Here is a 72,089-nt window from a genome sequence, read left to right as displayed (position 1 = left end):
ATGCCTGGAACTTAACCAAAGTCTGCTGTCAACTAGAGCATGGTTAAGTACAATTAAATTTTGGTAGTGCCTATTGTTTAGGTCAGAGTCCTCCAGTCTTACACATTTGATGCTCATAGAAAACCAGTCCAAATGGTCAGACTCTATTGAGCATAAAATTAAATCTTTGGGGATTTCTTTAGATGGGCTGAGTTTAGCTTCCGCAAACTCGATATATGAAAGAATTAAGCGCAGATTCCTAGATATAGAAAGACAAGGACTTATGAGTGCGGCTAGGAAAACCTGCTCACCATTGATCATGGAAATTCCCTTTTGCCTGGATAAAGTTGCTTCGTACTTTTATCATCTAACAAATCCACAACAACGAAGAGCCTTTATGCTGGCCAGGTTTAATGTCCTACCCTCAGCAGTGAGAGTGGGGAGATACAGTAAAGTTATTGTTTTTATTGAATAGCCAGAATCCGGACATAATCAATAAGGCTGCAGAACTTTTACATTATGCAATAAGGATACGGGAGCTTATCTTTTAAATATGAAACCTTTAAATCTAATGTTTACTACTTGTAGGCTATTCTGAATATTTTCTTATATCCCAATAAAGGTATTGAATTGAATGTTTTCTTAAGAACATAGGAAAAGCCATGCTGGATCAGAGCAAGGAAAAGCCATGCTGGATCAGAACAAGGCCCATCAAGTTCAGTAGTCTGTTCACACAGTGGCCAACCAGGTGCCTCTAGGAAGCCTACAAGCAAGATGACTGCAGCAGCATTATTCGTTTCTTACCAAAAGCTGAGCTTAACTACTAACTTCTGTTATGGGTCTCCACCAAGCAGTATCTTCTTCTATAGCTCCTATTTGATGGAATTCTAATTTCTTTAACTTCTAGATGATCCTCAATATTTTAAAGAGGGAAGTTTAAAACCTACTTTAGTAAGACCCTTAATTTAGTTTCTCATGTTTACATTGTCTCCTGCTACTTTCTAGGTATTTTAGTTTTTTGGTTCTTGTAGGTTATCCGGGCTGTGTAACCGTGGTGTTGGAATTTTCTTTCCTGACGTTTCGCCAGCAACTGTGGCAGGCATCTTCAGAGTAGTAACACTGAAGGACAGTGTCTCAGTGTTACTACTCTGAAGATGCCTGCCACAGTTGCTGGCGAAACGTCAGGAAAGAAAATTCCAAGACCACGGTTACACAGCCCGGATAACCTACAAGAACCAATGAACTCTGACCGTGAAAGCCTTCGACAATATTTTAGTTTTGTTATTCTGTAATTGATTTGTTTTTATGGCTTTTGTTTGGTTTGATACAAATATTATTTATAAATGGAAATAATAATGACAATGGCAACTTGCATTTGTATTCAGATATGTAATTTAACTATTTTCCCTTCTTTCTGTATTGCATTTCCTAAACTCTGAACCAGCAAGGTTTGGACTAGGCAGGATATGTGATTATGGAGAAGGCATTTGCTAATTAGATCATATGCAGGAGGAAAATACTGAGAATTTGAGTCATCTCATTTAAAGAGACTGGAATAAATTTGTTTTCTGGGTTTAGAAGTATGTGCAATCCAGGCAGAGAAATATGAAAGTGAAAAACAATGTTAGCCATAAGAAAAAAGAAGTATTCTTAACCAAAGATTCTGTGAAAGTTTAGAATGCTATCAAGTAGAGTTGTCAGCACTTATTTTAATTGTTTAAGTGACACTTCTTAAAAAGGGCAAAGAAAGAGAATGTTTAAAGAAAGTTTCGCAGACTTGTGTATTTAGAGGTCCATCTGTGTGCATAATTTTATCTTGTAGCCAGTGTCATCCGTGCCATTTGACCCATTTCTGTAATCCAAGAGAATTTTAATTTCTTGGAATATAACCCTTTAAAATCCTATTGCATTTAATGTGTTGGGGAATGCCAGTTGGCATCCCTTGACTCTGGTTTCGTTTACAGGCGAGTGAATGCTATAAACTGTGACATGTAGCTGAAGAGAACTAAACATCAAATTTAAAGGGGAGTGACTGGAGTTAACCTGTATGCTGAGGATGGGTATGAAATTCCAATAAACAGCCAACCCCTGCTGTAAAACTGTATTATTTCTCAGTGCAAATATTTCTAACTTTCAGCCATTAGACCATAGTTTTATGTCATCTTTAGAGAATACATTTTCTAATATCAGATTTTCCGTCCTTTGTACATAATTATAGCCATGTAGCTGAGATTACTATAAGAGTGCAGTTGCAGCTATTCTGCTAGACTTATCTGAGCTGCTTACTTTTGGTGGATTTCAGCCACTTGGATATTACCTTTTTATGCCTTTCACTACTGTTAGTGATATATAAGTGACATAGTATATAGTATCGACATACTAGCTGTATCTGAAGCCATGCTGGCTCATGAAAGCTCATACCTTGCCAGAAATTTTGTTATTCTTTAAGGTGCTACTGGACTCCTACTCTTTTCTACTGCTAGTGACAGACTAACACGGCTACCCATAGTGATATAATGTTGGTGATATATTTGAAGTACTGGCAAAAATTAAATTGTCCTCAGAGCACTATTTATGTGTGCTCATTTTCTGACTTCCCACATTTTAAATCGATTAAGTTCAGTGAGATGTGCCACCCAACCCTATATATTTTCACTGATGTCAGTGAAGGTTTCTCCCAAGTATATGTGCATGGGGCTGGAGCCAGAGTGTGCATAACAGAGTGCATGATTGGGCTGTCTGAGTTAGTTCAATTTTAGAGAATGTTCTACAGCTGCTGTTTCAGATCTTTAAGTGAGTGGGTCTGTTTCTCTTTAAATAGTTGCCTGTGTGTAACTTTTAGAGTCAGATACAACTTTAAACTATGGCTCTGATCTGCAGACTAAAAAGGACTCAAAACCACATACATAGCTCCCAAGAAAGGAAATGTTGTGTGCATCAGGTTATACTTAATGGATAAAACCTCTTCATTAATAATATGTAAGAATTGTGTTAAAAACTGTTCTCAATTTTATGTTCCTAATTGAAACTCAAGCCAAAATATACACTTAAAAACTTATGTTGAAGTTTGTTTGTTTGGTGCTATAGGTGATAATTGCTCTGGTAAAATCGCATTGGCATTTTGAGCCTTGCTGTTATTTAGCTTTCTTTGTACACAAGCAATTTGATTGTAGACAAACCATGTATGCTACCCCGGACTCCTCGGAGAAAGGGCAAAATACAAAAAGAATACTTTTCTTACAGCTACTTAGCCTGAGATAATATGTAAAACATAATTGTTCATGGTACCATTTCTTAACCATGGGCAAAAAGATGCTGCCTTATAAAATCTAGAAAATTAGAAAATTAATCCAGGGTATTATTTGTGCATCATGAAGAATATCAGTATGATTCCTCTGTAATTTATTAGGTTTATCTTTACATGTTCAACCTAGCTTTTAAAAGTGTATGAATTAAGCCTAGGACCAGATATGAGTCCCAGAGTCATGAAGTACAGTGATTTTCAGTTAGGCATCAGTTACTCCCACTCAGGTGTGATGGTAATGAAGATCATACTTTTGATAGATGTCTATGGTTACTGTGTATGCTTAGTATGTCTTTTTATCTATATGCCAATTTGCAAGTCTTGACTATAAGATGGTGTATAATTTAAATAAGTAATAATCCTGGGTGTGGCACTATTCTCTGTCCTAACCTATAGCAAAATTTGTTAATGTAAAACAAGACTAACTTCAAAGGGTGTCAACACAGTTATAATATACATTTTACTTATGTGTTGTCTCCTTTACTGAGATTTTTTTACACACACATGCCTTTGTATCTATATATTCAACTGTTACCCATGCTGTAGTTTCCGGACCAAAATATCAATATCTATAGCTATATCATCTATATCTATATCTACTTATATATCTATTGATACAGATATATAAACAGCCTTACTTGGAACAATGAAAATGGAGCTGCCTTCTAGACCAGTAATTTCTCCTTCTTTAAAGAAGCTCATAATAGGTTGCATGAAACATCTGGAAGAATTAAATCAAAGGTTGGTGGAATTCTCACTGGGGAATGCATGTTAAACAAGGGTGAAAGACTTGTTGAACAAATGATTTTTTGCTTTGAGGATCAGCTAGTACAACAGTAAGGCTTACTATTGGATTGAGACAAGAAATCCCATTTTACATACCCTTGTCACGGTCTCTGACATAATTATGGTATTTTGTGTACATGTGCAGAATTAATTCCATGTAGAGCTTGAACACAACATACAAACTGAACCACAAACTGCAGAGGTTTGTGTAATGAAAAGCCTGGCAACAGCTTGCAAAATGCAAATGTCCTTAGAACAGGCTGACTGAATTCTCTCAAGGTCTGAATTCTTTCAAGAGCTAACTAACTTACCCTGGTCTTGTCCTTGAAGGGAGAAGAACAGAGTCATTTTTCACTATCTACCAGAAAGGTGTATCTGAAATTACCCTTCCTGATTCAGCTGCCAGCTGTCAGCTGCTCATATCTCAAGAGCAGAAAAGTCCTGCTATCCTCAAACCTTGAGAAGGTCTACTCAAAGACCTCAAGGCTATAAGTGCAGTAAGCTTCTTGTTTTCTATAACCTTGCTAAAGGCTATGTTTCCTACTGACCAGATGGTTACATGTTACAATGTGAGCAATAATTGTGTTTTATGATTTATATAGTTATATATTGTATTGTAGATTTCTAAATAGTCTCATTTAATGTGTATTGTACTGAAGCTGAGAATGGTATGAAAATTGAGTATATGGAGTGATCATGGAGCTCAGAAATGATTGTTTATACTGTAAGCAAAATAGACTGAAAGGAAAGGAAGCCCATATTTGGTCATGGGGAGAAGCTAATAATCTGACAGCTGCAACTGTACATTATTGCACTGCTCATGTTATCTGAAAGTGAGGAGGAAGATATCCCTCCTGATGGTAAAATCAACACTCTTAATAAGTCTGAAACAGTATAAATACAGCCACAGTAAGACCAGAGAATCAGAACCTTCCAAAGGCTCTCAAGAAAAGGCTGACTGGTATGTATGGCTTAAATACATTACTCTAGACTTTATGAATTAGATACTTTGAACTGAATCAGAATAATTTGACTGTTATATTTTAGAAGTTGGATTTTGAAACTGAATAGTATGTAAGACTTGCTTGCTTTTACTTCATACATTGTAAATACATACATTGTACTTTGACAAGAGTTTTTATAGAAATGTTAAAGACTTGATAATCTGCATTTACACATATTTTACTAGAAGTATATCAATAAAAAGACTTGCTTTTTAAAAGTAGGTAAAGTTGTTGAGTTCTGCTTACTCGATGACTGGCTGAATAAGATAACTTCACTTCTCAGTAAGTGATACATTCTAAGAGCCTGTCATCTGAACAGCACGACCCGCTTCACCCTCATCCCCAGATCCCACTCCAAATAAAACAAAATGTGTTCAATCATAAGAATGAAGTCTGGTAGCCAGTCCTGACAAATGGTGAAGTAGATATCCACATGATGTATTCCAGGTTGGAAGGTCCCGGTGAGTATAAAGAGTACATAAGGGACACAGGATGAAACCTGGAGTTTTACTGATGAAACAGTAGACTCTTTAGCATGCTTCAACCTGGAAATAATTTTAATAAGCAGAATGAAAGTTATTAGGTAAACTTTATTACTAGTATAAACATTGATATCCTGATGGGCCAAATAAAATCCCGGAGCATTTGGCACAATACCATTCCTAACTACAGTTATTTTGAAGGAAACATCTGAGAAAAGAATTGTTTTAAACCCACATTAAAAAAGCGAGATCAAACAGTGAGCACAAAAACTTAAAGCACAACTACTCAAAGATTAACTAGCTCACTATAGAAATCACACTGCCATTTTAAAAAAATTAACAGTCTATTCAAAATTCGCAAAGAGAACTTTGTTCATGACTGGCATGAACTTGGCCAGCAATTGTGTACCTTCATTTTTCTCCCTTTGCATGAAAAGCAAAGACTTTCTCAGAGATTCAGAATTCTTCATTCTTACTGGGTGTGACCAGAGGTATGAGCACAAACTGAAGGACAGGGGGAAAGGTCTCATGGCCCTTGGCTGTTAGCACATGTCTTGCAGCCAGCGGCTCTGAGCTACACAAGATCAGCCCAGGATGGCCCAGGCTAGCCCATCTGATCTCAGAACTAAGCAAGGTTGGCCCTGGTTAGAACTTGGATGGGAAACCACCAAGGAAGTCCAGGATTGCTACACAGAGGTAGGCAATAGCAAACCATCTCTGTTAGTCTTTTGTCTTGAAAACCCTATGGGGTCACCATAATTCAACTGTGATTTGATGGCTCTTTCCACCAACAGGATATCATCTTGTGTAGCTTTATCTTTATGTCATTTTTTACAGGTATTGTTTGCTTATTTATTTAGATTATATAGTTGTAAGAGGTTTTGGGTCCCCCATTGGGGAACAAAAAGTGCCCAAAGAAAAAAAATAAAACAGTTCCCTCTGGGATCTGCAGCATTACATAAATATTTACACTAACAGTGCAATCCTAGTCAGATTTACTCCATTGAAATGAATGGGTTTAGACTAGAGTAACCCTTCTAAAGATTGCACTGTAAATGGTGTGGTTTATGGGCAGCATTTCTCTGCAAATGTTTGGTACAGGAAAGGAGAAGCAAGATGTGGCCAATGGCCACATTGAGCTTTGGGCTAGGGTAAAAAGGTAAAAGTAAAGGTCCCCTGTGCAAGCACTGGGTCATTCCTGACCCATGGGGTGACGTCATAGGATTACTGAAATGCTGGCAAACCTAATAATTCAGCCTTTTAGGGAACCCACGCTATTGTAAATGTGGGAGTATAAGAAATAGCACAATGCACAGTCCAGAGTTGATAAACTCTAGTTTCTCCCATACATCATTCTGGCATCTGCATTTTGGGGTAAGGTGGCAAAGATATTTTGAATGTCCCTGAAGTCAGATACATTGATGCAATCACCATACACTGACTATTTGGAGAGTCAGCCAGTATTCAAGAATGAGAGCATAATCACAGTTTTGATTAACTCTGTACTTCACAGCTTTGTTAAATAGCCTAAAGAATTCATACTGGTATCAGTTTGTAATCTGCAAGACACTTACTTGGGGCAATAACAGTTTTGAACATGCTTGTAAGTTACCTTCCATGCATCTTCTGTTGGCAATGCTATTAGGAAAAGTTCCTTTTAATCTGTGTATTAAAGCCTTTTCTCATGACCATCTCCTTTTTTCAGTTCTTTCTCTCAACATCAGACAATAGCAGACACAGATATATCTGTAACAATATGTCGCCTTATATATCTGAAACAAACAGTGCTGCATTTTGCTTCTCCTTTGTAATTTGACGGCCTTTTTATTAAAGTACAATAGGACTTCTGTGCTTTTATCTCCCATCTCCATCTGTATTGAAACTAACTGCTTAGTTTTCCCATTAGTAAAAACAATGGGTTGGAGGATCCATAGTACCTTGAGCACAGCTCTGCTCAGGGCGTGGAACTTTCCTCCTGCCTCCTGCTCCCACTGCAATCTGCTGTGCATACTGAAGCATTTCCCCTGGGGTCCAAATGGAAACCGCAGGAACAGTGTCAGGTATTATGTGGAGGTCTGGGTTGAGTAGAGTGCCCTTCTGTCAGTGCAAAATGAAGTTTGGAATGGATCCAACCTAGTATCTTAATGAAACTCTCAGCCACCAAGAAACAATAGAGCCCAATTGTTTCAGATAATATTTTTGCTGAACTTTCTTTTTGATAATCCTTATATTTTATATCTATAATATGAAACTTTTTCGCTATCCCAAATAAGCAAGTGAAAAAAAATATAGTGACATTGATGCTTGAGACTGTGCTTGTCAATCACATCCATTATAATAGTTGCTGGGTATCTCCTGGATTATCAGGCAGTTGGGCAATTTTGGCTCCTCGACTCAAGTTATGTGGTGCAGATCTAGTTTTAAGCATCAGTTGATGGGGGTTTGCTGAAATCTTCTGCAACTGCTGAATATGTCAGGATGTGACATCAGCAATGGGCACATTTTTATTTTAAGCATTTCTAATCCTGTGTAGCACCATTTGCTGTTTTAAAGGAAAATGTTGTGGTTTCAGCTGACTCATGCAGTCTTTTAGGCCCTGAAACATGAGCACACAGCAGATATCCAGGAATGAATGAAGTATCCATATCTCTGACATAATATCATAGTCAATGGCACATTGTGTTGGCCTAGAGCAATGCTCATTAACCCAGAGTCAGGACCTTCAGGTGGGTTGCAAAGCTATACCAACTGGATCCTCAGCCCCTATAGACCCTCCATTTTTCATGCCTTGGAAGGACCTGGTGCTTGTATGAATACATAGAGAGTACATCTCCTGCATCACTTTGCATGAGAAGAGCATCAGAACAGTAAATCGAGGCCACTCATTGGTTGAGAGCATTTCTCTACGGATCTGACTCTTGGCTTGTTCCTCACTATGGTACACCTACTGGTGCTTGGCTTGTGTTTCCTGTCCCTGCATCTCTTGGTCCGCTGCTAATGGCCCTAGCCTAGATACCAGTTAGGTCATTGTAACTCCAGCTTCCCCTCCTCCTGTTCTGCGCCTCTGACTTTCTTTCATGTGATTGAACCTCAAGGGGTTCTAGTTCGGGAAAGTCAGAAGACCACTGACCCTATGGGTTAGGGAAAAGGGAAGTCTACTGTTGTACCATGAATAGCCATTATTGCTGAGGCCCTATAATGATCTTTTACACAAAATTTGTGCAGTACTGAATTGGGAAGACCTATGATGATTGAAAAGGATTAATAAATGTTCCACCAAGATGGCTTTGTGGCATATAACACAGGAAGGTTTCTGAGTGCCATAGACAAAAGACAATGTAGAAATAAATTAAATAGAACCACAAGTGTTCTATGTACCCTTGATGAATAACCTTGTTAAGAAGCATTCTCAAAGATGGCTATAAGGCATTAGGGAGAAATAATTGTTGGAGCACATAAGGCCCAAGTCTTCAAAATAAACCATTTTACAGGCACAAATATCTATGTCCTTGTAAAACGTTTTGCTCCTTCATGGAAAGCAGCAGAATATCTGCCGTATGTTCTGTCAAAAACTCTAATTCAGATGCAGTCAGACAGTGCAGCATCCAAAACACACTCCAGAATCCATGTCACACTAAAAATCCTCCCAAACAAAACAGCTGCTATATAATAAATCTTAACTATGGCATGACTTCACTTTAAACTGGTGTAACATGCAGTCAGTGAGAACAAATATCTTTGCCACAATGAATTAACAGAGAAGGAACCATAGACTGTGTTTCTCCTTCCCCAGGGAAGAAAATGTTTTTAAAATTGATTCCCCCCCACTGGTATAATAGGAATTAAGCAAAGAGCCTTAAGGCAATGGCATGCTGTAGTTTTTCTACTGTACTTTGCATCTGGAATTTCTGTTGTGGGTCCACACGGCTGGAAGGAAAGGTGGACTGCTGTCAAGTATCCAGTCCGCCTTTGTAAAGTAATGAAGGTCTCCCTTTTGGTTCCAGAGGCATTGGAAAGGGAAATGTGCTCTGTCCATGTTCAGAGGCATTGCGTTATTAATTACTACTCTACATATTCTCATAAGGCTGAGTCCTGATCTTGGAATAAGGTTATAGTAACCATCCCTGGCGCTTAAATATGTGTGCTGCAAGCAACTACTAGTAAAAAATAGTGGCACGTGATTGCATAAAATGTTTAGGGCAGCAATGTGAGGCAGAAACGACTACCTTATGCTCCCTTTCAATTGCCCTTTGTCATTGTGAGCAGTGCTAAAAGCCCTGTCCTGTAACTCCACTTTGAATTTTTGAGTGAGTAGCAATCTGTGCCATGCCAGACACAGCAGGGTTCTCTGTCTGGCAAGGGAAACCACAATGACAATTTCTGCATTGACAGCATTGTGTGCCTATCTTGTAGAATAAAATCATTCAAAATATAACGTCATATGCTAGAGGTCCATCAAAAAGAAACCCAAAACTCAATAGTGAACTTAAGCAACATTCTATCTCGTCCCAATTATTCTAGCCATTCTTAGTATTTACTATGACATTATCCCAGAATGTGTATGGTGGTGCACATCTGAATATATGTTTACATATGCATCCCATTTATTTCTGTGGTTCCTGATTCAGCACGTGACATCCATGCAGGGCTTTGCTTCCATGAACAGTTATCTCTGTTTGTATGGAGATATATCAGTAATGTAACATCAGTAGTAGACAGTCATCAGTCTGCCTGGGAAAAGTAGAGCTTAGGGTAAGCCAATATGATCATTTTAGTTCCTTTTTGATTCCATGTGTTGTCGTTGGCATCACTTCACCTCATTTTTGTTGCTGCTGCTGCAGATTCCTTTGTCCCCCCCCATTTTATGCCATTTTTACACAATTAATTAAAAAATAATATTGAGAATGCAGTAATGAGAACAATATAATGTAAGGAAAGACACTGGTTTATTCACAATGGAGAAATGAGCTTAAAATGTGGATATTCACATTGAACCAGACAGCTTTTGAAATGTGATCTTATCTGTAGTCTCACATTGTCTTTGGATAGCCAAGAAGAATATTTGTGTCTCTTTTTGGACAGGGTATTTCAAAGATTTGGGGCCAAAATGGGCCATCTCTCTTCTTCTACTACTGTAGTTACTGCCTTGAATGGATAGGAGTTTCAACAAGTTCTCCTCCTTAGATCATAATACACAGCAGAGGTCCATAAAGTAGGTGTCTCCATTCCTGTTGAACATGTGGGCATATTTGGAATTTTGTGATCAGGTAGTAGGCACCACAAGAAAATGGTTGCCACGGGGTGAGTGGGACCAATAAAAAATGGTTGCAATTGGGCTGGGTCCAATCTCAAAATGTTGTGAAGTTCCACAAAATGTTAGCAGGTTCCAGGCCAAGCATCTTCCTATCATGGTTGCAGCTGTTTCCAAACAGATGTTCTCTGCAGACATAAAAGGTGATATTTCAAAGGTAGTGACCCCTGGGCTTTTCTGAAGCATCTCCTAATCCACTTGAGTAGAGAAAAGACAGCATGGGATCTTTGCTTTGGTGAAAGAGCACAAGGGCACCAAGAAACACATCAGCAGGACTTCCAGTAGAGAGCTGATCCCAGCGCCATGTCCCCCGAGATCTCTCGAGGGAACCAAGAGGTGTTCTGAACCGGGGGGGGGGCTTTAAAAGCCCTGACTCCAATCCTAAATAGTGGATCGGAATGCAGGCAACCCCCTGCTGCCGAAGAAGAGTGGTTTGACTCCCACCCCCCTCCCACAAGAGCTACTTGATGTGGAGGAGGGTCGGTCAAAGTCCCGCCGGCCGAGGAGGAATTCCACCTCCACAAATGTCTCATGGAAATAGGCTGAGATCTCCTCTGTCTTTTACGGAACATTGAACAAGCTAATAACAGAGAACCCCGATTTCCAACATCCGAGTAAGTTACATGAACTCCTTTTGTCAACTAATCCGATTCGGAATGACTGGAATTTTTCAAAATCGGCTAAAGACTCTGCACCCTTTCACCCAGGATTCTAAGTGACCCTCCGACTAAAAAGACTATTTAATTAAACTAAAAACTGAATTAGCTGGCAAACAAAACAATCGGAAAGAATCGAGTGGCATAAATAGCTCCCAATCGGCGGCTGCGGCGTAGAAGGGGGGAGGAGAAATCCTTTACTTTCGATTCTCCATTCCTTTACCTTAGGAGAGTCCTCCAGCCACATTTTCATTCAGGAAGTGGCTTCTCTAGGAGGACAGAAAACCATAGTGGGCTGTTGGGCCGGATGTGCCCCACTCAGTGTAGCAGCAAAATAAATCCTACCATCTTTAATCATAGAGTGGGAGCAACTGAAAGCCCATTGCCTCACAATTCTTTGTATACCTCCTGGAACAAGCTCCAAACCCAAGCCAGAGCCTTCTAACAACTTAGTAGCTTTTTTGCACTGAGCTGCCTGCTAATATTTAACTTACTAGTCTGGAAAATACAAAAGCCACAGACAATCATGGAAAGTAATCATCAAAAGATACAGGAAATGTTGGCCATGCAAACTGAATTATTAAAGAAGAGGTTTGAACAGGTTTCCATGCAACAAGAACAATCAGCTATACAAATGACTTCAATTATTACTCCAAAATTTGATGGCTTAATAAATGAGATCAAGGAAATAAAAGATCAAATTACAGTAATGAAAAATGGCATGAATAAGATGGAACTTTCAACACTGAAGAATTGAAAGGAGTTAAAATGGACATGAAATCTCAAGCACAACAAATTGAAGCAATACGACTCCAGGAAGAGCGAGTGAAGGATCAACTAGCTGTTTTGGACCTGCAACAGAGATAATCTAACCTGCGTATACGTAATTTGCCTGAAAGACTAGGGGGCACCAGAGAGACCATCATAAGATTGCTTGCTGATATATTTCATTTAAATGAACAAGAATTAAATTATGCAATAAACAAGATATACAGAATCCCCTTGTCAACTCGAGTACAGAAAACAAAAGCTAGAGAGATCTTGGTCTCCTTCTTTGACATCAGGATGAAAAATATCATTATGGAACTTCATTTGGAGAATCATCTAAGTGTAGATGATACACCGTTAATAATTCTCAAAGACATTCCTCATCACCTGATTGAAAAGAGAGCCATCTATAAAGATTTTGCTGAGACACTGAGAAACAAGGGAATAAAATACAACTGGTTGCTACCACAAGGACTTACCTTCACCTAAAAACAAGTTAAACGTGCCATCAATTCGTTGGAAGATATCAAAAACATTTTGACAAGAAACAATGAGCTGTCAGACCATACTACAGGAATACAAGAAGAAGAATGAACAGCCCAAGGAGCAATGGGTAAAGATTGTCAGACAGGAGACCACTTCAAGAAAGCAGGCAGATGTCAGCAGAAACTCCAGACAGAAGAAAAAGTTTAAAAAGAAGGGTTAAGAAAGCCGGAAGAATACCAATTTGACTCTTAATATGGGAAATGGGGGGGGGGGTAGAGGAAAAATGATATCAATTTTTTACTTGGATCTAATCCATTTTATATGACAGAGATGAGTGACTGGAGAAAATTATGTTAATGTGTTTTGTTATGTCTCTGTTTTTATTTTTTAAATGATTTTTCCTTTTTTCTCTCTTTATTATTAATATATTATTATTGCTCATCGAAATATATTAAATAAGGGGAATGTATAACATTAAAATAATGACTTATAAGGATTAGAAAATATTAATACAAAGGAGACACCAGATATTTGTAGGGAGGGAGGAAGTAGGTGGGGAAGTCAATAATAATTAATTATATTTAATACTGAAGACATACACCGAATAATTCTTTAATTTTTTATCGTCAAAGATTGGTATATAGGATGTATTGTCAAATGAGATGTATAGCAATGATTGAAAAATAATAAAAAAATATATTTTTTAAAAAAATAAACACATCAGCAGGTGCCAAGGGGTTAAGAGTGAAGAAATTGAAACTGAACCCTGAAAAGACAGAGGTAATGCTGGTTAGGAAGGCAGCAATCTTGAAGGACACTTTGGATGGAGTCCAACTGACCCTTGCTGATTTGGTTAAGCACCTTGGAGTTATATTGGACCCAACATTATTGTTGGAGAAACAAATTAATGTAGCTGCAAATTAAAAAAAAGGCTTTCTCCCAACTTAGCCTAGCCCGAAAGATGCCCCCTTAACTTGATACGGCTGATCTGGCCACCTGGATCCACGCCACAGTAACATCAAGATTAGTCTACTACAATGCACTGTACATTGGTCTCCCTTCAAAATCAATGCAGAAACTCCAGTTGGTGCAGAATGCTACAGCTCAACTATTATCAGCAGCTAGATGGAGCACACATATTACTCCCATTCTACATTCACTCCACTGGCTGTCCATTAGTTATGGGCTCAATTTATGACATCGGCCATCACATATAAAGCCCTTCATGGCCTTGGGCTCTCATGGCCTTGGGCGAGACCATCTCCTCCCCTGTGGACCGCCACAGCAGCTTCGCTCATCTGAGCAAGGTCTTCTGCAGCTGCCAACCTGTAAAAAGGCAAAATCAACAACTGCCTTTGCACGTGCCTTCTCCGTTGTGACGCTCACCTTGTGAAATGGCTTGCCTGAGGAGGTCAGGAAGCCTCCACTCTCCTGGCTTTCCGCAAACTATGCAAAACTGCATTATTCAAGAGGGCTTTTCTATGCAGGCAATAGAGTTACACTATACTAAATGATTCACAAAGTTACTTTGACAAATTATTAGGGACTGTGGTCTATATTGTTGTGTTTAGATTCTGAAACTAGGATCCTACAATGTAATTTTTGTACTGTTTAATGTGTCACGTTAATACTTTTGCTTTTCTTCTGTTCCTGTTTTTAGTTTTTTTATTACTTCTACAACACTAATCATGTTGTTAATTGAATGTCCCATCCTGTCAATTATATTGACTCACTCTGTGTAATCCACCTAGAGTCCAAGTGAGAAAGGTGGACCATAGATAATGTACATAAATAAGGGACTCATACGTTCCACACTGGGGATTGCTGCCATAAGAGAAGAGATTCTTGGTTATGCAGGTCCAGGCTGTGAATGCTTCAGTAGTCAAAACATTTGTAAAACTGGCCAGAATAAATAAAATATCAGTGTGGTAGCAAAAAAGCAGTTCAAAAACATATAGTTTTATTTCAATGTCATATACAAGGGTTACTCATGTCAGCTAATAATACTAAAATAGCAAATGTACAGGCTTGGCAACAAGATATTATACTCAATACACACCCTGTCCTCCTTTGCAACAGCCATGAAGTCCTACATCCTTCAGATGTACTATGAAAAAACAATCAGAGCACATTACTGAGCGGGAACATTCACTTCCTTGTTAGCAAGGATTGGGGCATTTTGCTGCTGGATTGTAAGCAACTTTCCTTCAGCATGGAAGGTTACAGAATTCAGTTGGTTTTCATAGATGCCAGTAAACACTGACCTGCTTGTAGCGCTTGAGATTTGTGGATGGAAACTTTTCTGAGGCAGATGTAAAAGCAAAAAAATGACACCACTAACTGACAAGTGCGATTTTTATATATATTAATCATTATTCTTGGAAGCTTTAAACCGTTCCTTCCCAAGTGATGAATAGACCAGGAGTAACTGTAATGAAATACACTGATAATTGTAATGCACCCTGCCAAACTGCGAATTAGACCTAATAGATGAAAGTAAGAAAAATAATATAAAGAAATCTTTTAACATTAAAAACATTCATTACACAAAAGACCCTTTTCAGCGGATGTGTTTACTGTTTTGACTTTTTCAGATAGGCTCACTCAAAACTGTGGTTTGGTTTAGTTTAAGGGACCAGGATGAATCTTTCAGACAGTGACTCAGATCCTAGTTTGCTACCTAGTTTGCTACCGCAGACATTCATTTCATCACCTTAGCTCTAGCTAGGCCTAGCAAACAAGCTTGGAATAAGTCAGGAGGCCCACATTTGTACTTCACATGAAACCTGGACTCCAATTTTATTTGTTTGTTTGTTTAGAAATATTCTATGCTGCCTCTTCAGGAAACCTGGCCAAAATGGCTTATAAAATAAAATATCACAAAAACAGAAAACACTATAAAATTTGTTAATTAAACCTCAGCATTTAAAAGCCAGCCAGGCCCAGGACATTGAACATAAAACCTTGAACAGCTTAGAATTAGTTGAACACTTTTCAAGCTAAGAACAGACCATGAAACATAGTGTTAAATGGTCAATCTCTCAACTAAAAGTCTGGATTAAAAGAGACATTTTGGCCTGGTGCCTAAAATAGAATGCCATAATGTCAAGGTGAGCCTCAAGGAGAAAGGTATTCCACAGGTAAGAAGCCATCATTGAAAAAGCTCTGTCTCTGGTCACACCTCTGAAGGCAGGAGGACAGAGAGGAGGTTTGTAAAGAAGACCTTTACAAGAATCGGGGTGGCATGGAATTTATTTAGATCTGTGCCGTGGACCTCTCCGGGGCTGGAGAAGGCCCGCAGCATGGAACTAAAGCATGTATCTTAAAAAAGTCAGCATTATTTGAGATCCACTTATTTGGCTCCCTTTATTGCCACCTTTTTTCATACCGGTAACACTCCCCCACCCCAGAAAAATACTTCGGTAAGTCAATATGCACACCCCTACTTGCAACATATCTATTTTAACTGTCTTTACTGTGTCCTGTGCACACAGACACAGTCAAGGGAATCAGCATTGAAATAAAACCACATGTGCGCTGAGTATAAAATAAGGCACTGTTGCATTTTAAGACCTGGTTATGCAGAATATTATCAAGTAATGGAGGTAATTAAATAGACAAAAAGACAGAACACAACAGGCATCTTCATTTATATGAATTTAGCCATTAGCTGCTTATTTGCACTGATTGTAATGCTGAATAAATGGACTAAAATCTATGGAACTGCTGATGCCAAATGAGGCTCCACTTGTAGGTCCCTAATTGTTATCCACTATTTAATTTCAAACACATTAATGCCATCAAGATGTTTATTTGACCACCCACAATTCACAATGAAACTGAAGTGGTGCCATATTTCCTACTTCAAAACTGACACAGATACAAAGCCAAGATAAGTACAGCAACACAACTGTACAGTATATATTTCAATGCTGCTTGACTTTTAAAACAAACCACTAATATCAAATCGAATATATAAAATCGTAGGAACTGAGCATGTTCCTCAGTTTTGCAGTAAATCTCTAGTTTAAAAGGATTCGTTGACAATCAAGCATTTGTTTAAAAATGTCTTGCATGTTTTGTCCCATTGGGAAGATAATCCCAGTACCCAGCTAGAATCTCCTGTTAAGTCTGGGTGACTTTTAAATGGAAACTGCTTATTGCTGACTTCATCTTGAAGAGCTATTTGGACTAATGTAAATGTACTGCAGAACTGTTTACATTTCCTAGCTGTTCTTTCTCTCTTCTGTTTACTGAATATGACAGGTTTAAGTAGACCTAAAGTGGATAATATTTTAATGGTATTGCTGCAACAATTCCAGTTTCCCAGACAGCCTCTCTGCTGCAGCCCCCAAGAAAATATCCAAGGCGCTGACAGGCCACTGTCTCAGTTTGCAGTGAAATAAGTACAACAGGTATATGTATGGTTGTAGTCCTCAATCAATTCACTCCGAAGTGATTCTATTACAATATGTGGGATGATCATGGAAATGCAGCAAACAGTTGAATTTAAGGCTTACAGGTCTCCAATGGAAACTGATGCATTTTTAAATTATATTTCTTATTTTATATATAATCATAAGAGCCAGAATTTAAAACCATAATTTAAGACTGTCACCAAATAATCAAATGCAGTCCTAAATAAAACCATCTTCAACTGCCCCCTAAAGGTCAAAAGTGAGGGGGCTAGGCACACCTCTCTGTGGAGGTAGTTCTATAATTGTGGGGCTGCCACCAAAAAGGCCCTCTCTGAAATACTGTCCAAAGGACCTCTCTCTGCAATCTTAATTCCTGGGCAGAAGCATATGGGAGAAGAGGGTTGTTCAGGTACCCTGGACCAAGCCATGTAAGGCTTTAAAGGACAAAACCAACACTTTGTATTGTGCTCGGGACCAGAATAGTAGCCACTTGCTGTAATATTAAGATCACACAGTCCCGATGGCTTGCCCCTACCAGCAGTCTAAGTGCAGCGTTCTACACTAGCTGCAACTTCTGAAGACTCTTCAAGGGTAGAGCCCCAAACAGAGTGCATTGCAATAGTCCAGTCTAGATGTAGCTAAGGCATGGGCCACTGTGGCTAGATCTGACTAAACCAGAAATGTGCACAACTGACGCACCAGCTGAGATCTCAAGATCTGGTTTGCCATTATACTAACCCATAGAACCTCTGTGTTGCAAGAATTAAGTTTCAGATTGTTTGCCCTCATCCAACTGATTCCGAGCACTGGTTCAGAACATCGATAGCATCCTCAGAATTAGGTAGAAATGAAAAGTAGAGCTGGAGATCATCCACATATTGGTGACACTGAAGCCAAAACTTCCTGATGACCTCTGCCAGTGACTTCATATATATATTACATAGCATGGTAGATAAGACTGAACCCTGCAGAACCCCACAGGCCAACGACCATAGGGCAGAGCAGGAATCTCCCATCACTACCTTCTGAGACTGTCCTCCCAGATAGGACTCAAACCACCAAACCATGGTGCCCCTTAGTTCTAGCACTGAGAGTTGGCTGAATAGGATACTATGGTTGATAGTATCAAAGTCCACTGAGAGATCCAGCAGAACTAGCAGGGTCACATTGCCCCTGTCTAGTTCTCTGTAGAGGTCATCAGCCAAGGTGACCAAAGCAGTCTCTGTTCCAAACCCCAGCCTAAAACAAGATTGAAATGCATCCTGTCCAACCAGAACAGTTGGCTGATTTTCCAATCAAATAGGACTGTTCCGACTGGCATTTCTGTGCATGGTATATCTGTGTTCTGATAATCATTGTATCATCTCATTGGCTTTAAGAGGGCTTTCTAATTCTATAGAAGTGGTCCTGTGTTTACATGAACTATTTCGTTCTCTGGAACTGTGTATGCTAGGTAGGACAAAGGTTTTGCCTGAAAATGCTGGTAGCCCTCCCTCCCCTCAGGAGACAGAGGCAAATTCTTTGCTTGCACATGCTAGCTCCAAGGCTACATAAGCTGTGGGGGAGTCAAAATTCCCTGGTTATAGAAATCCTGTAAAAAAGTAACAGGTATGACTATTCCAAAGTGCAACATCTAGCACTCCCCTCCTAGTGACCTTCCAATGCATATAATGCTCCTTTCACTTATGAAGCATGTTCTAAGTAGTCATTCATTGCATTTAATTATTAATTTTCAAATTGATGAATTTAGTACTCTGGAACTTAGAAAAATGAGATTTCCCCCCTACATTATGAGGACATCTCTGAACGTAGCTATTGTCACCTCTGGGCCATTTGTACATGCATAATCATTTCATTTAACTTCAGTCTTTGTTTTGTTCTGTATGCCTTCATAATATGCAGCATACAGATAATACACAGTTGTTCCAATAGAAAAGTCCTTCAGAGCTTACTACATTTTCAGTTTTGTAATTCTTTCTGGCAGAAATTCTTTCTGTACCACTTCATTTAGCAAGAAACCCCTCATATCTAAAGCCAGTGTAAAAAAAAGTTTTTCATGATAAATAGTGAAGCATTCAAATGTGACTTTGTGAGCAAGAGAAACTGAGTGTATAAATAAATCATTCAAATGCAGATTTCTCTCATCTGTCCAAGGACTTTGGATTTGATGCCGAGTGTTATTTTATATTTGAAGGGTTTCCAGAGTAATTTTTCAGCACCCAGAATCATTCCTTCCCCTCTTTCCTAGTAACAGAAAGCTTATAAGTCTTTCAAGGCACTACTATGTAGAAAAATTCAGGAAGTTGATTAACATTCATGGTTGTGTCTTGCTCTATGCATGTACTAAAAACTTAATATGCTATTTTGGGGTACTAACGTAATGGCTTATACATGACCTATGATATACAGAACTTTAGCTTAACTATATATGTTAATATTTATTTTTTATTGCAACAATTCCTTTGAATATGTCCATCCAGCTACCATGTGTCCACCTATTAAAATATAAACTTTTAAAACAAAGCCTGATCTCGTCAAATCTCAGAAACTAAGCAGGGTTAGCCCTGGTATTTGTATGGGAGACAACGAAGGAATACCACAATTGCTATGCAGAGGAAGGCACTGGCAAACCACTTCTGTTAGTCTCTTGCCTTGAAAACCCCATAAGAGGTTGCCATAAGTCGGTTGCGACTTGACCACACTTTACAAACAAACAATCATTCTACAGAGGTAGTTGTGTTAGTCTATTGTAGTGAAATAAAACAGGAAGTCCAGCGGCACCTGAAAGACTAACACCATTTATTCCAGCATGAGCTTTTGTGAGTCACAGCTTACTTCTTCAGATCGTCAGAGTAATTCTAACACTACATTTGCTTGTTCCTTGTCTTTTCTGTGTATAGGGAAACATATAGAAATATAGGCAAAGACACCATGTATTTATAATATCAGAATGACAATCTGGGAATCTGGAAGTCATCTAAAACAACTCTATAAGCTATGTGTTATAGATCATTTGTTTGAAAGTTGCAGCCACATATAACTTCCCCCTTGCATATGGAACAGACAATATTTTGGGGGCGGGATTAAGAAGCTTTTTTACATGAATGAACTTTTAAACAATTTTGCAATGCTAAGTTCTAGAATAGGACTGTACCACATTTATTATAGCTGAAACTTTTCTCACACTCTGAAGTGGTAGATGGGATTTAAGGAACTTTCCCATTTGCATATCTCAGTTTCCTGTTTCACCATTATGGTGTTCTGAATATTTGAGTCTCCCAACTTTAGCACATGAAGAACTTTAAAGATGCAAGCAGAGGAAAGTAAAAACAGAACGATATTTAATATCTATTTATAAATATTCTAAATGAATAGGAACTTTTTATATATTTCCTTGTCACATTTGCACTACTATGATGAGCTCAAGGCAGTGTACATGTGATCCCATTTTAGCCTCACAATAATATCTCTGTGGCTCTACAATAGGGACGTTATCATTAACTGAGATTTATTGCAGAGCGACTACTTAGAAGTTACAAGGTCCATGGATGCCCTTTATTTTGAGCCAAAATAGTATAGTGGGAAGTGGTCTAGGATGGATGATAAGCAGGGTTTGGGGAGGGACCTCAACAGGGTATGTCTTAGCAATGTCTTAGCCTAACTTATAGGGTTGCCAACCTCCAGGTACTAGCTGGAGATCTCCTGCTATTACAACCGATCTCCAGCTGATAGAGTTCAGTTCACCTGGAGAAAATGACTGCTTTGGCAATTGGACTCTATGGCATTGAAGTCCCTCCACTCCCCAAACCCCACCCTCCTCAGACTCCGCCCCCCCCTCCAAACGTCCTGCTGGTGGCAAAGAAGGGCCAGGAAACACTACTAACCTACCTCACAATGTTGTTTTGTAAATAAAATGAAGGAGGGAAGAATGACATGCAGCCTCCTGAGCATCTGGGTGGCAAGACGATACAAAAACATGGCATTTTTCTCCATGAACTAGTTCTGCAGATGCAAATCTGATATGTTTTATAATGCTTTTATTTACCAAAATGGAAGTGACACTTCATTACACTCAGAATGCTTTTATGTGGAGGGGGACAGTGTAATTTAAATTTTTTTAAACATTTTAAGTTGGTCGGTATGTGTGAGGGGCAGGATCCTTAGTACAGATCCCTTAACCAAAGCATCTGGAACTCAAAATTCTGCTGCATCTTCAGAAAACCTCTGTTTGACTTAGACTCTGAGGGGCGAAATTTTGAAGCCTATTTTGAGAAAGCTAAGTAGAAGGACGAGCAAGGGAAAAATAGATTTTGTAACCCTTGAAATATGCTTTGAATCTACCTTCACTAACCCTTTTGTCTAAAACAGTATTATTAAGAGAAAGCTTGCAAGTGTAAATACTCTCAATGAAATCAACACCATCAAACTGATTTGTAACTATTCCCTTAATACTGCCATAAAGTTTACTGCAGTGAAAACACTGGCTCTGCATATTGCTTTCCTCTTCCTCAGGATGTGTTTCACCTTTTGTGGCATGGCTACCATAAATCTCTTGCTCCAACAGCCTCTTGTCTGCAAGTGATTTCAAGAGCTATCATAAAAATGAAACAGACAGACTTAATTTGAGTTCCAGACTTAAGGAAACCTAACTAAAATATTAGCATAATTTCACTGAAGACGGAGGAAATTGTTTAAACGTGTGTATTAGAGAGTGTCTGCAATTTAATACATCTCTCAGCTGGCTCTTGGGTGCCACCCAGTGAATGATTTAACAGCATTGTTAAGGGTGTCCGCGGCGCACCACAGGCCATGTTAATATGCAGCAGTGATCACAGACACTCACAAAGGAGACTGGTAGGAAGTGGGAAAGATTCATGACATGTTCAAGCTGAACCTGCAAATAATAAGCTTTATATCTTTCCTGGAGGCTTTCTCAACTGGGTAACCCCCTCAATTTGCGTCATGGATCAACAGGTTGGACAAATAATTACTTTAGATATTTCCTGCAAAGACATGAAACAAGCTTCCTGAAAGAAAGTCTCCCTCGTTGTTTGTGAGTTTGTTTTATCTTTTACTGAGAGGGTGTTATATAATCATAATCACCTCTACAGCAGAGGCAATTCCCAAATTCCCATATTTGATGACCATTGCTAGGATTCTAAACATCTTGCTATATATATATATGTTTTTTAAAAGGCATTTCCGGCTTCCCGGGCAAAAGCTTGGGGGGGGGGGGAAACAGCAATGGGACCATTTCAGTTCACTTCTCAAATATTTTTGTGTTTTATTATTTTAAAACTATGATTTTAAGGAGCTGACACATTGCTGATGCAAACTTTGCAATTAAGGCTTATGCTTGGGATTAGTGGGCTTTGGCCTCATTTTTATTGTTTTTCAGTTGGCAGAAATGCAGCTTAGGTGGAAGCCATTTTTGACCAGAAAAAAAGGATAGTGGGAAAAGAATTAAGCACAGGACCCAGCATTCTCTGCTCCTAACTGCAGCATCCAGAGAATACTCTTCATTTTGAAACAAAATCAGTGTTTCATGGTATGCATCTGTATGTCTGATAGAGTTTGCCCTTCAAGCATGATGAAGTTCACTGTGTGAAATTGGGAACGTTTCTCAACCTAACTTGTGCCACAGAATGGGTGTGGGGATTAATGAAACGCCTCATGGATGCTTCCTCAAGGAAAGGTGGCAATGCAGTACAATAGAATTCAGGAGACACATAGCATTTTCTTGCAATTAAAGTGAAGAAGACAATAGTAAATATTTTGGAAACATTTGGAGAAGTTTGTAAAACTGTTTTTCAATAGTTATCTCAAAGGGGAGGCAAAGAAAACAGGCTCTACCTTACATCAAAGGGTGTTTCTGTGTCTAACTGTGGTGAAGAACAGTGATTTATGATGAACCACCATAAATCAGAGTGGGTTGGTCCTTGTGCAATGAAGAAGGATGAATAAGAACATTTCAGATTCCTCATTTTCATTCTTCTACATGAGAGTTCTGTGCCCTCTCCCAGAATGGTTTAGGATACGAGGAAACTTTATGCTGGTATAATGCCAAGATACAATGGAGTAATGTGAAAATACAGCAGCACCTTCGGAGCACTGTGCCTTTACCACACCAGTATAATCCCAGAACTGGTGTAGAACTAGCATGCATGGGGAGGGGGGTATCCTAAGCTCTCCAATCTGTTTCCTGGCACTGCCATAACATTATGTTGCTGACAGCCTTACAAGGAGTAAACATACAACTGCCTTCTACCCCACCATGCCTACAAGACATGGAGCAGTTTAGGATTCCAATGAAGCCTGCAGCCAATCACAATTGTTCCAGGCACTATGTAAACCCCAGCCACGGCATCTGTTTCTCAGATGATAGGATACATGACATGATGGGACCCCTACAGAAAATGTACTTTTGCATAAGGTGTCAGCAAAGTGCACAAATAGGCAAATACAAGGAGGGGGGTGGGGAGACCATTGCCACAGCCTGTAGCGAACAGTGCTCTGCCCACAACACTTATAGTCACTTCAACTCAAACACCCATCTGGATCCACCCTCCTCCCGCTTGACATGCAGGTCAATGCATTCCACACAGGGAGAAGGAGGAGGTCCCTGGCTCAAGAAGCATGTGGTTCGCCACTAGCTCCTCGTATTACAAAGGTCTTCCATGAGTTTACCACTACAGCATGGTAAAGAGCAAACCACACTGAATGGCACGTGGGTCACCCGGTCAGCAGCATTGGCCCACCCCAGTGCTAGGATCCAAAAAGGCTAGAAAGATAGCAGAGATTAGTTGCATGTTTGTTGTGCCTGGTATCTGTCTCTAGGGTTGCCAGGTCCCTCTTTGCCACCGGTGGGAAGTTTTTGGGGTGAAACCTGAGGAGGGTGGGGTTTGGGGAAGGAAGGGACTTCAATGCCATAGAGTCCAATTGCTAAAGAGGCCATTTTCTCCAGGTGAACTTATCTCTATCGGCTGGAGATTAGTTGTAATAACAGGAGATCTCCAGCTAGTACCTGGAGGTTGGCAAGCCTATCTTCCCCACACCAGTGCCCAAATTTCTGGTGCTTTTTGTCTCCTCCCAGGCTTGAACCCCTAAAATAAGAGTGTTTGGGGCCTTGGTTTGGAGGCTGGCTATAATTGTGGGGGCCTTTTCCGTTTCTTGACCTATGTGTCTGCTTGTCAAAAAGAAAGCATAGCTGCAGGAGGGAACTTTAGTCAGTTTACACAGAGCTCCATGGATTATTTCTTTCATAGCTTTCTACTGGTCATTCCACTGGGGCAACCTTTGGCGGGAGATTTTTGTTGGTGCATGTGCGCACCAACGCGGCACTTCCGGTTTACAACTGGAAGTGCTGCCTCGCGAGGAGCCTTAGACCACTCAATAATTTCCAATAATTTTCCTTTTGATGCAGGTCTGGATGCAACCACTAGGGGCACAAGGAAAAATGAGCACAGTAAAGGACACCCTGATATCAGCTAGACCTGCCTTTCTGCAGGACTGAAGCAAAATGGTAGTTAGTGTGTTAGTGCTTTCTGTCTCTTTTCCTTCATTTAACTCCCTCTTTTCCACTCTTTTCTCATTCATTTCCCTCTCCCTCCACCTAATTTTTCCTTGTTTCCTCCATTTAATTTTCAAGTTTTGGTCTCAACTTCTTCTCATCCCTATCCTGCTTGGCCGCAGAATGTACTTAATAGTGATATAGTAGCAAACCTTTGTTAATATTATGAACAGAAGGAGGGGATGTAATATTTCCCCATGATCTAGCAGTAAAAGTAAGTAGTAAAAGGATTCTTCCCCCTCCTCCACCTCCACCCTTTACATGCATGGTAATGGAATGTCAATCTGTTTTATTTATTATACATGTAGAACAGAAATTAGAACTCCCAGTTCAGGCTCTGCATTGTTCTCATTATTATTATCTAAATCTAAAAGCCCTTTGTAAAAGCTACTTTACTATATGACAAATGACACAATCTTTTTAATGTAATTAAAATTAGATTTATAACAAAAGTCTTTCTCCCCAATGAGGACCCAAAGCTGCATTGTTCTCCCACCCTCCATTTTATCCTCACAACTATCCTGAGAGGTAGGTCCAGCTGACCATGTGTCACCCAGCAACCTTCTATGGCGGATCGGGGATCTGAGTATAAGAGACACATTACAGGTTGCTTAAAAGCTCTCATTACATGTTGCTTATTGTGAAGGTAAGCTGGTTCACAGTGTTCCAATCCCTCCGTATTTGGCACTGCAACTACCATCATCATTCTAGGGTTGGTGGCCAGTTTTCAAATATGTAGCATTATTTTTGATGAGTTATGTCTGCCACATACAGACACCCTCAGTTTCCATTTCAAATAGCACCAGCGGAGGGGCGGGGGGGGGGGTCTGACCTGGGCCAGGATATTCCCATACTTTTCAGTTTGGGCCCTGGAAATCCCACAATCATCCTGAAGCTGGGGCCAATTTTGAGCCTCCTAGGTTAATTCATGCCATCGTATTCCTTATTACTATGTATGGGTGTGAGATCTGGACAATGAAGAAAGCTGATAGGAAGAAAGTAGATTCCTTTGAAATGTGGTGTTGGAGGAGAGTGTTACGGATACCCTGGACCGCCAAAAAACCCAATCAGTGGGGTTTAGATCAAATCAAGCCTGAACTGACCCTAGAAGCTAAAATGACTAAACTGAGGCTATCGTACTTTGGACATATTATGAGAAGAGAAGAGTCACTGAAAAAGACAATCATACTAGGAAAAGGTGAAGACTGCAGGAAAAGAGGAAGTCCCAGCAAGAGATGGATTGACTCAATAAAGGAAGCCACAGCCCTCCATTTGCAAGATCTGAGCAAGGCTGTTAACGATAGGACACTTTGGAGGACATTGATTCATAAGGTCGCCATGAGTCCGAAGAGACTTTTTTTAAAAGAATTTTTATTATTTTCCATAAAATCATATATAAGCTTTTCAACAAATACTCAAAAATAACTACATAAACATTCGTATCAAGATATAGTTGTTGAAAATACATCATTATTAAAAGATTAAATAAGTGAAAACTTCCCCTTCATCCTCCTCCATCTTTCTATTTACTTGTTTGGTCTTTTGCATTTAGAATTCTAATCCTAATGTTATTTCATATTATGTCTAACAATAGCTTTCTTATTGCATACTAATTTCTTCATTTCAACCAAAGAAAATAAAATAAAAAACATAATATATCATTTACAAACCTTGGTTATTAAATATTATGTGTAATAATAAAAAGAAATTAAAATAAACTATTCGGTATAAAGATAGGATTTGAGTATTGCAATTTTTTACCTATACCTTATTGATCAGTGGATTAGAACAAAGAATAACCTTGCAGTTTCTCCATATAAGTTTCAGCCTCACCATGAGTCGGAAGAGACTTGATGGCACTTAACACACACACACACAGCTTTATTCTCTGATGAGTTATGCCTGCTGTAAATAGACAGATGGGCCGATTCTTTTATTACTATAGATTCATGGTAACAGTAAGCAAAAATATTTGTTATGATACTAGGTTTGGATCAGGGTCATATGGGGAGCCCAGGTGGAATCTTTGTTCGGGGTCCCATGGTTGCTCTCGAAAGCCCTGCCAGTCACTGGTTGTCAGCGACAGTGTTGTCATCCTACTGCTCTGTGATTGGTGGGTTTCTCTTCTGCTAAGTGAGCATACAATACTGGGCCTTAGATTTAGATTTTTAAATTGCCAAGATGTCTGCTAATGCAATTTCTTCCTGAATCAGATGCCCAGTTACTAAATATATTTGCTTGGAATCAAGCCTCAGCGACTTCATCTAAACTTGCTACGAGGTAAATGTGCTCAGCATCACAGCCTAAGTTTACTGATACTTTTCGTCCTGACTTTTCTCTCTCATACACGGCTGCTGCACTTCTCCCTGCTGCCTCCTGCTTCAGCTAAAGGATGATGTTGCAACTGCTAGACTATGTCCAGTGAAGATATCCTTTTATGCCATTTAAGCTGACACTGCTTCTACAGTTTGGGAGTTTTTAACCCCCCACACACCTTTTTTTCCTTTTCAGATTTTTTGCAAGCACCCCATATTTTTAGAGACCCCTGCCAGCCCAGGGTGCTCCTCTTTTGTATTTTTTAATCTGCATTTAAGGGGGAAGGCATATTTAGCATTAGCTATTAGATAGATAAATGATAAAATATATACATATACATACACTAAATGTAGATCAACAACCAAAGCCAAAACTCTGGTCTCACAAACATGGGAAAACATGGCAAAACAGAAAGCTGACATGAACTAGCTACACAATCCACAACATCCCCCCCCCCCACAAGTGAATTTAGAATCAGATAATGGGCTAGGGTTCCATATTCCAGAAGCAGGAAGTGGATAACTAACATTTTTTCTTCAACCTGCTCAGGGAACCAGTAAAGGATGTAGCTCTTTTGGCTTTTCGCCATTTTTTGCACTGCACATATCCATCTTAAGGATACCTTCCTTAAGTGGAAGTAAGGGGGAAACTACATACAATGCACAGTCATGAGCAGTTTTTCTCTCCAGCTTTTCACAAAAATAAAATAAAGTGTATCTATAGAAGTTGCCATCTGAATGGAAAGAAGTGGTTTTGGGAGCTTATTACCCTTTTCCATCTAGTAGTTTTCCCTAAAGGGGAGGTGTACCTATTTTTTTATGGCAACTTGGAGTGAGACGCAATTTTTAAGGGAAACAATATGCCAGAGGTGAAGAACCTCCATGGCAGCATGTTATTGGGCAGGGGGGCAGGACTCTACCACATTGTGGAGGTTATATGCCAAATAAAGGCTATCTTCTTCTTCTTCACATTGTGGAGGAGAGGAAATTACACATTTCCAAGTGCTGTGTGTAACTGGGCCTTTGTAAGAGTGGGTGAATTCTGTGAAAACTCATCCATCTCATCTCCCAGATGAAATTCTCTGATAGCTAGAACACTGTCTCTAAATCCGATTAGTAGTTCCCAGCAGAGCTGTATCAAAGCAATATTTTATGCATAGCAGATGTCAAAATTAGCACAGCATTAAAGGAGACAGTCTGGGTTCACAGAAACATTCAACAGCCAAAATAAATTTCACAAAAAGCAACATGAAAGAGAGACCTCTCAGCTGCCACTGGCATGGTATGGTGCTTAAAGGACTATATAGTAGCTGGTTGACTTTGGGGGCAGTGAAGCATTAACATTAGACTAGGGTTGTACAAAAAACAATTTGGTAAATTTTGGGTTAGGGTTTATTGGGCCCAATTTTTTTCCAGTAAACCCGGAATAAGCCGAATACCCATACATTGTGTAAAGGGACACACACATTGCGATACAGAAAGAAAGGTTAGTGAGGGAACAACAAACAAAATAAAAAAGCCTTCATCCACTGGCAAAAGGCATGATAGAAGAGAATAGACGAATCTCCCTGGGTGTGGAATTCCACAATTCTGGTGCCATGACCCAGAAGGCCCTTTCTTGGGTTGCCACCCATCTAGCTTCAGATGCCAGGGGCACCCAAAGCAGGGGCCCTAAAGATGATCATAGTGGCCGGGTAGGTACATGTTATAGTGCTGAATCTGAATGGGAAAATGAGTGATGTGTGCAGGGATATTCAAAGAACTGCTGGTTTTGGGTCATATCCTGTTCACCAGGCACAAACAGGGAGTTGGTTTTTGATGGCCTGTTCATCTGTTCATTGACCATTCAACTGTTAGCTTCATTCTGTTCTTTCCTATTCCTGTTCATTGACCATTCAACTGGTAGCTTCATTATGTTCTTTCCTAACACTGCAGGACAGTGTAATTCAATATTCATGAATGTGCATTCACACACAATAGCCCAGTGGCACCTCAAACTAACAACATGTATGGACTTTTCTGTTGCCGCAGTAGACTTATCCTTTTCAATTTCACACAGCCTGGTGGAGTTCTGCTCCTCCCATCCTTGCTGCACTTGCGCTCCATGCGTCAATCAATTGATTGAATAGACAGTTATATAAGTCACGAATAATATAAATCTATCCCTTTTAAAAAGTCCTTCCGGTTGGTCTTTTTCTAAGTCAGTGGTCCCCAACCTTTTTGAGCCTGCAGGCACCTTTGGAAATTCCGACACAGTGTGGTGGGCACAGCCACAAAATGGCTGCCAAAGGAGGTGGAGTCATACACAAAATGGCTGCCACAGTTTACCTTCATCCACACAGTGAAGATCTTTGTTCTGTGGTGGCAGTAGCTGCCAAAGCAATATTTAATTTTTTTTTGCACAGTTCATCAAATCTTCAATGGCCAATGAGAAGCAAAAGCCCCACCTGTCCCTGCCTACTTTCTAAAAAACACTTGGCAGGCATCAGGAAATGTGTTGGTGGGTGCCATGGCACCCACAGGCACCACGTTGGACACTCCAGTTCTAAGTAATCTTTAGAAATGCTAATGGCCTCCATTCTGCATTTTGATGCATGTTCAGCGGTTGCCTATAACAATAACTCTTCAATATTTCAGAGAGAAGCCCTGCTTAACAGGATGCCTTTTAAAACTAACATATTGTTTGCACATATTTCCTTGCCTACAGACAGCTTACTTTCAATCACAAAGTAAAGATCTTTGCGCTGTGGCGGCAGCTGCTGCTGAAGCAATGTTTTTAAAGAGCTGCACAGCCAATTAAATTTCAGTGGCCAATCAGCAGCCCTGTTGGGGCAAAAGCTCCACCTGGCCCTACCCACGTCCTGAAAACACTTGGCGGGTGCCAGGAAAGGTGTTGATGAGTGCCATGATGCCCACAGGCACCAGTCATAAATCTCATTTTATTCTTTGGAGCGTATGCCCAGGAAAGTATTTTTAGGATTGTTCCATTTGTGAACTGTGAACTTTGGCACGTTTACCAACTGGAAGACCTGCCACCTGCCAGCCTCCCTTGACTTCCTATAATGTGTGAAATATACACAAAATGGATGAATTAACTAAGCATATGTCAAGGTCAGGAAATGAAGAGGATGATGGTCTCTGGTAAATGGGCTACACAAGAGCACTTTAGAATGTGTGGTTTGCTAAAGTGCTTATTTAGTCTTACTAAGCTAGGAAATAACTTTGCCTGAATATTTATAATCAGAATTGATATTCCCAGTACCTTGTGCTATAAAAACCAGCCTTCATATGGGAATATAAAACAATATAAACTTATGAGGTATAAGATGACATCACTATTTTTTCCCTTCCAAGTAGAGGATGAGTTTTAAAAACTGGATATATTAGGCTTTAAAAAAAATGAACAGGATTCTGTCAGGCTAATCTCATTATGCTGGTAGCCATTACAGTCAAAATGAGTTTCCTTTGCCTTACTTTGGGTTGGATTCAAAAAAAGCTCTCGGAGGAAAAGGGTCATTACATTAAGGTAGTGAGTTACTAAATTGAGCTTCCTATTATCCTGGGGTATGTATATTCATGTTTTCTTAAACCAAAGTGGATGAGATGAATAATCCAGGTATTGTTCAGTGGGTTGAGTTATACACTTCCTTCAGATGAGTGAAATATTGATAACTAATGAAAGGAAATGTAAAACATTTGAACTGAACTAAAACAGACTAGAATTTAACAATTCTAAATAATATATCCCCCAATTCTGGAAGAATTCCCTGTGGTTCAGGAATCCCTCTAAAATAAAGGAATAGTTATACTTTTTTAGTTATACAAACCCAGGGTTAAGATCTTTACATCCTGTTCAGCCACATTCAGTAACCCTGGTAAATAAGCATTTTATAACCTGGAGCCATTTTGTCTGTAGATTTTGGCTCCTGGTTTCTAAATTCCCTAAAGAAGAAATCAGAAATCTCAAAAATTAACTCTAATACTATGTAAAAAAACAATTTGAAGCAACTCAAATGTACTAAGTTTTTGTCCAACTATACTGAGAATTAATTAATCTATATCAATTTAGAATAAAAGTCATAGCTCTCATTCACAAGAGGCACTTTTTAACATCCTGTGTGTATATAAAGTGCTGTCAAGTAGCAGCCAAATTACGGCAACCCCAGCAAGGGGCTTTCAAGGCAAGCGAGAAGCAGAAGTGGTTTGCCATTGCCTTCCTCCGCAGAGTCATCCTTGGTGGTCTTCCTTCTAAGTACCAACCCTGCTTAGCTTCTGAAATCTAATGCAATCAGGTTATACATGCTTCCTTCCCTCCCTTTAACATCCTACATTTGTATAAAGGGTATCATACTGAGCCACAACTTTAAGGTTGACAATGAGGAAATTGAAATTGTTCAAGACTTTCTATTCCTTGGCTCCACCATCAACTAAAAGGGAGACTGCAGCCAAGAAATCAGAAGGAGATTGAGACTGGGAAGGGCAGCCATGAAGGAGCTAGAAAAGATTTTGAAGTGTAAGGATGTGTCACTGGCCACCAAGACTAGATTAATTCATGCCATCATATTCCCTATTGTATATATAAGTGTGAAAGCTGGACAGTGAAGAAAGCTGATAGGAAGAAAATAGATTCCTTTGAAATGTGGTGTTGGAGGAGAGTGTTACGGATTCTGTGGACTGCCAAAAAACAACAACAAATCGGTAGGTTATAGATTAAATCAAGCCTGAACTGACCCTAGAAGCTAAAATGACTAAACTGAGGCTATCGTATTTTGGTCACGTCATGAGACGACAAGAGTCACTGGAAAAAAACAGTCATGCTAGGAAAAGTTGAGGGCAGCAGGAAAAGACGAAGACCCAATAAGAGATGGATTGACTCAATAAAGAAAGCCACAGCCTTCAATTTGCAAGATCTGAGCAAGGCTGTCAAAGATAGGACATTTTGGAGGACTTTCATTCATAGGGTCACCATGAGTCGGAAGCGACTTGACGGCACTTAACACACACACACACCGAGCCACATTAGGCACATTTAGATGGTACCATTTTATACAGACATATCATGATCTCAGATTTGTAGTGTAGGAAAGACCACACTCTCAAGAAGAGGACAAACATGGTTTGTCAAGAAGACTGAGGGCAAACAGCAAGAATGGTGCTTCATTATCTGCTAATGTACATATAAAGCTGCCTTATGCAGAGAGATCATTGCTGCATCTAGCTCATTATCATCTACTCCAACAAGCTACAGTTCTCCAGGGTCTCAGGCAAAGAAAGGCCTTTTATAACACCTAAGATTCTGTAAATGGAGTTGATGGGAATGTTGCTAGTTTGTTTTTAATCATTTCTATTCCAAGCTGTCCAATAAAGCTGCTCAAGGCAGTTTCTAGCATAAAATAAACAATAAAACAAATCTGGTTGATAGTTTCAGAGTGTTGGTAAAAGAGCTAGATTTGAGCCCAGTAGCAACTGTAGAGAGCACAGACTATTTATTTAGCAGTGATTGCATAAAAACAAAATTCTAAGCATTTAGGGATGCCTAAAGGCTCCTGAATACAAAGTGCATGTACATTGTATGATTTATTAATGAAGATTCTTCCCAAATGTATATTGGTGGAACCAAAAATACATTGAACTGCCATATCCATCTTCTCTATAGGAGAAAGCACTGTATATGTTCAGAACAAATGAAGGGGTTCCCAGAACTTCCATGAAAAGAAAAGGTCTCCTTTGGTGAAACTCATCTTGTTTTCTTTTATGCTTTTAAAACCTCTGTTAGTGACTTTGGTCATTTATGCATGGGTGGTACATTCACTCACATTTACCCCTGGTCTGTCTCGGTCGTTCCTTGGAGTTATGCATGAGTTTTCTGACCATTAGAGATGACCTCACTGCCAGCCCTCACAAATCCCGGGACTTCCCATTCCTCTGTTAACCCAATTCTTCCCTCTACCCTGAGCTCAGCCTGGGTTAAATCTCCATGCATAAGGCAAAGCTCAGGACACACAAGCTTGGTTTCTCTCACAACCAATTACAATGCAGCGGTTAAAGTGGTGGGGATCCAAATGCTTCCTGGGAGCTCTTACTGAGCAGAAGAAAGGCTTTTTAAAATCGAGGCTTGGATTTCTCACCCCCCCTTTCAGATTGCTCCATTTTTTTTGTTCTTAAAAATGCTTTTTTATGCAGCAATTGGGGATTTTGGGGGGGATTTTCTCTCACAGTAAGCTTTACAAAGAAAGCCAATTACAAAGCAGCATTTAAAGGGGGTGGGACTTGATTTGAGCTTCGAGACCGCTGGTGCATAGATTCCCAACAGAAAGTGTGGGTCCAGCGAGCAATGAACCTCAGGCAAAACTCCCATGCATAAATAGCTCTTGCGGAGACCATGCCTGAGACCCTGGAAAGCTGCTAACAATCTTAGTAGACAATACTGTCCATGATGGACCAATGGTCTGATTCAGTATAAGGCAGCTTCATGTGTAGTCATGTGTGTCTATGTGATACTGGTCTTGACAACCTCCATTTTATACCGCTTTTATGTTTTTGTGTAGCTGTTTGGTTTTTTAGGATGTGGATTTTATTTTATATGTGTTTTAATTGTTTTTAGTTTCTTGCTGGAGGCCACCATAAAAACAAAAGGTGAAAGTGCATACCATCAATGTGTCAAATAAGTAAACATGACAACATGTAGTCCTATCTGAAACAAAATACCACCACTTTACATTCTCTGTGTTAATTAATATACTGAGTGTTGGTGTTGCTGTGTGTGGGATTTAGGCACGCTGCTCCCTTAGCAAGGAAACTCATTGTGCTGTTCTGTAGTTAATATCACTAATAAGCCTTAGGAATGTCTTTAAAACAGGAAGCTGCTTATGAACTTTATTATCCTAAAGAAAACAGATTGGTAGCCAAAAGGGAAGGGAAATGGCCAACTCTCACTTGCAGGACATCAACATTAAGTATTAAACAGGAAAGCCAAAACATGCTGGATAAGCAGAAAGGGACTAAAAATGTAGGCTGGTATTTCCTTTCATTGCTATATAGCAAAACTATGGAATACTTTGTTGAGGGGGTGGGTTTAAAGCAACCTGGTGCACAATCATCAATGTTTGTGTTCATGGGAGTTCAGTAAGAAGTTTGAGCCAAAGCTGCCTAAACAGACTTGCCAAGGGTCTGTAGTATTCAGACATGGACAATTATTACTAACCTACAGACTTAAGATGGCCAAGCAAATGTCACAAACCAAAGTTTTTTAAAAAGTCCTGTGGGGCATTTGCAGTGCTGTGCCTATCAATTTCTGTCTCACACATGCTGTCTCCCTGTGCTTTTTCCTGTGTAACAAATTGTTCTACTAGAAAGTAGGAAAAACCAAAAATGTGCAAGTTGGTCTGGGCGAGCAGAAATTTCCACATCTAGCTATAACACTTAGGCTTAAATCCTGACATTGACAAAATCTATCATCAAAATCCATCCATAGTTCTGTCCCTGCTCTGAGGAGGAAAGAGTGAGCTTTGCGCTTGGCCAACCAGCAAGCTTTCGCCATAAGCTTCTAAAATAAATATAAACATCTAGATTGAATCTAGCCTTTCCCCAGAACTATATAAAGATCTGTTTGAGGTGAGGGTAAAATGCTTTTCAGTAAATTGCTGTGTGTCAGAGAGAACTCTTAAGGGTTCTAGCTGCACTGGAGGTTAATCAATGGGGGTCCCTGTTGCTTTTTGTTTGTTGAAGTGGAGGTGGAGAAGCACAGCAGAGCAATCCTAAACACAGTCACACACTTCTAAACCCTGTTGAGTAGGGAACACACAAACGCATTAAGCTGCCTTATACTATATCCCACTATTGCTCCATCAAGGTCAGTACTGTATATTCAGACTGTCAGCAGCTTTCCACAGTCTCAGCCAGAAGTCTTTCACATCACCGGCAACTGGATCCTTTTAACTTAGGGTTGCCAGGTGCTCGCTGGTGGTGGGCAAACCCCCGGTAATGTGCCCTTCTGCCCGTCGACCAACTGAGGGCTGGCGGGCAATCGTGCATGCGCGGGCCGACACGGCACTTCTGGTTTACAACCGGAAGTGCTGCCTCGCAAGGAGCTTTAGACCACTCAAACTCTTAGTTTGAGTGTAAAGGGTCACTGCGGCCCTTTACACGCACCCACACACAAGATATGTAGAGAAACCTCCCGCTAAAGGTGAGTGGAAACCTGGCAACCCTATTTTAACTGGAGATTCTGGGGATTGAACCTGGAACCTTCTGCATGCATAGCAGTTGCTCTGCCACTGAGCCATGGTTCACTACTCTGGGAAACACCGAAATAGGGACCATAGTATTCTTTACCATTTACTTGAGCTCAGGAGGCCTTCACACTGGTTGTGAAGACAGAAAGACTTTTTTTTTAAGCATTAGCTTAGCATCAATTATTCTCCATTTTGTGTGCCTAGAATTTTGCTTTGTAGTTCACAAAGGCCTAGCTGAGCTTGTGGTTAACAAGATGCTTCTGCAGCCTAGGGTTGCCAGGTCCCCCTCTCCTCCGGTGGGAGGCTTTGGGGACAGAGCTCGGGGATCACTCGCATGCGCCGATGCGCACGCACCACTTCTGGTTTACAACCGGAAGTGCGGACCCCCCTGACTCACCTGGGGGGCCGATTTGTTGGCCCGGGCAGGGAGCAGGGCTGGCCCGGCCAGCTAAGCATTGGGGCGGCTGGGCTCAGCGGCAGGAGCATCTTGGGGCCCGCGGGCAGCAGGGAGGCCGCTGCTGCCCCTGTCCTTCCCTGTGGTGCCGCATAGTGGTGCCCAACATGTGCGGGGGCTGGGGCAGGGCTCTGCCGCACCTGCGCCATCCTCCGCACTTCCTTGGCCCCGACCACAATTCGGCTTCTGGTTGTGAAGCCGGCTGCTTGCAATGCGGTCCTGCAAGGCTCCTCACACAAGTTCTGTGCCACGGTGTGTACATGCATGTGCACGTTTGCCCGCCGACCCTCAGCTGGTCAGTGGGCAGAAGGGTGAATTGCCGGGGGTTTGCCCGCCACCACTGGGCACCTGGTAACCCTATTGCAGCCTGTTACCAAGTAGATAAGGCCTGTTCAAGGACGGGACAGCATACCAGCCTAATTGGGCAACTTGACTCATCTGTGAGAAGTTGGGAGAGAAGAATGATTTCTCTCCTTACTCCTGAGAATCTAATTCTGGCCTAAACCAGTTTGAACCACCTAAGGACTTCTCCTTGGTAACAATGCTGATTGGAAGTCATGGGTCATCTGACTTAGGTTCACTTTGCCATAAATTCAGCCATGTTCGTAGTGAGATACCTTCCTTCACCTTCTATAGTGTTACTCTGCCTTATCTACAAGAATCGTCTCAATGCTTGAATGCAAGCAGCAATGGCCTGAACCAGCATAGCTTGATAGTAACAACATTTGCTATGTAACAGGGTAGTAAGTATATTTAGAAAAACTTTATTTTCTTGCCAGTGTGCATTGAGAATTCTGTAGCTTGTATTTTAATCCATTTGAGTTTTTATTCTTTAATAAACCTTTTACATTTAAAAGGTGGTTTGAGTTTATTGGCCTGACTCAGTTACGTTACAACAAGGCTGGAAGGTGGCCAGTCTTGACACTAGTCATCTAGCATTACAAGCTGTTTTTACAACCCAGAATCAGGTAGGTAATGGTTCTGGATCTTATGCATCTAAATGCCTCAGGAAGAGTTGGATGACTTGGTCCACTGCCATGTATGCATGTGGGTAATAAGCTATAGTATCAGAAGCCACCTGCTCTCCTTACAGAACCACCCATGAAGGAGCTTCCAGGCTTAAAACACTGCATTAAAAAGAAAGGATGGAACATTTTAAACCTCCAATTAAGCTAAACTTTACTGGGAAAATAAGAACATTTAAGAAAATGTGAACAAAAATTAAGACAATATCTGCTCCCCCTCTTGGGCATTTATGGGAAGGATTTCACTTTTATATTGTCTTGGGGTGCTACAGCAGAGGATGGATCAGAAGACGACTACATTGCTAACATGCTGCACCACAGAGGAGAAAAGGCATTTGAAATAGACAGCAACCAGCCTGATAACACTGCAGATAAGCAAACTAGATGCTAGCAGAAGCCCTTGACACATTGTAGGTCCAGAAAAATCATGTTTTTAATGGTTTCCATTCTAAGCTAAAATGAGACTAGAAGAGCTAGTTTCCCCACTCTAAGCTTGTATGGAGGGACTTCACTTTTGTATTGTGGCTATGGTGTTGTGACTCCTTTCTGTGTGTTGGAATTCTCTATTGCTTATGTCTTTCAGAAATTATCTAAACTTTTAACTTACCTAATCACTCCACACGCCTCTCTTCAACCTCTGTCTCTATCACCATACTTTCTCCTCTATATCACCTTATCAATGTGCCAACCTCTTCTGGTTTCTTCCCCGTTATATTCAAATACCAGAATGTAAGCCTAGGCTGTGAATTGCCAGATGTCCTATCTAATGGCTAATGTTTCCCAACTTATTTGGGTTAACGCTCTGAAACAATGGGACTCAACTAGCACCTATCTGTGTATATTGAAAGTTGCTGCCTGTGTGAACTTTATACATTGCTTGGAACAATGCTAAAACAGTCTCACAACTGTGCATCTCTGCATGTTTTTCTGACAATGATAAATCACATTTCAGTAGCTTGGGGCAACTGTTGAAAGTCTAGGACCTAAAGAGATTAACTGTGGAAGTCTGTTAAAAATTGACATGCCAGTGCCTTGTTATGCAGCAAGATGAGCAACAGACCCATCTGTTACCATTCCAAGGGGAAAGGAAAGGGTATGCTAAATGGGTTATTCAAAAAACACCCAGTCATGGGATTTTGCCCCCTTGCTGTTGTGTATTGAGTTACAAATACAATATCTATCTATGAAAGGCCATCCACAGTAGATAATTTAAGCTGTAACATTACAGTTGGGCTAAAATTTGTCCTAGGAAGCTGAATCTTTTAAATGTAAAAGTTTCTTGTCATCTGGAGCAAGTCTATTTCAGTTAGCATCTCACTTGTAGGCCATTTTTGCATGGTAATTAGCTGCGTGTTCCAGGCTGAATTGCGCCGCAGATTTTTTTGAATTTTGCATGCTGAACAGTCATTTCGGAAATGACTGCGAAGCCGGCGCAGACCTGCTTTGCGTTACAAAAGAGCCCACTTAACGCGACCTTTTGTCTTTGCTCCGCTGCTGCTGCGAAGAATAACCAGAGGGGACCATGCAAAACAACAGCGGCGCGTTAGCTATGCACATCCAAATGGCTATGCAAACGAATGAAGGAGCAGGCGAGTCGGGGATGGGTGGAATTTCTCCTTTTGTGTCGGGACCGTGAATAGGCATTTTTAAAATCGCATTTTTAAAAAGAGCTTTGAACGAGCTTCAAAATTGACCCTGCATAAATGGCCGTAGCTGCTGAAGTGCATAGGGATTTTACATTAAAATTTATTGTGTTCTGCTTTCTATGTTATTTTTGCGGGGGGGGGGGGTTGCCATCAAGTCACAGCTGGTTTATGGTGGCCCCTTAGGGGTTTCAAGGCAAGAGACATTCGGAGGTGGTTTGCCATTGCCTGCCTCCATGTCAAGACCCTGGTTTATTCCTTGGAGGCCTCCCATACAAATACTAGCCAGGGTCGAGGCTGAGAGTGTGTGACTGGCCCAAGGTCAGCCAGAAAGCTTACATGGCGTAAGTGGAGATTTGAACCTGGGTTTCCCAGGTCTTACTCTGACTCCTTAATGGGTTGAAATTAAATCAAAATAGTTTTCGTCTAGACATTAGGAAGAATTTTCTAACAGTTAGAGCGGTTCCTCAATGGAACAGGTTTCCTCGGGAGGTGGTGACCTCTCCTTCCCTGGAGGTTTTTAAGAAGAGGCTAGACAGCCATCTGTCAGCAATGCTGATTCTATGACCTTAGGCAGATCATGAGACAGAGGACACCTTGGCCATCTTCTGAGCATGAAGTATAGGTCATTGGGGTTGTGGAGGGGGGAGAGGTGGTTTGGAATTTCCTGCATTGTGCAGGGGGTTGGACTAAATGACCTTGGTGGTCCCTTCCAACTCTATGATTCTACCTTAACCACTATACCACACTGACTGTACTGTTAGAGAAAATTAAACAAAGGTTCTACAAGAATTCCAGAGGGATAACCATATTAGTCTATTACAGCAAACCAAAAGAAAAGTGGTATCTCAAAGACTAACAACCTATGTTCCAGCATGAGCGTCTGTCAATCAGAGCTCACTTGCTCTTGCAGAATTCTGAAGTTTTAACAAATTCTAAATCTATCTTCATTTACCAGATGACCAAGGGTTGCATAGCACGGTTACCTAGAATCTTTAAAAACATTTTTTGGGATTCTGAATACTATCCAAGGCATACGAAAGCTGAGAGACACTTTTGATTTTCCCCCCCTCCTCACTGAACGGGCACATTCTGAAAGGGAAATAAAAAACCTACAAGAATTTGCCTGGGCTCTATTTTATCTTTCTTCATTTAACTATTTCTAGAATGATTCACTGTTTTATTTTTAAATAGTGTGACTGATAGCCCAAATTTGTCTTGGGAATGGGAAAAAAGAAGATATCTTTTATTTTCTGATGACAAATACCTCTCAGTAAAGTTTCCTTGGCTCTGTGAATTCTGGCATGCTGGAAAGGAAATTGGGTTGTTTTGCATTGTGTGGCAAAGGTAGTATCTAGGAAATGTTTGAGCTACTTTCCAGTTGTTCATACATTAATTATATTGACATGGCACATGGCATGTGCACTGTTTGGGAAAGCTCTGGAACTTTAAATCAGGCATTATGCTTCTTAGGCAGAAAATCATTAGTAGCTATTGCTGAAACTATGAAGCCAGTCCATTGAGAGAAATGTTGGCTGCAACACAAAGCTTATGCCATGGTCCTATGAGCAGTTTCAAGTTTCCCTCACCCCACCCCAAAGTCTGTTTCCTGTGCATTGCTTGCCTTCTAAGGGCTGGTTCACAAACAGGTTTCCTCTGATTCTTCCATGTTATTGGTTCAAATAAATGCACTACTGTACAATATAATACAAACAGGTCAAATTTAGCCATCTAAATATATTTCAAAAGTAAATGCAATATTAATGTTGAGAACATTATGCTCGGAGCAGCAGGATAAGACCTGGGCTGAGTTTGTTTCTCTTCCTGTTTGCAAGTATTTAGTCCGGGTGTGGCCAGAAATGTGAGCCTTTGGCACAAGCCAAAGGGCTTTTGGTAGGGTTGCCAACCTCCAGGTTCTAATTTATAATCTATGATAACGATACAACATACAATTCACAATTTTCAGTTTACTTATATATACACAAAAATAAACCTTGCATAAATTTCACTGTGTTGATTCACACAGAGTGCAATACCGAGTTCAGTCCTTCTTATAATCAGTGTTCCAACTAAATGTAAAGGCATTGTCACAAAATAAAGTTCACTCATAAAAAGTTGACTTCATTGTTCCAAGTGTAAAATAAAACAGCAAACCAAAAGTCAAAACCAAAAGTCGCACGGCGACCACCTTTCCACAGCGAGGTGTGTCAGCTCACAAACCAGCTGCGTGGAAAGGTGGTCGCCGTGCGACTTTTGGTTTTGACTTTTGGTTTGCTGTGTTATTTTACACTTGGAACAATGAAGTCAACTTTTTATGAGTGAACTTTATTTTGTGACAACGCCTTTACATTTAGTTGGAACACTGATTATAAGAAGGACTGAACTCGGTATTGCATTCTGTGTGAATCAACACAGTGAAATTTATGCAAGGTTTATTTTTGTGTGTGTGTATATATATATATATATATATATATATATAGATAGATAGATAGATAGATAGATAGATAGATAGATAGATAGATAGATAGATATAGATATATGTAAATTGAGAATTGTATGTTGTATCGTTAATACAGCATAGGTTTAGTAGTTTTTGCTAACTAAAACCTCCAGGTTCTAGCTGATCTCCAGATTAAAACTGATCTCCAGCCGACAGAGATCAGATCACCTGGAGAAAATGGCCACTTTGGCAATTGGACTCTATGGCATCGAAGTCCTTCCCCTCCCCAAACCCTACTCTCCTCAGGCTCTGCCCCAAAAACCTCCTGCTGGTGACAAAGAGGCACCTGGCAACCCTAGCTCTTCGCTCATAGCCTGAGGTCTTGAAATAATCTAGGCCAGTGGATCCAGGACCCACCCAAGGTTTTGAGTATTCTTGTTTGTTTAATTCCATTTGCTTATTTAATATGTATGCTGTACTTCATTTGGGGGGTAGGGTTGCCAGCCTCCAGGTGGTAAACAACAAAAGACACCTATGCTGTAACTGAAAGTGAGGGCATAGAAACAGCACGGGGCTCAATAATGATACAAATAACCACAAAGAATGTCAATTGTCACATGTGATCACAATCACTATATTCTAAGCTAACATATACATTTATAAACTAACACTAATATATACAACATTGCAAAGATCCATACATTTACATAAATAGACATATGAATTTACTCAATGGAATGAGACCTCCGCACTACTCTGGGTTCCAATCCAAAGTGAATAACAGTGCGGGTGGGTCTAACTGCTTTCTTATGACCCGGCTGCTATCTGGCGACCCGGTAAGGTGGTGCAAACAAAAATAGCACGCACGGCTGCAAAAGCTCTGGAAAGTTCAAAGCGTCCCTGGACGGGCTCAGCGAAGTTGTGTGCGCAGGAAGGCTGCTGGAAAGTTTAGCCTCCAGGTGGTAACTGGAGATCTCCCATGATTAAAGTTGATCTCCAGGCAACAGAGATTAGTTCACCTGGGGAAAATGGCTGTTTTGGAAGGTGGATTCTATGGTATTATACCCCACTGAAGTTCCTCTCCTCCCCAAACCCCGCCTTCCTCAGGTTCCACCCTCAAAATCTCCAGGTACTTCCCAACCCGAAGCTGGCAACCCTAATTGGGGACCCTACTGGAGAGAAAAGTGCTGTACTTAAATAAAAATAAATAAAAATGGTATCCCAGATCTCTTCACATGCACTCAAGGCAGTATGCATAGTTTCCCCATTATTGTATCCTAACAACAACTTTGCAAGGTAGCTTAGCTTGGGAGCTCAAAACTAGTCCACAGTTACCCAGTGAGCATCATGGCTGAATGGAGGTTTTAATTTATATTCCCAGTCCCAGTCGAATAGTTATTGGGTCTAGGGCTGTCGATTCGGTTCATCCTGAACCGAAAAACAGCTGAATTTCCCCCGATTCGGCGGTTTCTAGTTTGGATAGAACCAAATTCAAAAAAGGCGGGAAAACAACAAGCCGAATTCAGCGAGTTCAGGGCGATCGCTGAATAAATTCAGCAAATTCATGGGCTCCGAATCAGCAGCATAACTGTCAGTTAGTAAGCAACTAGCAGCATTCGGCTGTTTAAAGCTATTAAAAACACATTCCCGGGGGGCATTTTTTGAGGTAGAGGTCCCACAATTTCAGCGTAGCTTGAGGGGACCCTTCTTGCAAGAACCCCCAAGTTTTGTAAAGATTGGGTCAGGGGGTCCCGACCTATGGGGCCTGGAAGGGGTCCCCCCCAAAATTACCAATTGGAATAAAGGCATTAAAAACAGATTCACTCCTTTCCGTGGCTCCGGGGGGCATTTTTAGAGGTAGAAGCCCCAAACCTTCAGTGTAGCTTGAGGTGACCGTTCTTGCAAGAACCCCCAAGTTTGGTGATGATTGGGGCAGGGGGTCCCGAGTTATGGGGCCCGGAAGGGGTCCCCCCACCCATCTGCCCATTACAGCCTTTAAAGACACATTCGCGTTGGGCCGTACCATTACCCCGGCCCGGGGGTCTGGTTGCCTCAGCAGTTGGGTCGTACCATTACTCCGGCCCGGGGGTATGACTAAAAGGCAATTAATCCCGAGTTATGGGGTCCCCCCCATCCACCCATTGGAATGAATGGGAACAGGCAATCCTTAATGTGCATCTAGAGAGCGGCAAATCCAAGGCAAAACCTCCCGTGCCAGAAAGTATGTGTGTGAGAGTCTGCTAGAATCGTATTGGATTACTCCTGAGTCCTGACTCCCAGTCCCTGCTCCTGATAGAAGAGAAGAAGACATCCACAGTAAAACCCATTTGGGGGCTTTTCTCTATAATTCTCTATAATTTTTTCCTGTGTGTGTGTATGTTGGGGGGGGAGATTCTGTGTGTGTGTATGTGTGTGTGTGTGTGTGTGTGTGTGAGGGAGGAAGCCAAAGGGGGGTGGGTTTACCTGTTCTGCTGGGGGGTGGGCTTGATTGCCTCTGTGTGGGACTGTGCTTTCTACTGTTTTCACCGGTTGCCAACTCCGTGTGGAGTTAACTGTGGGTCACTGAGTTTCTCTCTGGCTGGTTCCTATTGCTTCCAATGGGCTGTGCAGCTGCTCCTGTTGTTTCGAATGGGCTAGCCTGTCATTCGTTTTAGTACATCCCCTGTAATGTATTTCAGTGGAGTCAATGCAAGTCAACCGACATTCCCCTCTCGCATTATCTTCAATGGGATGGGCAGCCTCTCTCATTGCTTCCAATGGGCTGACTTGTCATTTGTACATCCCTTTTAATGGCTTTATTCCAATGGGCAGATGGGGGACCCCTTCCAGGCCCCATAACTCAGGGACCCCTGACCCAATCTTTAAAAAACTTGGGGGTTCTTGCAAGAAGGGTTCCCTGAAGCTACACTGAAATTTTGGGACCTCTACCTCCAAACATGCCTCCCCCAGAGCCACGGAAAGGCGTGAATGTGTTTTTAGTGCCTTTATTCCAATTGGCGGTTTTGGTGGGGACCCCTTCCGGGCCCCATATCTCGGGACCCCCTGATCCAATCTTTACAAAGCTTGGGGGTTCTTGCAAGAAGGGTCCCCTCAAGCTATGCTGAAATTTTGGGACCTCTACCTCCAAAAATGCCCCCCCCGAGCCACGGAAAGGCGCAAATGTGTTTTTAATTGTTTCCTGAACTTCGAATTGCATGCCAAATTCCACGGATCCGAATCGGGGGAGTTCGGATTTTGGCATTTCCCAAATCAAAACGGGCTGAATTTTGCCGAATCCGAATTTTACCTAATTTTTTTTTCAACAGCCCTAATTGGGTCTCAGATTCTATTTGGTGTTGGTGGTAAGGTGGGCTATAACAAAACAAAAACCAAAAAAAAGTCTAACGGTCTAGTCACTAGATGATACAGGCTGTAACAGTATTTACTTTTGGCAGTTAGAATTTGTCCGAGTGTATCATGATTTCAAATGATAACACAGGTAACAGTAACTGTGGCACAACTGCAGGAAAGGTTTTGTGTGTGAATTGGACCTTAGAAGGCATAGGAAATAACAGAGTAATGTTGTAAACTTAATTCTGTTCTCTACGCCAATTTTACCTCATGGCGAGGTCTTCACATAGAAACAAATAATTTAGTCTTACATTTCCTCTGAGATAAGCCACAAAAATGGATTTCCTCAGTGATTAGGACTGAGGAAACCTGTGTCCAAATGTCTTCTCAGCCATTAAGCTCAGTTAGTGACCCCCAGTCACTCTCAATTGAGCCTACCTTCTAGGGTTTTTTGTGAGAATAAAATGAAGACTGGCAGAGCAGAACCATGTTGTTGGCCCTGAGTACCTAGGAGTCAGGGCGGTATAAAAATGTGATTCATTGATGGACACAAGCTGTAAAATTGTACCAACAATCTCTAAATAAGCATTATCTCTAGAAAATCATGTTTTTCTAGAGCAACTTCTACTTCCAGATGAGCAACCTCACTGCTAAAGACAGAGCTGGCCAGAGCTGGTAGAGGACCATTGGAAACAACGCATAAAGTATAAAAAGCAAAGAAAATTTGATCCTAGCCTGTTGCTCCAGAAAATATCGTCAACCGCCAGAGCAATTCAAGTAGCTGCTTCACAATTAATCATATAGCAAATTCATCTCAAGAGGAAAAAAACAGCCTCAGAGAAGTTAGGAAAAGGCCAATTTTAGAGCATCTGAAAGTAATTAATTCTTGCTGTCTGGTAACATCCAGTGAAGTAACACTTGTGCCATGGTTCTCTGCAGAATTCACGGGATAAAAGCAAATGGATAAAGGCAACCCACTGCAATTAAAAACTGGTGAAATAAGGCAAAAATTTAAGCTGCGATATCACTTTGGATGTATTTAAATGTCCAAGCTCTTTTCTCTTATGGAAATCCCAAGGCAGGTTCCAGTGACTTAAAAATAGGTACATAAAATAGCCAATTAAAATCAGATTAAAGCCAGTAAAGTATTACTGCTAATGCCCTATTTCCTTGTCAAGCTTAATTCCAGGTGCGGTGTGGGAAACCTAGCCAAAGTAAAAAAAAAAAAAAAAATGCAGCATTTCCAAAAGCTTTGGGTTCTGGCAAATCTCCCAGTGGGAGGTTCCACCTTGGCAGAGCACCTGCTGGTAACATTCTCAGTGTACTTTCCTTGTGGGAATTGAGACCTATATAGCAGGTTCAGGAGGTTGCTTTCAATAACTCAGGTTGGGATTATGATGAGACATATGAAAGAGGGACAAATGGGAACCAATATTTGTAGTGCACATCTGATGATGCTGAATTGTGTGTTCTCAGAATAACTTCACGTAGTACCTTGTTCACCAGTGGGTGTTAACCAATCTGGGGTACTTCCTATCTTCTTCCCAGGTTTCTCTATCCTCCCTGGCAACCAGACAAAAATGTTCCTCTCACCTTTGTTTATAAAAAAGCGTTCTTTGGCAAATTTTAAAGAGGAATCCTAGTTGAATAGTAAGGTTGTTACTAAAGGGCTTTCCCTGCAGAACATTTTTCAAATCAGTTTGAAAGTCACGTTCAGCCACAAGGAAGGAAAAACCCCTCACTTCTAGTTCTCTTTTGTTGTTCAACTAGGGAAAGGTTCAGAAATCAACCAGGTGATTGACATGCTAGACATAGCTGCACTGAGGCTTCTTATGAAAGTTTGGACGATGGGCAATTATTCTTAGCAATCAAAAGAATAACAGAAAGAACACAGTTCTGTAGGCAGTCTTAAAATGGTAGTTCATGGGATATAAATACAATCTTTCTTCTCACAAAGGGTTTTTTCCCCTGAGTAAATAATAATTTGATGTTTATGTGTTTCCCATTTAGACCTACATAGAAATGCATATTAATGAACTAAAAATACATCAGCTGCTTTTTCTATTTCCCAAATACTTGAACAACTGTAGCAGCTGTTAAAAACTAAAATTGAAAACCATAAAACATATTTTAAAAACTACAGCCAAGATTTTCTATTCCAGCAATTTGCAAGAAAGCATGTGAAGCCTAACCAATAATTGTAGCTCATGTTTGGAGCAGTGCTATAGCCTGTTGAGGCATCCTGGGCAAAGAATACTATAGCAGGGTTGTCTCCTTACTGTGAAAATCCTGCCCTATGCTGCCAGAGCCCTCACTTCTGAACACAATCATTGCCAGTTAAATTCAGGTGAAATTCAGGTGTTGCTGGCTTTTATTTTCTCCTTTGATCATGCTTTTGAGTAAGAAGGAAACAGAGTGGACAGGGGTGCCCTAAGGACCCCCCCCCCCCCGTGGAAGCACTAGTGAGAGAGGGTATTAATACAGCTCTGCCTATTCCACAAGGGCTCTGAATTTATGCAGAAAGATGTCCAATGGAGTCAAGCGCAAAGGCTATGCCTGTGCATGTGCACACATGCCCTCATATTTTTATCCCACACAACATGACTCAACTTGAATCAAACCTCAGCTCTGAATTATCTTGTAATGAGGTGCTCAGAAAGACTAAATGCACCCTTGTCTCAGTGCAGAGAGTACTTTCCTACACCCGCGGATCCTCCATAGCCTATCATGTCACATCTGAGGTGATGGGAAGGAGCAAGTCCCTGAGAAGCTGTCTGCAATCCATGGACCGTGTTTACAGCATGGAATATGCATCTCTAGGCAATGTTGACTTCTTAAAATACAGAACATTGCTGTGACAAATTACTTGATGCACAGGGCCCAGCACAGTTAACTTTCTCTAGATTGCATTCATAATGTTTACTTGATCCTGCTAATTTGCTTGCTTTTTTAAAAAGTTCATGATCACCCCAGAGAGTAGATGACTCACATGTAAACTAAAACCACATCTTTTCTTCTGTCCCATTTCTGGCTGCTTCTGAGTCACAGTGTCAATCATGCTTCTCTCAGCACTCACTAACCTGGTTATTTGTGTGTTTCCACACTGCTGCATCACAAAACATCATGGCCACTTGCTTCAAAAAGATAATATCTCACACATATGGGAGCCGTCTTTGATCTCTGTGGTCTGTCTAAGGGTCAGAGGCCTATCTGCTCTTTCTCTGCTCCCCCTCACTTCAAATGGCCTTTTTAATTTACTATGAAGCTAAAGCACAAAAGCAGGAAAATAAAGGCTTGGATTTAACAGTAATTAATGTGTCCATCTGTTTTAAGATGTAGTATACATTTGCCTAGGACACGTTTATTGCCTTATGACACAATGCAATTGTTTTATCTACTGAGAACTTTAACCTAATATAACCTAATATGGGTAGATATATATATATATATCACATACAAATTTCTCTGTATCCAGCAATAGGTTATCAAAGAATTAAAATTCAATACATTCTACTTCACATAAGAAAAATAGTATTTTTCTTGGAAAGTGGCACAGTAATACATTTTCCTTTCTACTCATTGAATGCCGTCAAGATGTTTAATAGCCATTACTTTCTCCATCCTTCCTCATCTCTCACTTCAGCAAGATCAACAAAGCTGCATTTTAATAGTTTGTTACTTTCCAATGATTTTATCATATTTTATTTTGTCAGTCACCTAGGGTAGGTTTGGAGAGGCGGCAGTGTAAATAAATAAGCAAATCAGGGTGATGCTAGTGACCTGCCTGAAAGGAATTCTGTGAAGAATGTATTTCAGAGGCTTTCAGCGCAGTCCTAAACAGAGTTACACCCTTCTAATCCCATTGATTTCAATGGACTTCGAACAGTGTAACTCTGCTTAGGCTTCCATTGTTTGAACATGGTCCCAAGATAGGGTTGCCAGTCATAACTAGCAACCTGGTGAGAGAGTTTGGAGGGAGGGTACAATACAATGATGCTGTATGTTGTGTGGACATACAGCATCACTTCCAGCACAACATCAGAAGTGATGTTATCATGTTGGCAATGACACTCTAGGATTTACCCAAAACTTTGCGGTTAAACCACAGATGCTGAAGAACCCCCTGCATTTTCTCCCACCAGATTGTCAAGTGGCAGCAGGGAATGGGGAACCTGGTTAGGTAGATCTCCCGCTATAGCAAGAGACCTGGCCCCCAGGCCAAACTATGATGTTGGGGAACTGAAGCCATTTTCCTGAGCCTAAACGGCCTTGATGGGGGGCCGGTTTGCCTCACTGCAGGGCTCCACATTAGGGTTGCCAACCTCCAGGTACTAGCAGGAGATCTTCTGCTATTACAACTGATCTCCAGCCGACAGAGATCAGTTCACCTGGAGAAAATGGCCACTTTGGCAATTGAATTCTATGGCCTTGAAGTCCCTCCCCTCCCCAAACCCAGCCCTCCTCAGGCTCTGCCCCCAAAACCTCCCACCAATGGCAAAGAGGGACCTGGCAACCTTACTCCACATGCACTGAATACTGCACATAAAGTTCCACAATGGGCTAACAGGGTCCCATGGAGCTGTTTTGGCTCAAGAAAATAACATAGGGAGGAAGGCTAAAGCCCCTCCCAGATGCTGCAGTGTCAAGCCAAATCAGGCCCTGGTGTCCTTAGGAACTTTGGTTCAAAGACTGGTTGTGGGAAGATGCGCATTTTGGTGTAGGAGAACAAAAGGTTTGATAATTGTTGGGCTTGTATATGATCAAGTTACATAGAAAAAAATCATACTGCTAGATCTGGCCCAGAATGACAACTGGTAATAGTGAAATCTTATACTGAAATCCTTCATTAGTACTTATTTAAGTTTCTATCATTTACTTAAAGACTGTTCTTAACTACTGCTTTCCTAACTGATCCCTCATTTGTGTTTTTCTATCTCGGTGCCTAATTTGCTTCTCTTTCTTGTTTGATAGTATTAATTGTGTATGGGAATAATTTCTGGATGGAGAATACGAACTTTAAAAAACCCTGTATATTTCCCACTTGTATATCACTATGTTCATCTTGAATGCTGGCTTATATCCACTTACAGAACTATCCATGATGACAGTGTCCTTCTCTGAACAGGATGGGGATGCTGTTTGTGTAATTCGTTTTCATGCTCAAGTATTGCACCACCCCTTTCCCTCACCAGTGATGGTGCGTTTCTTCAAAACTTTACTATTTGATGTACTGCAACACCAATTCATGTTTCTCACTGAGGTTGCTTAGGGATGTACACCTGGGGGGGGGATGTACTTTTTGGATTCAGATTTTGAGGACATAAATGATGGTTTTCAATGGTATTGTGGTTCCCTGCTACCATTTTGGGATTTGAGTTCAGGTTTTTCCAGGATTCCAAAATTAGTTGGAGTCCATAATTTCCTAAGGAAGACCATTGTTTGTGGGGGCGGTGGAGTTGCTGTTTTCAACCAGTTGCACCAAAAGTGCAGGGAAGCTAGTGCTGCCTGACCACTAAAGACTCTCCATGTTTCAAGTGCATTGGACCAAGGGGTCCAATTCTATGATCCCCTGAACAAGTTGCCCCCAGCCATCCTACTTGTAGGGGTGTGGAGTGGGAGGAAAAAGCAGTCCTGGAAAACAGCCCCACTCCCACAAAGGAAGGAGGCAAAGAGAAGGCGCCAACCATACCTGTAGCTCTGCCAGGCCCTGTTCCTGGTTTGCACCAGCCAGGAGGTGCCTTCCACAGCCTGGGAATGACTCATGCCAGTTGTGAGCTGCTGTCCCTGAACTGGGTGAGACTCGTGCTGGCCATGAGCTGCTGGCCGTGGGCTGGATAAGACATATGATTCCCATCATTCTATTCATTGTGCATGCTAGATATGTAACGGCTAGTCTTGTCAGCTGTTATAGGTCATGATGTTCTTGTGATACTTACCTCCCCTATTAGGAGCATGTGGTTGGCTCATCACCATGTGGTTCTCCTGCTCTTAGTTCCCAAAAGAACCTAGAGTACCAGTGGTTGATGCTGGCACAAGGGACCATGTCCCTGCTTGGATCCCAGAGACTGCCATTTCTGGCAAGCTGCCTTCAAACCCTCTCTCTTCCCTGTCAGTTGCATCAGCTGCACCTACTAGGCTGTTGATCTGCAGACATGTGTTCAAAGGAAAAAAAACAGGCAAGCAGTGTCAAATGTATAGTTATATCTGTTACCACATGCTGGTGCAGGACATATAGACTCATGAAATACTGTTGCATATCTATACTTTGTTCATTAACATATATGCATCAGTGATGCCTCGAACACATGAAGCTGCCATATACTGAATCAGACTCTTGGTCCATCAAAGTCAGTATTGTCTACTCAGACTGGCAGCAGCTCTCCAAGGTCTCAGGGTCTTTCACATCACCTACCTGCCTAGTCCCTTTAACTGGAGATGCCGGGGATTCAACCAGGGGCCTTCTGCATGCCAAGCAGATGCTCTACCCCTGAGCCATGGCTTGCATTACTGTTGTTGTAGCCCTGAAGCTACAAGGGCATCCAATAAGAAATTATAAATGGTGACTTGTTAACATGATTCATCAAATTAAGTTTAGTAGGGAATGTAAATACCTATAATTTCAACAAGGTTTGCGCACTAGATGTTTGTGCTCTGTGCATTTTACATCGGTAAAATACAGTGCATAAAGAATTAGCAAGTCTAAATATATGCTTCTCAGTTTAGCAACAATATTGGAAATGTATCTCTTTCTCATTTGAAATAATTCCTTATAATGGTTAAAATCTAAAGGCATAGTATGTCAAGAGCTTTCCACATAACACTATGAATGTGTTGGATCCTCCAAATAAAAATTGTTTAGTGTGTTTCTATGGGCCATTTTTTTTGGAAAGTTAAGATGGTCCCAGTTCCACTACTTTTCCCATAGTAGCAAATCTGAATTGTAGAAGTCAAATTGTTCAAGGCTAATCAAGCTAATCTGAAAGAAAGGAAGTTTACCCTTCATTTCCCAACAGATTCTCTTTAATTTTGCAGCCACATTGACAGGTGGCCTCATCACTCCGAGCATTACAGACCACCTTGAAGATATCAGCGCCAGTGGCCTTTGAAGTAAGAATAATCAACAAGCCATTTGATACTCGATCAGATGAAATAGCCTTGTCAGAAAAGGCCAGCTCTCAGGTATACTGATTGTCTATCAAATGAGGGATAACCTGATACATTTTACTAGTGCAGACTTATGGACCTTGTGGGACAATATAGCAGATGCTTTTTTAACAGCCAATTTCTTTTCAGTGAGACAACTGTGGATTGCAAGGAGAGTCTTTTAAATCTGATGTTAAAAAGTAACAATAACCCTATTCTGGTGGACAGAGGGTGGGGGCTTGCACACTGTGGCTTCGGAATATATGGAAATGTGGCAAAAACATCCACATGTGGTTTTCACACATGGTGGCATATATGTATTTTTCATATGTTGTAGTAGTTATATTTGTGTAGAAAAGGGATATTAATAGGCCAAAGTTGGCTGAAATACCAATGAGAGTATCTTGATGTTCCCAAGGAGAAATTTCACTCACCCTTTGGAACACCTTTCCTGGAGAGATCTGGTTGGCTACTTCCTGGCTCTTTTTCCAGAAACTAGCAAAGATATTTTCAGTGCTTTCCCTGGCTACTGATATTGATACCTCTGCTGGGTGTGTGTTCAAAAAATTTATTTATGACACTTATAGTCAACTTTTCTTTTTTCAAAAGCAAAACTCAAGGTGGCTAATGAAAGTAAGATGAAATGCAAAGGACTGAAAGCAGACAGACGAAAGAGGCCTTTCTGTCTGCTCCTCCTGCCCCCACACAGTGTCTGGCTGCTGATGGAATGGAGAGTGGATAACAGAGGGGAGGGGCCGCGGGAGGAAGCGCACTCTCTCACCCCCTCCTTCTGAGGCACTGAAGGACTTGGAATATAAAGCGTGAAACATGCCAGGTAATTCCTGTGTTTTATTGTAGCTAGAATAGAGAGGGTATTGTTTTTAGTAGTGTATTTTGTATGGTTTTAAAATAGTGGTTTGAATATATCATTTTCTTTCTTGAACAGTACAAAGAGGGGTTTTTTAAAGATAAGAAGTGCATTTTGAAAACTCTGAATGAACCAGTAAGTGTTTTGAAGTGCCAACACTAAGTAAATTTGAACTGCACACTGAAATTGTGTTTGGAAAGGGCTGCAAATCATTTATTACCCTATTTCCAAGGATGTACAGCGGTGTGCATTGGGCTATCTTTACCACACTCCTTTAAGGCAGGTTAGGCTGAATGATGGTTGGTTGCCCAAGGCCTCCCACAGAATTCTGTAGCTGATCAGGAAAGAGCAGCAGTGTATGTTCTTTACTTTATCCTGCATTACACTTTTCCCAGTATTGTGTTTCTGTTGTTGAAGCTTTTGTTAGCCACAATGTGAAAGCACTATTCCCTTCTGGCCCTTAAACCTGGAAGTAATTGTTTATCCTATTTATTATTATTAATTGTTGTTGTTGTTAAGCTTATACCCACATATAAATGTATATAGATATAAATATAACATATTAAATCACACCCATAAAAGCTTAAAACCAAATATAGTAACAATATGGTGCCCTGACTACCAACTTGCTGTTATAAAATATCCTCACCATGGAGGTTGGATGGTATAAAGAACTATATTAAAAACCATAACTGTCACTTTCATGCATTTCAGTAGTAGGGCACCCCATTTTTTCATTAAAATGTGTCAAATGTTTTGCTATGCTTAGCGCATAACAGGGAAGCAGCATTCCTCTGTATGAATGGCCACAGCTCATTCCAAGAGTAATGATAAATGTCAAGGGAAACTGGAGCACTCAACCACAGTGCTAAATGATCTATTGGTAGTCGTTAGCACAACCCAAACACTAAAAGCTTCCTCTCCTCTAATGTCTAGGGTTTGCAGGTGTTTCAGATCATGAAGGTTCACACCAGACAGAGTCCAAAATAGAGAACAGCTTCCTGATTTATTAGGGCCCATGGAAACAACATTGCTGCTATTACCTACACATAATCCCTGAAGTCTGTTTGACAGCTGGCACCTTCAGCAACCCTTCTGGGCGCATCTTCATCATAGCTTTGATCCTTACCATATGCAGAGAGGAAATCTTTTGTTAACCTGTAAAGAAGATAGTGTTGCTTCAGGGAACATTAATCAGCCTTTTCATGAAGATGGTAATAATAATTTTAAGTGGCCTTCTTGTATCAGGCACATACAATAAATGATGAATGGGGGATATTTTTCCTTAACTAAAACGAAGTGATCAGACTCTACAAACTAGACCTGTTAGCTAGTCATTGTTAGGCACAGTTAATCCCCAATATACTTATTGTTGATTGATCAGGTTATGATCTAGCTTGACTTAGTGTCTATTGGGATATGACACGGGCTTCTTAGTTGTGGTGCCACAACTATAGAATGTCCTGCCTAATTGCTGCTCACATTTTGGTTTTTATTTTAATTAGTGTGACACTTTGACCTATCTTTTTATTTTTATATACACTTTTATACTGTTCACTAGATACCCTGGACTTCTCCATCAGAAGGCAGGATGTAGATATTGTAAATAAAAGGTGGTGATATGCAGAGTCTCAGGAATGAATGGAATAAGGAACCAGATCACCCTTTTTTGCCAAAGCAATGGGATACAGCCTAAAGTTTATACCTGCTCTCTCCATAGGTCTTAAGTTGTGACTTAGTCAGCAAAAAATTATGTTTAGGATATAATGGACACCACAACGACTCTTTAACAAAGGACTGAATAAAATCTAACTACTGGCTTTGTAGCTGACAGGACGCGTCCCTTAAAGATATGCTTTCGGTATGTCCAGTCATTCCATTTTTCTGGGAAGAAGTTTATTACTCATATCAGTTTTGTATTAGAATGTTCATTGATTTTTGAGGATGCTTATATACTTTTAAACTATCTGCTTGTCTCTTGGAAGCTAACTGATAGTCAATGAAAATGGACCCTCCAAGCCCCTACTACATCTAAAAAGTCATATTACAATATTGGAAAGAAAAATGCCCACCTTTGGTAAATTAATGAATTGAGGACCTTAGAACTCTATGAATATCTGAATGCATGGCATACAGACAACAATTGCATAAGGAGTTATTTTTAGATATTTAGAAAGCTTTTTTAAAAACTTTTGTGTAGATCTGCCACCATTGTTGTATTTTTTGTCTCAATGTATATATTTTTATTCTTTATTCTATTTTGTTGCTGGGTTTTGAGCTTTTCCTCCTTGTTCTTTTTTTAGTTTTGGGAAGGAAGGAAGAAAGATGGTGCCAATTATACCCTCAGGTGGCCAGGCGGCAACCCAGTCCCAAAAACACAAGCACCATCTGCTGCCCCCTCTACCCACACCCCAAATCTCAAGAACTCTGTGGACTGAACTCAAATTTCTGTCCTGCTAATGGAGGAATCTTCCTTGATAGACTTCCTGCGCTTATGCAAGGAGCCTTGTGTCAGCAAAGGTTCCTCTGTAGATGAAATGAATATTTTGGATCCACCCTGCTTTAATTCGCAATGTCCATCGGGGAGAAAAACACACAGAAGAAAGCAAAAAATGATATATATTTTTTATCATGGAAGACTGAAATGAAGCACAAGGTGTAACCTGCTTCCAAGGCTCTGTTCTGTGGTCCTGCTTGTGGGTACCATCTGAAGAGAGATACAAAACTATATCTGTTTGGCGTTCTGCTTCCGGTCCAACTCAAAATGAACTTTAGTTTAGATCAGGGGATTCCACACTCCCTCACTTAGGTCCACTCCAGACCATCATAGGGAAGCCAGCTTTCAAACATATGGAACCAGGGGACTAATAGGCATATGTTCTAGTTAGGTGTATGTAGATGGGTATAAACCTGAGCAGTTTTGTAATACTTTTGTAATACAATGCTTACAATATATTCCAGCTGTGGTCCTTTGATTGGCAACAACAAAACTGATTGGAATTAGAATAAATATTCATTGCTGGGAGAAGAAAATGACACAGAAATGTTGACTGTCACATTCTTATCAAGCCAGACTTGGATCACAGATGGATCTTCTTGGGTTCAACTAAACGAGACTCTGGAAGTTCCATGAATAGATGTCCAGCATTCCCCCTCACTTCTAAAAATCAGGCTTGCAAAGGCCTGAACACAATTAGGATAAGGGTGCAAGGGAAAGCGGAATTAAGCCTTCCTCTGTCCCTTTTTAAAGGTCAGGGTTTGAAATGCAATATTTGCATTTTAAAAACAAAACATATATAATATAATTAAGTGGGTGTGGAACTGTGTGCTTTTGGAACAAACATACATCAGTTAATTTGTGAAGAAGAAATGCCAAATCGTCACACAGCCAGATGTATGTAGTTCTGGTTGTTGTTGTTGTTTTATCTTGAAGAGGAAAACTAGATGTTACCAATTAAGGTTATCTTCTATGGGCCAGATCTTGAGGCATTCATTCTGTGCAAATAGTTATTGGACACAGATAGCTAAAAGAAAAGTGTTTCAGGAAGCACAAAGGATCGTGGTGTGGGTGCAGCATATTAAGAGAGGGGAAGAGATTGGGGAAAGCCTTAAGTGGGCTGAACGTATTGAATATAGAGCATATGTTAGCAAGGACTACTGCAAGACAGCTTTATAACAGAGATGTAATAAACTGCTACTCAAATTAGAAATCTGGCAACATTTCAGAGTTTGCTTTTGGTTTGTTTAGTGTTTGCCACTTTCCCGAACAACTAGAAATGGGTTCATCTCATTTGGCTGAGACTTAAGGTGTCTTTATCATATTTGATTTGATTACATATATGACAGAGCATAAATGGAGGCAAAGAGATAGTACATGCCTTAGAGAGTAACTTGGGCAACCCCCACCCAGCCGCATCCCTATTTTCAGCAAAGTCCCGCTAGATGCTTGCCAGTCTTGTTTGTCCCTCTGCCAATTCAAACTGTCTTTTTTCAGAGGGTCAAATTAGATGTGACAAGAGAATCTACATGTTTATTCATACATTCTCTCGTCTAAGTATAAAGCAGCTCTGATTAAGAAGAGCTAAACCATATCCCCTTTCCTGCTTGACCTTGCCCCAGCATACCCCAAATGAAGATACAACACAGATGCATGGGTTCAACTAGTTCTATTTATTTAAATGGCTGATCAACATCACTGCTTATTACTGTAAGCTCACTGTTCCAAGGGCGGGCTGTGCTATGAGTGGGTCCACTCTGGCTCCAAACTTGGCCAGCATTTCCACCAGCCTTGTTTATCCTTGCCTGCATGTGTTCTATGTGCTGAGAGTTGCCCAACTTCATCTTCCTCCCCTGATGTGCCATAGGGCCCCTACCAGTTTTGGAAAGATGCTGCTCAGTACCAAAGGCACTCCTTCCCAGTGCACCCAACCATAAGGCATGTGATGGCCTGTTCTGGACACACCCTCCATCATGCCTGATGCCTCAGGGTGTTTGCCAATTGTCCCTACCTAACTTGAGCAACCTGCCCTATTTCTGTCAACTAGTTGTGGCCTAAATAGTCTATGACCAGGCCTAGTTAACTAAACATACCTCCTTCCAGGACATCACAACTCAGATGAAGAAAGGTCTCTCCAAAAGCCAATCAGGTGAAACCCCAAAAATTCCTGCTTGGCCCTTAATAATGACTGGCTAATTTCACACTATTCCATGGGAGTTTGGGTGGGACAGCCACAGCGACAAAAGATTTGGAGGGAGAACAGCTCCTCATAAAGCCACATGTTGCAGTCTAACCATTGGCAGCAGACTTTCCAGCCCTAGCCAATCCTCCCTGTGCCTCCTTTGGAGAAAAGGGGGCAGGGCAAAACAATCCATGGCATGAATGCCAGGAATGTCCCTTTGAAGCTTTTTTCTTCTAGTAAAGCTCCTACACTGGAAGTGATGAAGTCTGGGGGGAAATTGCTTAACAGTAAACAGTAAACTAAGGCAGGGAAGAGGGTAAGAAAAGGCCTCCTTATCTGTGCATTCCATTTTCTATTAAAATAGAAACTCCTCACTAGTTTACAGCCAAAAGGAGGACATATGAACCCATACACATGTATTTTCCTGTTCATTCTAGTTTGACCCTTATGTCTGTCTTCCCCCTTCAGTTGATGGTTGCCAACTCTAATGAATTCCAAATTTAAAAACCACAGAGAGATCCCCAAAAATTTGGAAACCTTTCCTCATTAGTTTCCTTTTATGAAACATCAGCTGATAATCAGGACTGCTTACCACCAAGATGCTGAAAAAGAAACCACTGTCCAGCAGCAGTAACACATTTTGATCTGGAAATCTTAATTGGAAAATTTAAGATTAAGTTTTAAGTGATGTTGTGAATCCTTAAATCAGGAATCCCCTTGAATTGCATCTAAACAATCCCTGTAGGATTAGATACCTTCTCACCATCTTCAAATGTTCAAATGTAGGTAGCTGTTTTGCCAAGGCTATCAATTCAAGCAAACAACCAGGAGTGAAAATATCGGCACATTTACAATTTGTTGGATTCCAGTTTGAACGAAAGGAAGCACCTTTGGCACCAACCCAGGCTGCAAGTTGACATGCCTGTCTGCAGCCCCTCCGCCTGATCTTCTTTTAACATCAGGTGTAACAAAGGGCCGGCTGTCAGCTTTGCCTCTGCACCTCGGAGCAGGTAACTGTATCATCTTCATGAATGACGTCTCTGTCACATTCAAGGCATGTCAGGAAGTCTTTAAAACTCAACTGATCAAAACACAGCAGCATTTTCATGCTGACCTTGAGGAAGTGATCAAATATTGTCACTTAGAAACTCTGGAATATTTCTTATTCCAAGGCGTGCTGAGACCAGTCTTGAAAGTAAGGATTTGCTCGTCTTGACAGACTGAGTAGCCTTTGTATGCTGGTGGCTGATCCATATTTCTGATACAGAAGCAGAACAAGCGAGGATTCTGTTTTTCCCATACCTCTGACATGAGTAAATGTTCCTAAATGACAGAGATAGAATGCCCTTTCAAACCAATCGAAAACAAGGACTTATTAATGGTACTACTACGACTGCTACTATCATGTACTAGTGAAATGCCCATCATTTTGATGAGCAGTGGCAAGTATATGTATTGTGCATGTTGTTGGCTGGATGCAGGGCCTGTATTTATTTATTTACTTATTTATATAGTTATACACTGCTATTCTCCCCAATGGGGACCCAAAGTAGTTTACAACGTCATTTTCCCCTCCTATATTTTATCTTCACAGCAGTAACACTGTGAGGTAGGTTAGGCTGACAGAGTTAGGCTGGCCAAAATTTCCATGGCAGCGTGGAGATTCAGGCCTGGGTCTCCCAGATCCCAGTTCAACCTTCTAAGGTACTACACCATGTTAGTTCAATCTCAGCAGAACAGATTTCTTTTCTCCAGGCTATAAAGTTCTAGATTTAGGGCTCAGTGGTGCACTAAAACCTTATGTATAATGAAGTAAGGGATGCTAAAATGTATCTCATTATAGCATCCCTTATGTTACTGATATTTGACTAAGATTTCTCAGATTTGTCAAGAATATCATCGTTATCATTCTCTGTGTCAAAACTAGAAGGATGTAAAGGTTGGGAAGCACGCAGGAAATACTGTGCTACTAACTGGATCAGCCATTCAGGACACAGAAGTCTACACCTCTGCATCTGAAACATTTTGTTAATGTTTTATATGGTGCCAACAATCAAGGAAACATAAAACATTAATCCTAACCAAGAATAAGCTTTCAAGGAAGGCTTTGCTGCATCAATCCTGTATTTATAGGGTGCTTTTATTTGGACATGTCTTATGTGTGATTTTAAAATTGGCTTGAGGGAGGAGTACAGGTTGAAATAAAGGCATTCAATCACGCCCTTTAAAAAAACCCTATAATGGCACTATTCTTCATGGTAGGCCCTTTCAAATTCTGCAGTGCCTTAAATGCTGCTCCACTAGTTCCCCATGCATGGTTAACTTGCCATGAAATTTAATTTGATGCCTTGGTGTGTCCCCAAGAAGGCGTGAGTATTTAATATTCCATTCACAAATACATTCCAAATGCGCACAAGGCTCTGGGACTACTAACAAAATTAAGTTGCCATAAAGGAATCCCTTTTTTAAATGTTGGGCATTTTTGCTCATTCTGCTTGGACGTGGTTATGCATATCCTATGCTATTTACTTTCCATGTTTCTTTTCCTGCTTCAAACCATACTATAATGCGATATTATTCTAAGAAAGGCCAGGTACGTGAGTCAGAGAGGCTGAATACTGCATATAAGAGTGAGTTTCCCTAGTAACTGCACCCACCACATGAAAGCAAAATGTATAATATCAAAATCTTTCAAAACCCACACGAATAGCTGAGCTTGCAAAGGATGAAGTCCTTGTTTCTGAGTAACTTCATTTGGTTCAGCAAATTTGCTCCAGAGTAAGGCAAATGTGGACACAGAAGTCTGTGGTATTTTAAATGTGCTCTTTTCTTTGATTGCCACTGTGAAAAAAAGTAAAGGCTCCATTAAAGGCATCTTCTTGGCATGTATATATTTAGCAAAAGCACTTCCTTGAATTTCTCTTCTGTCATGTTCCGTGGCATTATGCACTGGGCAAGCACACAAACGCCATTTGTAACATTTCAAAGCAAAGCCAGATGTTGGATCGCATAGATAAATAAGATCCCAGGTAAATCAAGAATCAATAGTTACAAAGTTCCAACTTTTTAACTGGTTTACTAAAGTCCCAAGAGGTGTTCAAAATACTACTATAATTCAAAATAATAATAATTCATAAAGAATAGCTATGTGCCCGATACTAAAATGTTACAGAAAGTTCCCAAAAAGTAAATCTGAACATGAATTCTTCTGTTTACAGCCTAGAAAGAAAAGCAAGTATGAAAAGAAGAAACAAACATCCTTCTAAAAATGAAAATTAATCAGGAAAAAATATATTTTGTGACTTGGTCACATAACTTCAATATTCTGAATATTATATTAAAGAATTATTTAAAACCTTCCAGAGATCTTTCAATAAGAAATTCAGTAAAGGAATGAAGAATGATATACAGAGAATAGCCTTTTTGAAAGCTTTGGAGAGAAGCCAAGGTCTGGGGAAAAAATTAATTGTGAACAGAGACATGAAACTGTAACACTTCACACATGAAGGTTTATTCCTTCCTGCCAGAGAAAACAAAAACTAAGCCAACTGAGCAAGGGTTTCCAATAGGTTCACCTAATTCTCTTCCCCCAATAGCTTGAAAGAACTAGTCTTGGGCAAAGAAAAGTTCTCCTTATATTTTTCCCTGCTTCCAAAAATGTGGCAAACAGAAAAAACCTGGTCCCAGCCTCAATAATTTGCACCTCTTCACACATTGCATTTTAAAGGTTATGCATTTAAAAATGTTCTACAGTGAAAAATGTAAGATAAGGATGTTAGACAAACACTGGACGCTGGAATTTGCTGTAGCTCCCTGGTGAGTATATACTTGGGCCTCTTCTAGTGCTACTGTAGCAACATGGAAAGCCGCGTTGTAGAAAGTGTATGTCCCACGTCCCTGTGAATGATGGAAGTTCAAGGTCATGTAAAAGAAGCTGTCAACATGACTCCTTTCTGTCCCCTTTTTGGGATGCAAAGTTGGTGGTGGCATGGGAAACAATTGCATCAGGTGACTATACTATGTCAGCTAGAGATTCTGAAGATACTGGAACAAGCTAATAAGGAACTGGAACTAGCTAATAAGGAACTTGCCATCATGAACCATCTGAAAATACCCCTGTGGTGTTTCCTCTACAAAGAAACACACAAACATATGGGGAACGAGCCTATCAGGATTCACCACTGTCCATGAGGAACCTCCTTCTCTTCTTCCCACCCACCAGTCAGCCTACCTTTATCTCCTTCCCCATCTTCAATTTTCCCTCCTTCCCTATCCCTGGCACCCTCTGTCTGGGAAAACTATGGCTCAGTTGTACAGAACCTACAAGGATTTGTGATGGGCACCTAATTTCCCCCAGTATCAACTTTCCCACACTATTTCCTCTTTCCCTGCTTCCTTCTCTCTTTCCCACCTCCCTACCAACTTATCTTTAATCTATCCCCCCATCTTCAGATTTATTTATTTACACATACCACACCTTTCTCTACAATGGAGACCCAAAGTTGCTTACTTCACTCTCCTCTCCTCCATTTTATCATCAGAACTACCCGGCAAGCAGGGGTGGAGTGAAAAACCCTGGAAAGGGGCGAAAAAGGGTCCCTCCCCCAGCCTACCCTGCCCCCCCAAAGGAGGGGTGAGAGAAGAAGACAGAATCTGCCTGACTCTGCTCCACCCTCCCAAAGGGGGGGAGGGAGGGAGGAAGAAGCAGCCTGCCTAACCTATTGGCTGGGCACCTCTATCTTCACCAAAAATGGTGCTCAGGCAGGGCCAGGTGCTGCGTCCCTTGCCTCTCACATGGCTCAGGTGAGCTGGGCTCCACTGTCTCACTCACTTTCCATGGGGCTCAGGTGGGCCAGGCTCCACTGCCTCACTCGACTGCTGTTGCATGAGGATCAGGCAGGTGGGGGCCAGGAGCTGCAGCCACCCTCGCCTCGCTTTGCATGGGGATCAGGCAGGCTGGGCAGGGCACTGCCTTGTCTTGTGGGGAGATCAGGCAGGCCAGGCACAACTGCCTCCCTTGCCCCGCATGGGGATAGGGCAGGCTGGGCTGGATGCCTCCTCCCTCTCCTCATGTCATGGCTCGGGGGCAGGCTGGGTGCCACTGTACCCCCTGCCTCACTTGTGTGGGGCTTGGGCAGGCTGAGCCAGGTGCCGCCTCTCTCACCTCACCTCTTGTGGGGTTCGGATGGGCCCAGCCAGGCACCACATCCCTCGCCTCGTGCGTCTTCATCTCTAACTCCTTCCTTTGGGGGAGCAGGGCAGGCTGAGGAAGAAAGATATATTGATTAAATGTCTTAATATGGCATCGATATTTGGGGTGATATGAAGTATGAATATGTGTATGAAACTACCGGTAAATTGCTTGGAATTCTTACTCACTGAAACTCTATGGTCGTTTATGCATGGGCACTTTCCCTCATGTTCACCCCCCATCTGTCTCGGTTGTTCCTTGGAGTTATGCATTAATTTTTCCTCCATTAGAGATGACCTCGCTGCCAGCCCTCACCAATCCCGGGACTTCCCATCCCTCTATTAACCCGATTCTTCCCTCTCCCCTGAGTTTAGCCTTTTTGAAATCCCCATGCATAAGGCAAAGTGCAGGGCATGGAAGCTTGGTTTCTCTCACAGAATGCAGACAGCCAATTCAAAAGCAGCATGTCAAGGGGGGGGGATTCAAATGCTTCCGGCTTCCTTGGAGTTCTTTCTGAGCAGAAGGCTTTTAAAAACGAGGGTTGGGTTCCCCCCCCCTTTCTTTCAAATAGTTCCGTTTTTTGTTTTAGTTTGTTAAAATGCTCTTAAAATGCTTTTTTATGCTGCAATTGGATTTGGGAGGGACTTTTATCTCACTACAGCCAATTACAAAGCAGCATTTCAAGGGGCAAAGATTCAAATACTTCCTGATTTGAGCTTGGAGATTTGCTGGTGCATAGACTCCCAACAGGAATATGTGGGTCTAGTGAGCAATGAACCTCAGGTAAAACTCCCATGCATAAGCGACCTATGAATTTTGCCATTACTGTTCTTGTTTTACAGATAGAAAAGAGAGGCAGAGAGATGTGAGCTTCTCCAGGCCACTGAGTTATTCCATGACAGTGGATGAATTTGACTGTGCACTTTCACTGTCAAAACTTACAATACTAGCCTATAATATTAATCGATGGACTGCTTTGGTTCTGTCAAAAAGGCACCACATACCTTTGTCTGTGGAGTTACTATTCAAGCCAACATTATTCATCATCTAAATCAATCTTTAGCTGCATATGGTCGACAAACCATCATTTCTGTAATACTTTAGTGTGTCTGGTAATAATAGCAATAATGAATGAACCCTCTGGGTAGACATTACAGGGAGCCCTTCCAGGTGAATTGAGTTAACAAAATGCTCTGTTCCAAGTGATTCCTGGGCTGACAGATCTAATATATTTCACCTGTAATAACGCAAGGTAAATTCCATTTGGGGGCATATGTTGTCAGATATGCACAGCTCCGGGGGGGGGGGGGATGTCTGTGCGCACGCAGCTAATCCATCCTCAGTATAAACCAGTTTCATTTTCAGTGCTTAAAATCTCTTGGAATGGGAACCAATTAATGGAAAGCCAAAAGCACAAAAAGAAACTTAGTATTCAGTCACACTACCAATACAGTGCCACATTTTCACTGGAGAAAGCTGATTTAAGCTACTGACTTGAGCTAAACAGGCTTTCCAAATGATGTGATGGGTTCTAACATTCTTTCTACTCCTAGTCTCCCAAAGTGCTGCCTATCATTACTATCACAATGTTTAATTTCATAAATGTGCTTCCACCTTCAGAAATTTTACAAGGTTTTACAGCACTAGTTCTATTTACTTATTACAGAATTATAGTAGAGGTAAGTTCCTGTAACCCTCCTGTTTAAACTCTTGATTATGTTCTGTTGAATTACCTCCAGCTTAGTGACATGCCCATCAGCCACAGAATTTTACCTCTGCTGTTCTGGTAATCATAGAAGCCAATATGCAGGGCTGAGGTCTTTCATTCTCTATGCCTATTCAGGTGTGGCTTGGTGTTTCTAGGAACAAAAAAAAAGTTTTAAACAAACATTACTGGATAATATATACGAATAAATTCCACATAACAATTTCAAGTTCGGAATGTTGAGAGAAATACCAGTATAATATATGTTATAGGAAAAATATGTTACAGTTAGATCAGTAGTTCCCAGCCTGTAAACCAGGGACCCCTGTGATGCCACAGAGTTTTAATAAGCTGGGATTTGTAAATCCACATGTGTCATTTTGATCTTTTTGTCATTATGTATTTAGAGTTGCCAGGTACTCCCCGGTCACTGATAGGGGCGGGGTAGAGTTGCCATGTACTAGTTGGAGAACTCCTGGAGATTTGGGGGTGGAGCCTGGAGAGGACAGGGAGCTCAGTAGGATACAATGCCATAGAGTCCGCCCTCTAAAGCATCCATTTTCTCCAGGGAAACTGATGTCTGTAGTCTGAAAATGAGCTGTAATTCCAGGGGATCCCCAGATCCCACCTGGAGGCTGGCATCCTTAAGTATTTTCTTAATCAATTGATAGTAATAGTACAACTACTATTATGTGGGAGGTGCTACCATTTTGGGATGCTGGAAAGGGTCCTTATATTCAAAAATGTTGGAAACCATTATGATTTTTTTTTACATCCCAAAAAGAAAAGAAAAAAACTCACGATTATTCCAATTCAGTCTGAAGTTCCTTCTAACCTCTTCTAGCTTTACTAAGTTCAGAGGTTCAGGCTGAAGAATATGTCAAAAGTGCATTGTGAGGTACAGGGAGACTGAAATTCAGTCATAAATGTCTGCATGGCAAATGCCTGCAAGGCCCCCTATCGGTTTAGCAACCCAGTACAACCACCCTTAAACTTGCCTCTCTGTTTTCACACACTCACCACCAGCAGGACTGGGGCAGCAGCACAGCACTTTAAATTCTGCATTCAATCACTCTTGGCTAGCTTAGGTCTTCCTCTGACCCGAGCTCTTATTTTTGTGGAAGTACAGAGTGTCTTGGGAGGGAAGGCAGCATGGTATAGCACAATCTCATCAGATCTTGGAAGCTAAGCAAGGGTAGTAATTGCAAGGGAGACCTCCAAGGAAAGCTCTGCAGAGGAAGGCAATGGCTAACAATCTCTGCTTCTCACTTTTATTGAAAGCCTCTTGCTGGGGTTGCTATAAATTGGCTGAGACACAAAGGCCCAGACTAGATGTTACATGCAAGTAGCCTGGCAGTCGGTTAATGTGAGGAAATTTGTTTCCAGTGAGGGCTGTAAGGAGCGGCAAGATGCAGGAACCCAAGTACCTTGAGGTTTTCACACTCCATTTTCACTGCCTCAGCTATTCCATCTGCTTGCCATCTGGACACTTTCAAATTTCAACCAGGTGTATTCTACAGTACATATGCTGATTTAAGAGATGCTGCATTCAGCAAGGACAAAATGCATGTACTTTGAAGAGTGCAGGTATACCTCAGGAAGATCCAGACATAAGATTTGGTGTTGCAGAAGTATGTGCACAAAAGTTACAAACTGATTTAAAAAAAACCTGTCGGGTTTATTTGTAATAGCATCACACTTAGAATAAATAATGAAATTAAATGTATGGTCTTTTATGCATGGGAGGGTTTGCCTTGGATTTGCTGCTCTCTAGATGCACATTTTCTCCTTCCAAATTCTCAGAACTCAAAAATAAGCCCCCATGCAGAGTTTTGAGAATTCAGATGGGGAAAATGTGCATCTACAGAGCGGCAAATCCAAGGCCAAACCTCCCATGCATAAATGGCCTATGTTCACCCAGTTAAAGAATGTTTCAGTATACTGCAGCAATATGTTTGTTTTGGTGTTATGTGTTCTATTGTTATGTATTATGTTTTGTATGTTCTGTTTGTATTTCACTGAATTGAAAATAAAAGAATTTGAACAAAAAAATGTCAGGTTTTCTTGTCCAATTTATATGGGGATGCTCCATCTCCCACCAGTTCAGTTAGCAGCCTACTCATACAAGTTGCAGTTACTGAAGTCAACTGTTCAACACACTGTGTCCAAACAGCTCCACCATATTCAGTTATTTTTTAAAAAATGATTGCACACTGCTTTGCTGCAGCTTCCGTTTCCTCGTCCCACCCCTAGCACTGCATCCACTGCTTCCAGTGCATCCAAAAGTTAAAAAGAATATTATGAAGCACAAAACATTACATTTTGCAATGAGACTTACTAGTTATGTGTCTCTGTGTCTTTTATAGTGGAGTCATCCTGTGTTTGTTAATGGCTGCCAAGCTGCCTGATATAAAAACATTTGTGTGTGCACATTCTTGTACTGCTTCATAATACCCATAGTTCCTTCCCATTCCTACTTCATCTGCAAAAGTATTGTTTTCTCAGACCTTCAGCTAATGTAAAAAAGTTGTGTCTTAAGGAGGGGGACACCATGAAGTATTCCTGGAACACAACTCCTTCATTTGAAAACTAAAGGGAAAGTCAGTACAATTCTCCCAATCAGGAGAAATTTTGTTAATGCACGTTCTTGCGCTGCCTCGTGGGAGCAAATTACAGGCAATGCATCTGACTATACAGGTGCAAAGAGGGTAACTGAATAAGTCTGTGTTCAACAACTAGGTCACTTAACTGACCCAACGTTTAACCCAGAGGGATATGTCCCGGTGATTAAGATTTAGTGGCAAGCTGCAACTGCACAAGTAACCAACTTAGCTTATTAGTCAAGGCATGACCCTGTGGCACAAGAAACTACCACACAGGTGCAATGCTGGTTGGCAGGACAGTTGAGCGAACCTTCTAGCAAAACCATGGAGGTGAGCCAGAGAGGGGGCTCAACTCGAATGCAAGCGCGGCGCTTGATCGTTCCAATTTCAACTGCTGTTCTCATCAAGGCTCTTTGCATCCCTGTTTGAATATACATTGCCAGATTCATGCCCTGAGCTAGAAGTCCTCCAGCACACCACTTATCTCAAGTAACAATAGAAAAACAAACAGCTGCCAGTTCTGATATTGTAAAAGTAACGTTCCAAAGAATAAATACCATGCGGCAGCGGAGCTCTAAGACAAGTTCCTAAACTCCTGACTGTTTATCTATAATGCTCAAAAGCCCAGTGTGTTGGGTTGTTTGAGCAAGCAGGAGCTACTTTACTGTTAATATGCAGCTGATCATAATCTTTCTTTAATTCAAGGGCAGAAACTCACTGGCTTTGCAAATATATGTCTGTCCCACCTGGCCCTTGTTCAGCTACTGATGCAGTCGTGCTCTCCCTTTACATTGGACTCAAGAAATCCAAAAAACCGTTATAGCTACTGAGCCAACTGGAAACTGAGAAAATGGGGGCAAAGTGTGGCCATACCATAATAGTCGTGATCACAGATTGAAACCTGTCAAATGTATTGCAGTCTATTTAATCTGACATCAGCATGGACGATTCAAGGTAAGATAACAGCAGGTTAAAAAATAGAGGTTAACAATATGCTTGTGGTTGCCTAGCAACTGTCACTGAGGACACTCATTTCTTATTGTTCTATTATTCTATTATTTTGCGGGGTTTAACCCCCCAATATTTTGTTGTTCATTTTTAGATTTCATATTTTTCTGCAAACCTGAAGCTTTTGTTGGGTTTGTCGAAAGACCTATCTTGTCCATGAATCCAGTGTCCGGATTTAAGTATCCACAGATTTGGCAATGATGAGAATTAGATCTATAAGGCTGAGAGTCTAACAGACCATTGGAGGCAGCACCTCACCTGAAGATCTCCACCTCAGATCACCGAGGACGGTAAGTGTTGTTACTTTAAGACTTGCTGAATTTAGACTATATTAAGTCTGCTTATTTTCAACATGGACTGAAGTAGGGTTGCCAACCTCCATTTGGCAGCTGAAGATCTCCCGCTATTACAACTGATCTCCAGGCGACAAAGGCAAAGCTCAGTTCACCTGGAGAAAATGGCCACTCTAGAAGGTGGACTGTATGGCACTATACCCCATTAGAGTCCCTCCAGGTATTTCCCAACCCAGAGCTGGCAACCCTCGACTGAAGCCACAACGATCTCTGATTGAGGGCCAGTTGCAGGGGCAGAGCAAGGGACATATGCAGTCAAATATGGGCTGTTCCTCCTATACCCAACCAAGTAGCTAATTGATCAGAACATCAGCAGCTGCTCAGCTGAAGACTAAGTGCGGCCCTGTTTATTCTCTGACCATCTTCACCCAGTTATCCCAAGGACTTTCACTCAGGATGTGAAGCAGGATTTTCACTGCACTGCTTTGTAAGTGCATTTGGTTAATTCTGGAGGATCTTCAACGGGCACGCTTAACTCGACCAGCACTGCTTTGCCTCCAGTGTAGGGCAGACCAGGTTTGCTGCAGTGCTTGAAATGTTATCGTGCATGTTGTTTTCCAAAAGTCCCATAAAGAAGAACCAACTTCATTATAGCTCTTTTCCTTTATTTATGCATTCTTTCTTTACGACAATCTCAGTGAAACAGTCAGTGATTAAAACGAAGTGAAGGCAGTGTTTGTCTTGCAGCAAAAATCCTGGCAATATCGACTATTGATCCAGCTGCACAGAGTCAAATTTCTTGGGAAAACAACTCTTCAATTTTTCACTTCACTGAAGCTGCAGGGCAGTCACTGTTAGGATCATTACCCCTTGTCTGTAAAATAAAAGGAATGTGAGAATGGGCGCAGGCCAGTTTTGAACCCACTGAACTTTGTAGGTTTGAAAGGAGTGCACCAAAACCAGATCTTTGCTTTCTGCCAGTGAACCCCCCCCCCCACTCTAAGTTTAGCAGCGCATCCAAAGCTGTAATTTAGATTCTCCTGTGACAATGTAAATGATATAAATACTGTCACGACCTTATTAGGAAGTGTCCAAGCTGTCAACATTTTTCTCCTGAGTGAGCACACACGGAACACCACATCGGTCCTTGAAGATAAAGGGCACAGTGATTAAAAAAAATGTAAAGATGCTCATCTAATATTGCTCATTTAATAGCCTTTTTAAAAAAACCTGATTAGTGAAACAGCAGAGAGAAAATAAGCCTGCAGCATATACTTTCAGTCTTAAATATGGTTTGCTAATTTTGTTTTATGTTAAATGAACACAGTGGTAAGAACTGGAATGGTATATTAATGGCAAACCACCTCTGCTTCTCACTTGCCTTGAAAGCCCCTTGCTGGTGTTGCCGTAAATTGGCTGAGACTCGATGGCAGTTTATATACACACACAAGCATGCTTGGGCACTGGGTACAGCATCCAACTGCAGGTGGATACAGCCTTCAATCACATTAACATACCCTCATGGGATGGGGTAGGGACTATGTTTTACTTTTAATATTGCACTTTCAGGACCTCTGGTAGCAGTGCTGGGAAAGACCTGTCTGCCTGAGACCCCAGAGAGCTGCCACCACTCAGAGGAGACAAGAAATAGCTAAATGCACCAATGGTCTGTTTCAGTATCAAGCCAATCCATACAGTTTTGGGCACCGCAATTTAGGAAAGATGTAGACAAGCTGGAACGTGTCCAGAGGAGGGCAACAAAGATGATGAGGGGTCTGGAGACCAAGTCCTATGAGGAAAGGTTGAAGGAGCTGGGTATGTTTAGCCTGAAGAGGACAAGACTGAGAGGGGATACGATAACCATCTTCAAGTACTTGAAGGGCTGTCATATAGAGGAGGGTGCCGAGTTGTTTTCTGTTGCCCTAGAAGGTCGGACCAGAACCAACGGGTTGAAATTAAATCAAAAGAGTTTCTGTCTAGACATTAGGAAGAATTTTCTAACAGTTAGAGCAGTTCCTCAGTGGAACAGGCTTCCTCGGGAGGTGGTAAGCTCTCCTTCCCTGGAGGTTTTTAAGCAGAGGCTAGATGACCATCTGTCAGCAATGCTGATTCTATGACCTTAAGCAGATGATGAGAGGGAGGGTATCTTGGCCATCTTCTGGGCATGGAGTAGGGGTCACTGGGGGTGTGTGGGGGAGGTAGTTGTGAATTTCCTGCATTGTGCAGGGGGTTGGACTAGATTACCCTGGTGGTCCCTTCCAACTCTGATTCTAAGTTCCTGCATCATTCAGACATTCAAAGAATGCATTTGGGCTGATAAAATGAGTTTATGTCAAAAATCCTCAGTTTGGAAATCAAACCAAACAGGGTTCCATGTAAGATCTTTCACCTACCGAAAACTGTAATGTTTCCATTTTAAAATCCCACAAGAATGTATTATATTGGAATTGTCTTCCCCAAAAAATGTTTTTCTCATTTGTTTTTAATTTAAAAACACATTTTTTCAAGCATTAGAAGTTTCAAGGTTTTCTCTCTTTCCTCATAAAATGAATAACTAAGGTCAATTTTCAATGTATGCCATAATTTTTACAGGCAGGCTTAACAAGATAATTTAACAGTTTTTCCTTATGTTCACACAAAGTATGTATTGAGCAGATGGATACTGCTCCCTGCTGCACAGAAGAAGAACTGCACTCAGATGTGGTAGTAAGGGCTTTTCTTAAAAACATTGGATGCTAGTCCTATTTATCCAATAAATTGATTAAAGCAGGTTAAAAATTAGGCAGTGTTAATAGGAAAAATGACTAGTAGTTAAAAAAAGCTTCCTTAAACAAAGAATTAGATGCTTTTCTTAATACTAATAATCAGATGACTTCTTCAGTCACTCCAGATTTCATTTTGAAATATGCTATTTGGGGTAGCATTTGAAGAACATCTCTCCCAAGCCTGAGCCATCTCTCCCATTTAGAAACAGTCCACGTTAACTACTATATTGCGCTTCCCATAGATGTCCCCTTCCATTCTTGAGGATTTGATGAAAATCTTAGATTGGAAACCCTGACAAAAATGTGGACATAAGACAAAATGTTTTATTTCTTAAATAGTGTGTTGCATCATGCATAATCTTCTAGTGCTATCAGCTAATTGGTCAAAGGTAACTTCCTTGCACAATACCACCATACCTACCTGTCGTTGTAGAAATCTATGGTGAGACCACACTTGGAATACTGTGTACAGTTCTGGTCGCCACACCTAAAAAAGAATATTGCAGAGCTTGAGAAGGTGCAGAAAAGAGCAACCAAAATTATCAGGGGACTAGAGCAACTGCCCTATGAGGAGCAGTTAAAACACTTAGGGCTGTTTAGCTTGGAAAGAAGGCGGCTGAGGGGAGACATGATAGAGGCCTATAAAATTATGCATGGTATGGAGAGAGTGGACAGGGAGAAGCTTTTCTCCCACTCTCATAATACTAGAATGCAGGGTCATCTGCTGAAGCTGGAGGGTGAGAGATTCAAAACTGAGAAAAGAAAGTATTTCTTCACACAATGCATAATTACATTGTGGAACTCCCTGCTCCAGGATGTGGTGATGGCTGCCAACTTGGAAGGCTTTAAGAAGGGAGTGGACATGTTCATGGAGGAGAGGGGTATTCATGGCTACTAGTCAAAATGGATACTAGTCATGATGCATACCTATTATCTCCAGGATCAGAGGAGCATGCCTATTATGTTAGGCACTTTGGAACACAGGCAGGGCTTCCTAGAGGCACCTGGCTGGCCACCATGTGAACAGACTGCTGGACTTGATGGACCTTGGTCTGATCCAGCAGGGCCTTTCTTATGTTCTTATGTGCAGAAGGGTCTCTCTATTTTGTCTCTAGCGCACATGCTGAGAAGTTGCTAGGAATACATACTTGGTTTGAGTGTGAGTTGAGTGTGAGTTGGTTTCAGCCACCTTCCTAGGAGTTCAGAAGAAGCAACTCTATGCACCTTCTGCTACATCTGCATGTAAAGGAACTATATGTTACACAGAGTGCCATGAGCACGCTGGCCCCTCCCCACCCCCCACTGGTTTTGCACAGAGGAACTGTCTGCATGTATGCCCCCTCCCCATGATTGGCAATGTTTGGAAAGCATTGTCGTCGTCCCCCATCACAGGGAGGGATTGGACACATAGTCATTTCCTCTGCACATTCACACTGTGCACATCACCCAGCGATCACACAAAGGCATGGCCAGTGTGCATATGCCCACTGTTCCTCCCTGCACATTTAGTCAACACATGGAGGGGTGATATGTAGTGGGCTTCATATTCAGTGAAAGGAGATACATGCACAAGATGGGAACTTCTCTAAGTAGGTTCTTAAGCAGCCTGCTAATGGGAAAACAAATACA

At 41.1% G+C, this 72,089-nt stretch overlaps 1 long non-coding RNA gene across 1 annotated transcript; it reads left to right on the top strand.

Moving 5' to 3' along the window:
• The first annotated feature begins 22,038 nt into the window (after window positions 1-22,038).
• LOC130482038 (uncharacterized) lies at window positions 22,039-52,013 on the top strand. Its single transcript, XR_008933491.1, has 3 exons — window positions 22,039-22,247; window positions 51,238-51,384; window positions 51,958-52,013. It is a non-coding gene; the product is annotated as an uncharacterized LOC130482038 (long non-coding RNA).
• Window positions 52,014-72,089: the final 20,076 nt, after the last annotated feature.

The sequence above is a fragment of the Euleptes europaea genome, chromosome 8, assembly GCF_029931775.1.
Source record: "Euleptes europaea isolate rEulEur1 chromosome 8, rEulEur1.hap1, whole genome shotgun sequence".
NCBI lineage: Eukaryota > Metazoa > Chordata > Lepidosauria > Squamata > Sphaerodactylidae > Euleptes > Euleptes europaea.
The sequence above is the reverse complement of the archived record's forward strand: the minus strand, read 5'-3'. Positions and strand labels throughout refer to the sequence as shown.